This window comes from Rhyacophila brunnea, unplaced genomic scaffold (genome assembly GCF_057557595.1).
Source record: "Rhyacophila brunnea isolate RB1 unplaced genomic scaffold, BYU_Rbru_1.0 scaffold_13, whole genome shotgun sequence".
Classification (NCBI taxonomy): Eukaryota; Metazoa; Arthropoda; class Insecta; order Trichoptera; family Rhyacophilidae; genus Rhyacophila; species Rhyacophila brunnea.
In genome coordinates, this window is record NW_028232785.1 from 25,847,533 (window position 1) to 25,919,621 (window position 72,089).

At 34.3% G+C, this 72,089-nt stretch overlaps 5 protein-coding genes and 1 pseudogene across 8 annotated transcripts in view; 5 read left to right on the forward strand and 1 right to left on the reverse strand.

Moving 5' to 3' along the window:
* The window catches only part of LOC147077072 (uncharacterized), a 1,389-nt gene extending 1,286 nt beyond the window's left edge, over positions 1 to 103 (forward strand). The window contains exon 3 of the mRNA XM_085940985.1: positions 1 to 103. This exon is cut by the window's left edge and continues 184 nt beyond it. Within this exon, the coding sequence (XP_085797111.1) occupies positions 1 to 103 (103 nt within the window).
* A 17,569-nt stretch (positions 104 to 17,672) lies between these two features.
* Positions 17,673 to 18,698, forward strand: LOC147077073 (uncharacterized). Its single transcript, XM_085940986.1, has 2 exons — positions 17,673 to 17,755; positions 17,894 to 18,698. The coding sequence occupies exons 1-2, from the start codon at positions 17,673 to 17,675 to the stop codon at positions 18,696 to 18,698; spliced, it is 888 nt and encodes a 295-aa protein (XP_085797112.1).
* An 8,707-nt stretch (positions 18,699 to 27,405) lies between these two features.
* LOC147077074 (uncharacterized) lies at positions 27,406 to 34,476 on the forward strand. Its single transcript, XM_085940987.1, has 3 exons — positions 27,406 to 27,516; positions 33,586 to 34,204; positions 34,289 to 34,476. Exons 1-3 carry the CDS (start codon positions 27,406 to 27,408, stop codon positions 34,474 to 34,476), a joined length of 918 nt encoding a protein of 305 aa, XP_085797113.1.
* Positions 34,477 to 43,681: 9,205 nt separating this feature from the next.
* On the forward strand, positions 43,682 to 48,088 carry LOC147077075 (uncharacterized; annotated as a pseudogene). Its single transcript, XR_015069409.1, has 2 exons — positions 43,682 to 43,834; positions 46,463 to 48,088. The product of XR_015069409.1 is annotated as an uncharacterized LOC147077075 (transcript).
* Positions 48,089 to 55,246: 7,158 nt separating this feature from the next.
* On the reverse strand, positions 55,247 to 56,687 carry LOC147077076 (uncharacterized). Of its 3 annotated transcripts, XM_085940696.1 has the most exons (4): positions 56,560 to 56,656; positions 55,985 to 56,096; positions 55,747 to 55,890; positions 55,247 to 55,511 (listed from the first exon to the last, which is right to left on the reverse strand). In XM_085940696.1, the coding sequence occupies exons 1-4, from the start codon at positions 56,568 to 56,570 to the stop codon at positions 55,464 to 55,466; spliced, it is 315 nt and encodes a 104-aa protein (XP_085796822.1). In that variant the 5' UTR covers positions 56,571 to 56,656; the 3' UTR covers positions 55,247 to 55,463. The 3 variants fall into 3 exon arrangements, 1 of the variants encoding a protein (XP_085796822.1); XR_015069411.1 differs by lacking the exon at positions 55,985 to 56,096 and having other exon boundaries at positions 56,560 to 56,687; XR_015069410.1 differs by lacking the exon at positions 55,985 to 56,096 and having other exon boundaries at positions 56,481 to 56,605.
* An 8,351-nt stretch (positions 56,688 to 65,038) lies between these two features.
* LOC147077077 (uncharacterized) lies at positions 65,039 to 70,543 on the forward strand. Its single transcript, XM_085940679.1, has 2 exons — positions 65,039 to 65,182; positions 67,256 to 70,543. Exons 1-2 carry the CDS (start codon positions 65,048 to 65,050, stop codon positions 68,657 to 68,659), a joined length of 1,539 nt encoding a protein of 512 aa, XP_085796805.1. The 5' UTR covers positions 65,039 to 65,047; the 3' UTR covers positions 68,660 to 70,543.
* The last annotated feature ends 1,546 nt before the right edge of the window (positions 70,544 to 72,089 follow it).

Below are 72,089 nucleotides of genomic sequence, written 5' to 3' on the forward strand. Positions count from 1 at the left end.
ATACCAATGCGATGTTTGCTCATCTAAATTCTCGAAGTCTGGAGACCTAAAAAAGCATAAAAGAACACATATTAATGAAAAACCATATCAATACAATATTTGATCACACAAATTCTCGCAGTCCGGTGAACATTAAACGCATAAAAATTTCATACTGGTAAAAAAAACCATGTTAATGCGATGTGTGCTTGCAAAATTTTGCGACGCGACACATGTTGACAAAAAGCCATGTACATGTCATAATTGTTTGTACACCAGCAGACAATCTTATCAATGAAAAAAGAATTTTAAGCTAAGGCACCTGTTAAAATTTAACAAAAGATGCATGGTGACAGAAACATCCTTATACACTATATTTATAAAATAAGTACCAATACTTTAATATTTGTATGTGTTATTGTTCACTCTCTATCGTGGTTATTTTATATCGATAGTTATGAAGAAGTGTTTTAGTCGGTGGTTCCCCATCTTTTTACACCTGTGGATGTGTAAAAATATGAGTAAAATACCGGGGAAAAGAATTTTCTGCTGAATCTAAATTTGAATTGCATCTTGCTAGAATAGTTGATATCCATGGCTTCGGTGTTGTATCGGAGAGACTAAGTACTCTATTGACATGAATTCCGTTTTTTTTTGTTTTTTTATTAATAGCATGGCCGAAAAAGTCATCTCATAAATATACATTGTCGAAAATGTTAAAGATAATTTAATGTTTTTGTAATTAGCAATGTTATATTTTATATCTTGATACCAAACTAGAATCAAAAGGCATCTTGACTTGGTTTCTTTATTCTTGAGTATTATTGAGTATGGATTGATATCTTCCATAGGATTGTTTTTTTTTAATGACGATTTATTTAGAATCTTTGGTATTATACGTATCGATCTTACCAGAGGGGCAAATGTTTGCGGACCGTTTCCAGACAATATTATCATAGTCTCATTTTTACAACTGTTTAACATGTTTACGAAACTGTACATACATCTTGAAACTAATTAGTGATTGCTTAATTCGACTTAAAATAAAATAAAGGGCGTAATCCACACAATTCTAATTGTACGGAAGCCACAAAAACGTTTTTGTTGTAGTTTTCGGTCAAAGTTAAAATACGAAATAGACAACCTTGAAGTGCATGATAATAAAATAATTCGTGTTTTGTATTCTTAATCTGATATTAATTATTAAGTTTATTAAAATAAACAACGAAAAAATGATTGTTGTAGTTTTTCCCACACCACTTCATTCCTTTTTAAATCCCTAGCTAAATTGGCACTTGCGCCTTGCTGTCCGACAAGAAGATCTTGGCACGTTTTGCAACACTGCATTTTGTCGTACCTGTCATGGCAGCAACGCGTGCTAGGGGTCTGTTTAAATATTGTATGTGCTCGCCTTGATAGGACTATTTTTCTTATTCGCAGTCAATCAAAAGTTTACTAATAAAAATTCTAAAATCACATTTATGTTTTAGACATATTTTTATTATTACTTAAATTGATAGATCCGTACACCACGGGAGTGTAAAATGAAATGAATAATTTGGGCGCGTTCCTCATTTAAAAACGGAAGTGTAATTAGCTGTATTGGAGGGTTTGTTAGTTCACTATTTTAACACGTAGACACAAAGGTCTTGCTCGACAGTACATCTTGTATTTTAGTCATGTTCAACGTTATGCAATTATTAGGAAAAAACTGAGAGTTACGCCCTTTTTCCTTTCTATAGTCGTAATGTATTTGTTTTTTTGTAGTACTTTCATAATACAGCTATAAATAAATATCTGTATAAATCTAATTAATGTTCTTACCTACTTTTGTATCAATTATTATTTGTCGTAAATTGGTGATGTTTAACTATATTGCTATTTTCGAGTGTGTTTAAGAAGTCTTGACGTCTACCTTGTCTTAATCACAATAATATCCGTACCTATATGGCAGAAGCATATAAGTCATTTTTTCGCATTTTACAGGAGACGGTTTTTAAGGTTTAAAGAAGTGTCATAAATCAGGATATGAAGGAAATTGGATTGTTTAATGTTATTATTATAAAAAAACTAGTATAGTTTTAAAATATATGTAATAAAATAAGAAAATCAAGTAATTCAATGAGTTATTGAGCATTTAATGACATATGAGGTTTTGGCATAAAAATATTTTCAACATTTTGACATATCATTTAAAATAATAGATGTTTTATTATAGAAAACTTATGAAATTAAAACAAGATCTTGGAAATTAAATGAACACGTGATAAAATGAAACTAACAGTATTAATAATAGTTGGTAAAAACTAATATATTTTTAAAATATATTTATAAAAAAAAAGAAAATTAAGTAATTACATGAGTTATTGAACATTTAATGACATATGGGGTTTTGGCATAAAAATATTTTCAACATTTTGACATATCATTTACAATAATAGATGTTTTATTATAGAAAAACTTATGAAATTAAAAGAATAGCATGGGAATTAAATGAAAACATGATAAAATTAAACCAACAGTGATAATAATAGTTGGTAAACAGTTGTTTATGAGTATTACTTATAGTATTTATATAAAAAAATTAACAGGTATTAAAATTTATATTATAAAATGGATGATAAACCGGATCTATCAATGGCAATAAACTGATGAAGTCATATTTCTTAGATTGATTTATTGGCAGAGGACTGTTATGGCATTGCTTAATTTTTTTTTTTTTTTGTGATTTTACCGAGGCTTTGACTGCGACTCGCTGTCATATCGCCTCTTCTCTTCTAGAAGGGGATCCGTCGATCAGGTCCTCACTCCTATTCTGTTAAATAACTTTACAATTTTGCCTAACTCTTCCGTCTTACCCACCGCCAGGACACCCTTCAATTCGTCGACATTCTCATAGATATCTGCAATTCGCAGCTGTACTCTGTGAACTTCATATTTGGGGCATTGCAGTGCTATATGTACAATGTCCTCTAAAACATGACATTCATCGCAGAGCTGCGATTCGCTTCTTCCCATGAGGACATCAAATCTTTTGCCCATGGTGTGCCCTGTTCTTAGCCTCAGTATTAACTTAAGCTCATTCCTCGTCAAAGAAGACTCTACAAACCAGGGCACCTCTCGTGGTGTTGGTAGAATCGACTTACTCCATTTCCCCTTTTCTAATGATGCCCTATGGTGAAAATCTATCCACATACTATGGCACATTTTCTTTATAGCCTCATTCCAGTCCAGGTTTTCTGGTATCCATTGCTTAATTTATTAACAATGTTCCTTCTTCCTCTTGTCGTACGGCGTAAATCAAGTTGAAGAAATGGGTCATCTTCATGTAATGAATATTTAAATTTTATTAAACCAAACTCCTTCTCATACCTGAAACATCTAATTTTGTTCCAAACGACATTTTCTCCAACTGTATTAATTTTTCGCTTCACCAGTTGATTAGAAAGAAGGCTTGAATACTTGTAAATCTCATCCTGAGACATCTCTTTAACAATAAAAGATTTCTTGCCCCTTATTGTTCTAACAAACTGATACCAATCATGGGCAATATTAATTTCTATGTTGGAAGTTTTCTTGGCTTTTTCAATTCGTGAATGGTCAGTGTCACATTCAAGTCGCGTATGGCTGGGAGCAAATATTTATGATCCATGACCTGGATAGTTGGTGATGTACTTACAAAGTAAGATAGAGCTGCAGTTATTATGTTATTTTTATTTTGTCCCGGACAAGAATCAGAGGATGCAATAACACTTTCAACAGTTGGACTTAATGTATTCAGAAGACTTATCACACAAAACGCTATTTCGTTCAGCTATTCCCTCGTGCCACATATAATAACATGAGGTTTGGTTCGATATGCAATTTCTTACGGTCAAATTATATGTGTACAATTACTTTTTATAGTATATATAGTGATATTTGAGTTAAGAGAAGGCGTTGGCAAACACTGCTGCAGGTCGAATGCTAAAAAAGCAATAATACTTTCAGATTGGAGAGCTTTGGTCTTATTGTTTTTTTTTAATTCATAGCCTTTATCTGCCACTTGCAAACTTGTCGATTTTCAATTTTTGTTTTATTTGTAAATCTGTAGCACATTTTAATTGAATATTGTATGTATCACATGTTTGTCATGTGTTTTTGCTAGGTACTTTAAATTTATATCCGGTGTTTTATTCATCATATTTTATCGGTCATATTTTTTCCGTTTGCATATCACAGTTCATTTCAAACATGTTTAGCTGCCCAGACAGGTATTCTTTGGATGTGCGACGACGTGAATAATGACTTTCATGCTTAGTAAAGCTTTTTATGTGTGCAGTAACTTCTTCCCTTTCGTTTGTTTTCTTGTTTATGGGTTCGTGTTTTCCACGATTATTCTTCTTTCGACCATGTCCGATCCTAATAGGATCATATGGGCCTCCATATAGTAGAGGTTTGTATTAACAGATTTAGTTTTTTACGAGAAATGGATGTCAGCCACTTGCTCAACCTATTAGGTCCATACCCTGACAGACACAAATTGAAACACAATATGTGTACTTGCCAGACCCAGGATTCGAACCTGGGAACCACGGCGTTATAGTCCAACGCTTAAGCCGCGCGGCCAATACCAATAAATCCTGTATCTTTACTTTGTTTGTAGTGATTCCAAAGACATGTTGAAACATTTTTTTGCATACTTTATATTCCAGTCCCTCTGTACTGCTAATTCTATAAATTCAATAACAGCTGCCAAAAATGCAGAATACCATAAATAAGTCTGCGCATGCGTAATTTTATGTTATGCCAAAAGCGTATATGTCAGACATATATGCTTTTGCCTTGTTAGAGTTTGAAATTTTATATTATGCAAAAGCGTATATGTCAGAGATATATGCTTTTGGCTTGTTAGAGCTTGACATTTTATGACTTGTATTGTTTTTCCAAGTCGTTTTACGATAAATCTATAGGTTTTAGAGATATATGCTTTTGCCATAACATAAAGTATGTATTTTTTGACATATTGGCATTCAAATCTCAAAATCGCCAAAACACGACTTATATGCTTCTGCCATATTGGTACGGATATTATGTACAGGTTTTTATTTTGCAATGTTATGATGGAGTTCTATTGAATATTAATAAAAATAGCAATTATGTATTTGGTTTGTTTTAATTTTTAATGACATATTTTTTATCTATTTAGTACTATAATTCGGTGACAATTATAATATTATGATGTAGCATAAAAATAATAAAATAAGCCGAACAGCATCATCAGCTGGCGTCGATAGTGCTGGATGAAGGAATTCCCTTTTTTCGGTCCCTAGTATTCGCTGCCACGTACATCCAGAGAGTTTCAATTCGACCCTATGGGCGTTATGAGGACCTTAGATACCTGACGTCTTTTTTCCTGCGATTCTGCACATACACACGGTCATTTCATCTGCCGGCTTGAGAGTGAGTCGAATGTTTGTGCCCCGCATCTGTTAAATTATGACCTTATGGTAGAGCGAGTTCAAAAGAAATTTTTGAGACTCCTTTATTTGAGGTTATATCATTGGCGGCCCTTTGTTTGACCATTTAGTGGGTCATTTTTAAATAAGTAATTATATTATTTGAACTTGGCTTTTCGTTGTATACTTAAAAAACGTATTGCAAATTAGGTTTTTATACATTATAAAAGAAGTGCTAGAAATTGTTATAGATAGGTGCCTACTAACTTTAAAAAAAATGTCCATTTCACATCACACAATCAAACACATTTAATAAAATACCGTAGCATTTTAGCTTCCTTTTTCATTTAACTGTCACTGTCAGAAAAAGTGTTGTGTACTGATATGGAACGGCGGGATTATTTATATATATAAAACACTTTTTATATTTCCACTGATTTTATTAGAAGGTAAATTGTATGATTAATATAGCAGATGACATTTTATTCGATAACTTGTATACAATGGTTTAACACAATGAATGCAGTCGATGCGTATTACTCTAAGGTTGGATTTAAACTAAACTGCATACAAACATTGAAATTGCATATAAAAATTTCAGGCAACAATAGGAAGCGATAACAAATAAGTATAAAAAGGTTTACCAAAATAAAACACGCTCGCCCATTTTATACCTGTTTCATTTCAACACATTGAAAATTTACATCTCTTTCATTTCTGGCAATGACCTAAATGACGCCTAATACGGCGACAAAATAATATGAAGAAAAAGAAAAAGGATTTGTGCTTCTTTTCGTCTGACATATGAGAAATGAGAGAGAAAGAGAAATATTTATGCCCGAGCCCGACTATACAGCGACCGATCGTGATTCCTTCTGTTTAAAGTTTATACACACGGTTAGCGTGCGTCGCGAGTTGACGCGTTAGCCGATAATTATAAGACATTGTACCTACATCTTTGATTATAACCTACATAGATTGTACGATATTTATTTTTGGAGGGTCATTAACCAATTGACCTAAGAGAGGAGCCGCCAATGGGTTATATGGATATTATCCGTGGCTTTATCCAACTGACTTTCTCTTAGTTATGCTTACATACTATAGTTTAAGTTTTAGAAGATATCAATATTTGGCCACGTTTTTTTTTCGACCGCCATTCTTGGTAGTATTGACTTGTGTGTCCCTGATAACTATCTAAGAAATCGGGAGCATCAGTTGTTTGGTCTCCTGAGGAGCAGAATTAACCTGCCTTTGGTGATGCCAATTGGGAGGGCAAACTCTCTGTTCAACCAATTCGCTTCGGATGTTGATATATTCCATCTACGTGAGGATGAGTATGGGTGGACGTTATTTTATAAATTCTTAAAATAGGGTCTGCTTAACTCATCCAGTGTACTTCCTTGTACCTATATATTTTTTTTGTATTTACACATTTATACTGTAGAAAAACTTAATACTGATATATCTCTTTTGTTATGTACCTAATATTGTTTTAATAATATTTCTTTGTTTCTAAATGTCATGTTGTGAACTCTTAAACTTATAATTTGTAATGTCCACAATATGTAAAATAAATGAATTGAATGAATTGAATCTGCTTGGCGAACTTTATCACATCTGCTTCCTTACCCATTAGTTTTTTCTGATCTTTAAGCGTAATGCCCAATATGATTATTTTATGCTACGTTGCTCTACTAAAACAAAATATTGATCAAGACGGATTTCGATCGCTTCAATGGGCTAATGTCAAATGATACAATACAACAACTTTCACAGTAAAATTATTTATTGAAGATATGAAAAACAATGGATTTCAAATAAATTCTGTTTTTTAAATCTAAATCGTCCAATAGTTGTAATCGTATTTAGGAAAAGACTGCTTAAAATTTATAGGAAATAAAATTAGTAAAAACGAATTACAATGCTCCTAATAATTAATTATGATTTGGACCAATAATTATGGTAGTAGCTCTAACCCCAGACAAATTTCTAACCTACTCCATTGAATGATTGTAGTGCATCCAGGCATGACATAAAAAATTCAGTTAGGTACCTCCAGACTTTAAATGTTAATTAATAAAATGATTTTCTTAAAATAATACAATAATATGTAGAACAGCATCATCAGCTGGCGTCGATACTGCTGGATGAAGGATTTCCCTCTTCGGTCCCTACTATTCAATGCCACGTACATCCAGCGGGTTTTAAGAAGAATGATCATTTTCTTGGGTACCACAATATGATGGCATTTGGCCATTTCATCTGCTTACCAACCTTTATCACATCGCGTACTTATGCCTGCTTCCTTATCCATTAGTTTTTTTTCTGATCTTTACGCGTTATGCCCAACATGCATATTTCTATGTTACGTTGTGCTACTTAAAACAATAATCAGGACAGATTTCGATCGCTACAATAGGATAATGTTAACTGATACAATATTACAACTTTAAGAGTCAAATTATTTATTGAATATTAGAAAAACAATAGAATTCAGAGAAATTCTGTTTTGTAAATCTAAATCAATCAATAGGTGTAATCGTATTTAGATAAGTAGGTACTTAAACTGCTTAAAATTGATCAGGAATTAAAATTATTAGTTATAGCGAATTATAAGGCATTAAATAATTATTGGTTGAGCCAACTATCGTAGCGCTAATCCCAGACAAAATTCCTAACCTACTCCCTTGAATGATTGCAATGTACCCAGGCTGTTCTAAGTACTTCAGTTACCTCCAGATTCCAAATGTAAATTAATATAAGTAATGATTTTCATAATTTCACAAAACATCGCGGTGTCACATGATCGGTGTTCCAGTCCATTTCAAACGCTGGTTGTCTAAACCAGTGCTCCGAAACCTTTTCTCACCCATGGCTCACAAAAGGTCTTCCCAAAATTCCGCGGGATACCACACGTAAAATAATTTATACAACAAAACATGGACCCCAGGCCTGAATCTTCGGCGCCCCCCCGCCCTACTTATCGCTAAGGTTAAAGACAGTATGATACTTTAAAATAGCGTTTATCAAATGATGTTTAAAGTAAAATAAATCGTATTGATTCCATGTTTAACGATGTTTTGTATCTATTAATTCAATCACTTGAACAACGGTTAGTTGTCGGTGAACAATAATCATTTGTCGAGTATTGACACAATAATGACGAATTGTATCCCACAATCGTATGTGTTAAAATATTAATGACAGTGAAGTAAAACAGCGCCGCAGGCTACTTTTTTTTCAATTAGTGCAAAATTGTAATTTGTGTTTATTTCATTTATCTGCTTGACCTGCCACGCCACCCCCCCTAGGCTTGGGCCCCCAGAACACTAACATTACATTACATACCTACTTATTTGATAAATAATTAAATAAAATAACACATGACGAAGAACCAAATGTACATTATTATTCCCATGTATTGGTATTATCAATAAATAGCTTGTTTCAATGATCATACAAGTTTTTCGCCTTACTTAGTTAGTTTGGTAGCCTTGTCAGAAATACAAGGATATTCTTTATTAACCGAAATCCATAAAATACCATAAGTTATATAGAATTTGGCATTGGTTGCAAAAGGGTTAAAATACAGTCGTGTTGATTGTATGAAAGTAATGATGACATTTCTTTTGAAGCAAAGTTAAATGTTTTTGAGACGGATCCAAAATTAATTGCTAGTCTTCATTGGTTTTCTGGTAGGTCCTTTGGTACATATTTTGTAAAGATCCTTGTCTCAAATCTTTCTAATTTATCAGATCACGTCAATATATTTTCATTTTGACCTTGCATTGTTTTATTAAGTTCATGTATGTGCTTAAATGCATTTATTACCAGCCATGTACCCAAATTTGGCTATTTAGTAAGTTATGTAAAATATACAACATTATTTGTGTTTTTTTTTTAAGCAATGCTCCGCGGCACATCTTTTGCGGAGCACTGGTCTTAAAAAATGTTGTCATAGTGTTGCACAAGTCACTTTGGATAGATTCCTACCACAGAATAGATTAATAAATATTATTCATATAGGTTATACACCAATGCACTACATGTTGAAGCAGGGTTTGAATCTGTGAGTGTCCTACGAAAATGAAACACGATAAAGACCTGCAATAGCGAACTTAAAATACACCAATATTGAATGAGCGTCAGTACATAATCCAAGAGTATTTGTCAGAAAGAAGGACAAGATTAGAATGACGTATTCTTGACACGTGTTTAAATTTATCTCATATTATTCAACACGCGAGAACGGTTGCCTGTTTCTCAACACCCGTTAGGTATTTTAGTGCCTATTCCTATTACTATAAGTATTATAATTGTTTCCTACAATAAGTTAGCCGTCTAAACTGTCAAAACTCAAAACTGTCTAAATAGCACTAAAAATTAAGAGATCCTGATGGTAACCTTACCTATTATAACAATTAATCACTTTTACATAAATATGATAAACTACCTACCTACCGCGATAGCCGCCTAGTAGGTATATAAGAAAATAGCTTCGCTAAACATTTTTGCAATTCCATTCTTTTGCGGTCTAAAAACAACCCAAAACCTAACAGTCTACAACCAGTAGGAATTTACATTATTTATTTTATTAATGTTTTCCTGTAGAATTTCTTCCAAGTCCTCATCACTTGTGTTCTTCGCATGAGCGTATTTCTTGATAATAATATGTAAGAGAAAAGAACTAGTGGATTTTAAGAGCAGGAACGTTGAGTAGTTTTGACTCTTTTGAACAAGAAATAGTACAACATTATTATTATGTCCGCGATCGTCCAAAAATACCTTCGCGATCGACACACTGGCCATCCCTGCTATAGAACAATGACAGTTCATACATAGCCAACAACGGGAGGGACGGAAAAGTGGAACAGTCGTTGTGAATGTATTGGCTTTCTACTTGAGTCGGCAATGACTTGGTTCACTATGCTTGTGAACGACTCAATTATGAAATGACATAACAATAATAATATGATAAAAGCCTTTAGGTAACTGATAACTCTGAATCTAATCAAAACTAACGTCCATAGAAAGATCATCATCATTCTCTTGCTTTACATTTTTAGTAATTAAAATATGGTCAACTGGAGTCATTGAAAATTGCAAAGGCACGTCATTCAAAATTGGACTAACATCGATTGGTTCACGTTTTATATCCATTGTTCTGTTTATAAACGTACCTACAATTTGTCAGTGAGTAGAGCCGAGCCACTATTCATTGGCGTTTCAGTGATACACTAATTGAAAATAAAAGAAGATATCTTCCAATATGTACAATGGTCATAATAATATTATTAAATAATAAACACGTAATGTTTTACATGATTTGAATAAAAATATTTTGAATACATATTACCAACAGCAGCTGCTATACATTTCGGTAAGGTAAAGCTTCTGGAAAGGATCAAATAAATTGAATATAGACATGCGTCGTTCTCGAACGAACGAATCTTTTAAAACTAATCTTTAGCCGGCGAACAAATCGGTCCCGTGTCACCTGGCGCTTTTGTCGTTCGAGGCGAACGAGATTCGCGAGAGTGCACGCGCAGTATAGGAAGAAACGTGGGTGCGAAGGATACGCTGCCCGGCGAACGGAATATGTCGTTCGGGGCGAACGAGATTCGCGAGAGTGCGCGCGCAGTATAGGAAGAAACGTGGGTGCGAAGGATACGCTGCCCGGCGAACGGAATATGTAGTTCGGGGCGAACGAGATTCGCGAGAGTGCACGCGCAGTATAGGAAGAAACGTGGGTGCGAAGGATACGCTGCCCGGCGAACGGAATATGTCGTTCGGGGCGAACGAGATTCGCGAGAGTGCGCGCGCAGTATAGGAAGAAACGTGGGTGCGAAGGATACGCTGCCCGGCGAACGGAATATGTCGTTCACGGCGAACGAGATTCGCGAGAGTGCGCGCGCAGTATAGGAAGAAACGTGGGTGCGAAGGATACGTTGCCCGGCGAACGGAATATGTCGTTCGGGGCGAACGAGATTCGCGAGAGTGCGCGCGCAGTATAGGAAGAAACGTGGGTGCGAAGGATACGCTGCCCGGCGAACGGAATATGTCTCGAGATTCGCGAGAGTGCGCGCGCAGTATTGGAAGAAACGTGCTGGGTGGCGACGAGATTCCGTAATTCGTACGCGCTAGTACTATACATTTTATTACAGCTACAAAAGACACAATTGACCTAATCTGTCCGAACAAATCACTATCCATAATTAACCTATTCGGTCGGAGTCCTCATTAAGTGACTCATTTCCCATAGCTAATTGAATAAATGAATCAAACACAATGTCGCCATTTGTAAAAATATGCTACTTTGGGTGACAAAATAAGCCAGATGACAAAATAAAATGCAAATAAAATAATTCAAATTTTTTTAAATTATACCAGGTAAGTAATTTAATCATTTATGTTTATATCTTACATTAATTATTAGTGAATTATTAATAATGACATTTATAATAGGTAGGTATCATAGTTTGTCGTGGCAGATAGACATTTTGCACGCTTGATACCAGTTTAAAAATGGTAGATATGTAAAGAAATAGTTGTCAACGCAGGACTAACAAGGGATACTCAATATTATTTTGTATTGTATAGCGGCAACACTTTTCTTTCACTAAACATTTCAATTCGTACACGCATTTCACAATAACTGCGAGGTAGTGCCAAATATATTAATAATTTACAATTTACGTACGCAAAATGGATATAAAACTAGAGCCGAATGGAAGCGAATACGACGCTAATGAAGAATCGTGTCGCAATATAACAATCAAACAAGAGGATGCCGATGAAGCCATTTGCTTTTTTGAGGATAGTTTTTCACAACGTGTTTATTGTATGACGTAATAATATTTTCTTGCAGATGACCCACAGAAGGGGCTTCAGTTAAATGCGGTATGATAATACACGTTTTCGCATGTTGATAATAAAACTGAAAGAGAATTTAATTTCCATATACCGTATAAAGATATCAAATGACTACCTATTGAGATGTCATAGTAAGTGTTTTTTATATGTATGGTGGCAAGCTGTGAAGTGAACATAAACAGTGAATACTAAATTACGGTCATATTTATTTGTTTTTATTGAACTAAAAATACAATTTGTAGATTGTGACAATTAGCTTTTAAAATTTAATTGAACTCTGCCTCTGCCAATTAAGCTAAAAATGAACCAACAATATGTGGAATAACATGTATTCGTAATCCAACGAAAACAAATAAGTATGACTGAAAAACTGTGCACTATTTTTTGTTTAATCGCCCATAGCACACCAAAACTATTTATTACCTATGGCTTGATTTCGGCAATGTTTAATTGATTTTTAAAAAACTAACCAAATTATCAGCAATTTGTATTCTTATAGTACGTTGACATTTGACACTAATATCGTCATATTTATGTATGACACCATTACATTATATTATATTAAATTACATTACATTATATTTGTATCAGCTACTATCAGACACTCACCTGTCACTTATTCCAACTACTTATATACGCAAATGTAAACACCGTGTATACGACAAGGCCGAACTTGCAGCGATATATCACCGAGGGTGCGCTGCCGTCTACTTTTATGTCAAGCATCTGATATTCGTAGATTGACAGCTAGTGAAGTTGATTATATTTCGGAAACAGTATGCAATCAAATATTATCCATGATGAGTGATAAAAAGAAGTGGTTAAAGGCAGATATTGACGAATTAATTAATCGATATTATTTAATATTATTAGACTTCACGGTAAAAGTGCACTATTCGGAACGGCACTCAAAAATCAACTTTTTCAAAACTAACTTCTATAAACACTAGATATATGGATAGCATGACATTTTGGCGCTTTATAAATATACTCAATTCATAAGGAATAAACATCAATTTCACGTAGAAATATAGTTTCTCCAATTAGTGAAATCATCAAAATGATTGATTTTTGAGTGCCGTTCCAAATAGTGCACTTTTATCGACTTCACATTTAAAAATATCGACTTCACATTTAAAAATAATTTAAGTGGGTAGGTAGGTTTGTAAAACTAAAGATTTCAAAAACTATACCTAATTTATAATTTTTTTTTATTATTATATGTAGTAAGTATCTACCTATAATATTTTATATTGCCAAGATAACTCTCCTTGAGAACTGACAAAATACTCCCAAATTTCTTCTCGTACATCTTTTTCATCCAAAGAATAATTATCTATTAATCTCTTGCTGTTCTAGAGGTAATAGGTTATGTGTTGATTCCTCATTTCGCCATCTTCTATTTTCTATTTCACCTGTTTCGATATTCTCTTAATCCAAAAATATTGATAAGAGAATACAACTGACACAACGTTTTTGAGAAGTATACAAAATAAGTGTCCGAATACGTTACAATACCATATGTAAACACCGCATACATATTATATTTATTCAAAATGTTGCTATTGAATAAAGTGTAGAGACTTTATTTCAACGAGAATTTTATGTCAGATACATGCAGGTGTTAGCAGTACCTAAGTGAAATTTTATGTCAGACACATAAAATAAGTATAACGGTATAAGTGTCAGATGGAAACGTACCATTAATGAGCACTATTGATGTCGTTTCTTAACACCTTATTTCCACCCTTTGCTACTGCCATCTATAGAAACTGTTGTCCGAGATAGTCTCTTTGGTTCGGTTAATTTTTCTTTGGATTCTTATGTGCCTTGTTCATACAAAATATATGACAAACTAAAGATTATCAAAATCACTGACTACCTCATAGTTCTATCCAAACCAACCCGCTCCGCACAACACTCGGTTTTAATCGAGCGGTCACGAGGCTATACGTTTAGATGTGAAACATCACCAGTTATTTAAGCCTGCTAATATCTCAGGAGCAGATGCGAAAGACTGAGGTCGCCACGCACTCAAGTGTTATTACATAGATTTTCTTATATGCGCCCATGACAGAAATGAACACGGAGAATTAACAAAAACAAATGATTTCAAATAACTTATATAAAATATATGTTATAAACATAGCTAAAACAATACGGACATACCAAACTATGTTAAGGCTATACCTCAGCTGAAGCATAGTCTAAAAAGATCGTGACTAGGCGATGCGCAGATTGTGCAAATGAGGCGAGCCGATCGAAATATACTTTTTCATACAATTTCAACATGCGTCCTTTTTATGTTATATTTGTTATTATATTCGTAATAATAACGTTTTTAGTCATCTTTACACGATTTAAAAAAATATTCCTCCGACGCCATCATAAAACAAAATGACGTGCAAACAGGTCGAATATCGATCTCCAAATGGCAATGCGGCCGAAATTCCGTTCCACATACAGTTGAAAATTATTTGCCGTTTCACTTATGTAGGCTCTTGAGAGAGTTTCACGTCCGTTATAAGAGGAACAAATTTTTTAAAGCGTTAAAGTTGGCCGTGTGGTGACTTTTTTCGAATATTCGGATTGTATCCTGTAGTTCTCCGCTACATGGACATGTTGAACGGGTTAAACTATTGCCGACTCTAAAGATGGCGTTGGTTAAACTCAAAAGAGCTTGGCAGCGAATCCACTTACTCAGTCAAGAATTGACTGGTTATCTCCAATTGCCATTGGACATCAGGAAGGAACAAATATGTGTGTCTACACTTGGTGGAGGCATCCCTCTTTCGTTTCCAGGTCTTTGACGCAGCATCCAGCATCATTTGACGTATTGTCCGAATCCAAATCACTCACGTATTACCCTAACCTTTCCTAAAATATGTATTCAATTTTATGTATTTTTCTTCCAGGATCGCAATATAAACATGAACAATATAACGGCTAAAACTATGTCCCAGTCTGACAGTAACTATGCAAATATCTCTGAAGGTACAAAGCATTCATTGAAATATGATGATGCAGTTGGATCTTCTTATTCTCAACTCAGCTCAGAAAATCAGGTATCATTTATATTAATTCCTTATTTTCCAATGTTAAATTATATCTCTGTGTTCAACCTCAATCGGCATAGGCCAGTGTTAATCCGTAGGTGAGCACCTATCTAGTAGTGGCGAGGGGTGGAGGTAGGCTGTCAAAATTTGAAAAAAATAGTGCACACTATACTTTGTCAGTCACACTTATTTATTTTCAATGAACAAAGAAGACAGTTTGCAGATGGTGCCGGCTAGTTTCTAATTTTAATTAAACCCTGCCCAATCCAAACCTTAAAAGTATTCGTATGCTATGGGCAATACAACAAAAATTGTGCACACCGTTTCAGGCATTTTTTCCGTTTAATTAAGAATATGATCGTATCGGCTAGTTTTTTTAAATTCATTAAGCCAAACCCTAACATACGTATTTGTTTTTATCAAAGTCTACAATTTACAGGTGGAATTGGTTAGTTGCCTCGTGCTTCGTTAGTTACCTCGTAATTAACCGTGCCTCAACCAAACCATAATAGTTTTAATATATTGTGGGCGATACGACAAAATTGTGTACATCTTTTCATTTATACTTATTTGTTTTCATTGGAATAAGAAAACATTGTTGATTCATTTTTTTTTAATTTATTAAGTCCTACTTCGTAGATAAACTATAATCAATAAAAAAAAATATCTATAAAATACCTTAAATTGCGTATGGTTTAATAGAACTATTTTAGAGACGATTGTTAAGTATTATCTACCACGGCTAAGATTAGGCAGGTCGTAATTGAATTTAAAAACTAGCCAGCACCATCTGTAAATTGTCATTGTTTTGGGTGCACTATTTACGTCGAATCTCAACAGCCTACCTCCACCCTTCACCCTTTGCTACTGCTATTTAATTTTTGACACGTCTCGTATAACGTTTTAATCCAAAAACGATGTTATGTGCGCTTGTGCAGTCTCTTGCCGCCAGTTTTGATATTCATTCTAGATTTATTTTAGATTTTTATGTAATAATATGTTTTAATGGTTACTAGTTGAGGAAGAAGATATTCTAGCATTGCAGTCTAGATGAAATCACTTTGGAAGGGTGTTAGTCATTACTCCTGTCGCTCATTGAAAATCGTCTCGACTGGGATAATAGTTATTAATCAAAACTGTGCGCACCATCACACTGTGCTTCATTTGGCAACGTGTGTTTTGTGAATAACGACAATTCCACCTGGACGTATTCGACATGTTGCAGGCGAGACGAGTTTAGATGTTCGTGCCGGCTTAGTGTCATTTGAAAGTAACGATATCAACTGGTTAATGAGTTGTCTGCACTGCCAAAAAAATCTCACACCATTCTACCTTCTCACTTACATACAATGACATTTATATGGACGAAGCATCTGGAAAAAATGACACTCGCTTTTTTGTCGGGTCTGCCAAATTGCATAATCTGTTCTCACGCATAACAATAAAGGTGATATTGCTACAAATTCCCGATTCTTTTTGTCGGGTCTGCCGAATTGTTCGGTTCGAACGGGTTCGCTCAAATGAACATTGACACTAGAAAAACTGTTCTAACGCCATTACAATAAAGGTGATATTGCTATAAATTACCTATGCCTGATATCGCGTAGTGGAAATTGCGTAACGTCTACCTATATATGTGCAAATGTGGCTATGCGCGCATTTACTTCCTGGCTACTGTATTGAGTGCGTTGTCCATGAATAATGTCATAGCTTATATACAATGTATTTAAGACTAGCGCTAGAGCAAAATTCATGTATTCTTTGGAAATTTTAGCGCTTTTTTTATACTAGTACAAATTTAGCTGTAGGCTTACGCGTCGGCATATAATGTCGTGGGTCCTAGGCTCAAATTCTGGGTCCACAAATACACACATTGTTTTTTAAATTTGTATTTGAGTCAAGTGTAGGGTCCTTATAGGTTGTAACATCCATTTCTTGTAAAAACAATCTGTTTATACGAACCTCTAGCCTGTGAAAGCCCATATGACTTTATTAGGATCGGACATGCTAAAAGAATCTATCTTAATAAAAATGTAGAGCGAACGACCTAATTCTGGAATCTGGTTCATATACTACTTCTTCTTCACCGACGATATAGAATGCTAGGGTTTATTTAAGACACAAAACTCTCGGTATAACTACTTACACTAAAGTATTGAGAACATTTTATATTTATTTTTTCACCGAATCGGGCTCATCAAACGAATTTTTTTTTCAGATTTCTACTCAGCGATGTGAAGCATCTTACATTCAAAGTCAAAATAATGAAATTCCACTGGCCATCGTGGTAAAAATCGATAATGTTGATAAACGAGAATATGCAATGAAAGGATTGGAAGACATGGTGGCTCAGTATTCAGAAATAACTATAGATGAACAAGACATAAAGACAGAATTGCAGACAATGTACGTTTTGCCGAAAGTTATTCGAATAAAGCTAAAAAAAACAACATATTTTCCACGTAATTTTGTTTGCAGTCATTGTTATGCAACATTTAAATCTTCAAATTTATTAAAAAAACATATCTTGTGTGTTCATTCGAGGGATAACCATCTCAAATCGAGCAAGAGAAAATATACTGGTGTAAAACCATTTCAATGCGATGTTTGTTTGAAAATATTCTCGTACCAAAGCTATCTAAAAATGCATAAAAGAACACATACTGGTGAAAAACCATACGAATGCGATGTGTGCTCATCCAAATTCTCGTTGTCTGGACACCTCAAACTGCATAAAAGATCACATACTGGTGAAAAACCATATACCTGTGATGTATGCTCATCTAAATTCTCAACGTCCACAAACCTCAAAAGGCATAAAAGAACTCATACTGGTGAAAAACCATATAAATGCGATGTTTGCTCATCTAAATTCTCGCAGTCTGGTGACCTCAAAACGCATAAAAGAATACATACTGGTGAAAATCAATGCGATATTTGTCTAAAAATGTTCTCGCGAAAGAGTTATCTAAACGTGCATAAAAGAACACATACTGGAGAAAAACCATATACCTGTGATGTATGCTCATATAAATTCTCGCAGTCTGATGCCCTCAAAATTCATAAAAGAACACATACTGGTGAAAAACCATATCAATGTGATGTTTGCTCTTCAAAATTCTCGCAGTCCAGACACCTTAGAATGCATAAAAGAACACATACAGATGAAAAACCATATCAATGTGATGTTTGCTCATCCAAATTCTTGCAGTCCAGACACCTTAGAATGCATAAAAAAACACATACAGATGAAAAACCATATCAATGTTATGTTTGCTCATCCAAATTCTTGCAGTCCGGACACCTCAAATTGCATAAAAGAACACATACTGGTGAAAAACCATCTTAATGCGATGTATGCTACAATTTTTGTCACGCGACACATGCTGATAAGCCATATAAATGTCAAAATTAATTGTTTGTATAAATACAGACAGTCTTATCAATTAAAAAAAACATAATGTGCTGAAGAAACACCATTGAAAATTTACTAAATGATTGCATGATGATAGAAACATACTAATACACTATGATTACAACACGGTGTGTGTTCAGGTTCACTCTATATCGTGGTTATTTTATATCGAGAGTTATTAAAGTGTTATAGATCAGTCTTTCCCATCCTTTTACACCTTTAGACCTTTAACCTGATCCGTGCCACGGACGAATTAACTCGCCAAAGCATGTATGTCACGTAGGCCACAAACGAATATATTCGCTGGCTCTTGTAAACGTCATAACTTCTGAATAAACACTCTGTGTATTTTTTCTATACACTATCATTTTAGTGTGAAAATATTCACGATAAACTTGATAAACATGTTGTGTCGCTAAGTTTTCACATATACTCGTATTTATCATTCCGTTCCTATTTTATATTTTTTAAAGGATTTATTTTATTCCGACAATAGCTGGCCTACAAGTGTCCACCTAGTAAAAATTGGCTGGCAGTGATAAAGTTAAAAATACGAGTAATATATTATAATATTTATTATTTCGAAGAGAAACTTCTGCCGAATCTGAAATGCATCTTCCTAGAATAGTTGTTAACCAGGCTTCGGTGTTGTTTTGGAGGGAGGAAGTGCTGAATTGACATCTATTCGGTTTGCCATTTCGTTTTTTTAATTGCATGGCTAAAAAATCGTCTCATATAAATGTATTGTCGAAAACACGAAAGATAATTTAGTGTATTTGTAATTTTCAATGCTGTATTTTATATCTTGATACCAAAGTGGCATCAAAATATTACTCGATTAGGTTTCTTTATTTTTTAGTATAAATTGTGTATGGGTTGACATCTTCCATAGACGGATTCATTGGAATTTTTGGTATTATACCTATGCAGCTTAACCCATTCGCTGTTGACCGTTAAATTAAAATTTATTTACCACATTTAAATACCATGCTATTCATATCTAATGGCCACCTGATGTACAACGCACCACTTGCGTTGGTCGCAGCGAATGAAGGGCAACTGTTTGCGGACCTAGAATATTTCTACGGACCGGCGGTTTAAGAAACACTATTCCAGATAATAATATTATAGTTTTAACTGTACAACTTTTTAATATATTTACGACGCTGTGCATACATTTTGAAACTAATTAGTGATTGCTTAATTCTACTTAAGATAAGATAAAGTGCGTAATCCTCACAAATCAAATTTTACAAGAGGGACAAAAACGTTTTTGTCATGGTTAAAATACAAAATACACATAACCATGAAGTACATGATAATTAATAATTTCGGTTTTTATTATTGAGTAAAAAAGTTGTTATCGTTTTTCCCTCGTCACTTCGTTCATTTTTAAAATGCTAGCTCAATTTAGTATATTGATCGGAAATTGCAGCCTACTGTCCAAAAGGTCTTGTCGCGCTGCAGTCGCGTTTTGCAACACTGCATTTTGTCTTACCTGTCATGGCAGCAACGCGCGTTAGGGGCTTGTTTAAATAATGTATGTGCACGCCAAGATGGGAGTCTTTTTCTTCTTCGCAGTCAACCAAAGGTTTACCTATAATAATTCTAAAATCACTCACATGTTTTAGACATATTTTTATTATTACTTAAATTGATAGATCCGTACACCACGGGAGTGTAAAATGACATGAATAATTTGGTCGCATTCCTCATTTGAAAACAGAAGCTAATTAGCTGAACTGGAGGGGATTGTTAGTTCACAGTTTTGACACGTAGACACGTAGGTCTTGCTCGACATTACATCTTGTATTTTAGTCATGTACAACGTTGTTATGCAATTATTATGAAAAAACTGAGGGTTACGCCCTTTTTCCTTTCTAGAGTCGTTATGTATTTGTTTTTTTTTGTAGTACTTTCATAATACAGCTATAAATAAATATCTGTATAAATCTAATTAATGTTCGTACCTACCTGTATCAATTAATATTTGTCGTAAATTGGTGATGTTTAACTATATTATTACTTTCGAGTGTCTTTAAGTGAATACGTGTATTAAATAAGGCTCAAAGTACCAAAAAGTAGTATTGCCTGTAGTAACAAAATACTGAATCATTGCAGTAAAATTTCATGAAGCAGACCTTTTGAAAAATATAGTTTTACAGTGTGAAGCAATCACGGCAGCTTCTATAATTTTAGGTATTAAGAACAAACAAATGTCAACACACCATCGTCAGCTATTTTATATTGAATGCCGTTGACCACTGCTGTGCTACTTACACCATTATAAATAAAACACGCCAACGGACTTACAACGTCGACAGGTTTAATTATTTTGCTGTATTTTTTTGACTTGCTTGAGGCACTTAGACTATAGTTGAAGTTATAGGCGTTGGTATGTAGAACATTTTTCTATAAAAATGTCAGTTTTTATTTTTTTGGTACTTAGCGCCTTAATTGATACACGTATTCAAGTAGTCTAGACTTCTACCTTATCTTAATCACAATAATATAATGTACAGGTTTATATTTTGCAATGTTATGATGGAGTTCTATTAAATATTAATAAAAATAGCAATTATGTATTTGGTTTGTATTCATTTTTAATCACATATTTTTTTATCTTTTTAGTACTATAATTCGGTGACAATTATAATATAAGGTTGTAGCCAAGCCCTCCGCATGAGCCAATTTTAGTGAGTAATGTTATACCTAGTGCATAGCCAACACGCCAGTGTTGCCATAATATAATTTATAAAAATATCGCTTGTAAAATTATAACATTGGTATAAATATTCGATATCTCGCAACACTACGACACGCATACTGTCACACATATTTTTGAATAACCCAAGAAAGGGTAACGGAGGAAGCGTGAAGGGGGCGAGGCAAGTGCGTGAAAAAGTTCGTGTTTTGAAGGACAAATACATGCAATAGCTCTATCTATATTTTTCTATAATCTAAGGATGTAAAATAATAAAATATGTCGAACAGCATCATCAGCTGCCATCGATACTGCTGGATGAAGGATTTCCCTCTTTACGGACCCTAGTATTCGCTGCCACGTACACCCAGCGAGCTTTAGTTCATCCCTATGGGCGTTAAGTGGCCCTCAGATACCACTGCATGACGGATTTTTTCCTGCGATTCTGTACATACACACGGTCATTTCATCTGCCGGCTGGAGAGTGGGTCGATTGTTTGGGCCCCGCATCAGTTGAAATATGACCTTATGGTGGAGCGAGTTCAAAATAAATTTTTGAGACTCCTTTATTTAAGGTTATATGGATACTATCCGTGGCTTTATCCATTAGCCATTCTTAGTAATATTGACTTGTGTGCCCCTGATAACTATCTTAGAAATTGGGAGCATCAGTTGTTTGGTCTCCCGAGGAGCAGAACTAACCTGCCATTGGTGATGCCAATTGGGAGGGCAAACCCTCTGTTCAACCAATTCGCTTCGGATGTTGATATATTCCTTCTACGTGAGGATGAGATGGGTGGACGTTATTTTATAAATTCTTAAAATAAGGTCTGCTAAACTCATCCGGGGTACTTCCTTGTACCTATATATTTTTTTTGTATTTACACATTTATACTGTAGAAAAACTTAATACTGATCTATCTCTTTTGTTATGTACCTAATATCGTTTTAATAATATTTCTTTGTTTCTAAATAACATGTTGTGAACTCTTAAACTTATAATTTGTAATGTCCACAATATGTAAAATAAATGAATTGAATGAATTGAATCTGCTTGGCGAACTTTATCACATCTGCTTCCTTACCCATTAGTTTTTTCTGATCTTTAAGCGTAATGCCCAATATGATTATTTTATGCTACGTTGCTCTACTAAAAAAATATTGATCAAGACGGATTTCGATCGCTTCAATGGGCTAATGTCAACTGATACAATACAACAACTTTCACAGTAAAATTATTTATTGAAGATATGAAAAACAATGGATTTCAAATAAATTCTGTTTTTTAAATCTAAATCGTCCAATAGTTGTAATCGTATTTAGGAAAAGACTGCTTAAAATTTATAGGAAATAAAATTAGTAAAAACGAATTACAATGCATTTAATAATTATGATTTGGACCAATAATTATGGTAGTAGCTCTAACCCCAGACAAATTTCTAACCTACTCCATTGAATGATTGTAGTGCATCCAGGCATGACATAAAAAATTCAGTTAGGTACCTCCAGACTTTAAATGTTAATTAATAAAATGATTTTCTTAAAATAATACAATAATATGTAGAACAGCATCATCAGCTGGCGTCGATACTGCTGGATGAAGGATTTCCCTCTTCGGTCCCTACTATTCAATGCCACGTACATCCAGCGGGTTTTAAGAAGAATGATCATTTTCTTGGGTACCACAATATGATGGCATTTGGCCATTTCATCTGCTTACCAACCTTTATCACATCGCGTACTTATGCCTGCTTCCTTATCCATTAGTTTTTTTTCTGATCTTTACGCGTTATGCCCAACATGCATATTTCTATGTTACGTTGTGCTACTTAAAACAATAATCAGGACAGATTTCGATCGCTACAATAGGATAATGTTAACTGATACAATATTACAACTTTAAGAGTCAAATTATTTATTGAATATTAGAAAAACAATAGAATTCAGAGAAATTCTGTTTTGTAAATCTAAATCAATCAATAGGTGTAATCGTATTTAGATAAGTAGGTACTTAAACTGCTTAAAATTGATCAGGAATTAAAATTATTAGTTATAGCGAATTATAAGGCATTAAATAATTATTGGAAAATTCCTAACCTACTCCCTTGAATGATTGCAATGTACCCAGGCTGTTCTAAGTACTTCAGTTACCTCCAGATTCCAAATGTAAATTAATATAAGTAATGATTTTCATAATTTCACAAAACATCGCGGTGTCACATGATCGGTGTTCCAGTCCATTTCAAACGCTGGTTGTCTAAACCAGTGCTCCGAAACCTTTTCTCACCCATGGCTCACAAAAGGTCTTCCCAAAATTCCGCGGGATACCACACGTAAAACAATTTATACAACAAAACATGGACCCCAGGCCAGAATCTTCGGCGCCCCCCCGCCCTACTTATCGCTAAGGTTAAAGACAGTGTGATACTTTAAAATAGCGTTTTTCAAATGATGTTCGAAGTAAAATAAATCGTATTGATTCCATGTTTAGCGATGTTTTGTATTTATTAATTCATTCACTTGAACTACGGTTAGTTGTCGGTGAACAATAATCATTTGTCGAGTATTGACACAATAATGACGAATTGTATCCCACAATCGTATGTGTTAAAATATTAATGACAGTGAAGTAAAACAGCGCCGCAGGCTACTTTTTTTTCAATTAGTGCAAAATTGTAATTTGTGTTTATTTCATTTATCTGCTTGACCTGCCACGCCACCCCCCCTAAGCTTGGGCCCCCAGGGCACTAACATTACATTACATACCTACTTATTTGATAAATAATTAAATAAAAGAACACATGACGAAGAACCAAATGTACATTATTATTCCCATGTATTGGTATTATCAATAAATAGCTTGTTTCAATGATCATACAAGTTTTTCGCCTTACTTAGTTAGTTTGGTAGCCTTGTCAGAAATACAAGGATATTCTTTATTAACCGAAATCCATAAAATACCATAAGTTATATAGAATTTGGCATTGGTTGCAAAAGGGTTAGAATACAGTCGTATTGATTGTATGAAACTAATGATGACATTTCTTTTGAAGCAAAGTTAAATGTTTTTGAGACGGATCCAAAATTAATTGCTAGTTTTCATTGGTTTTCTGGTAGGTCCTTTGGTACATATTTTGTAGAGATCCTTGTCTCAAATCTTTCTAATTTATCAGATCACGTCAATATATTTTCATTTTGACCTTGCATTGTTTTATTAAGTTCATGCATGTGCTCAAATGTATTTATTACCAGCCATGTACCCAAATTTGGCTATTTAGTAAGTTATGTAAATAATATACAAAATTATTTGTGTTTTTTTTAAGCAATGTTCCGCGGCACATCTGTTGCGGAGCACTGGTCTTAACAAATGTTGTCATAGTGTTGCACAAGTCACTTTGGATAGATTCCTACCACAGAATAGATTAATAAATATTATTCATATAGGTTATACACCAATGCACTACATGTTGAAGCAGGGTTTTGAATCTGTGAGTGTCCTACGAAAATGAAACACGATAAAGACCTGCAATAGCGAACTTAAAGTACACCAATATTGAATGAGCGTCAGTACATAATCCAAGAGTATTTGTCAGAAAGAAGGACAAGATTAGAATGACGTATTCTTGACACGTGTTTAAATTTATCTCATATTATTCAACACGCGAGAACGGTTGCCTGTTCTCAACACCCGTTAGGTATTTTAGTGCCTATTAATTTTGTGCCTATTCCTATTACTATAAGTATTATAATTGTTTCCTACAATAAGTTAGCCGTCTAAACTGTCAAAACTCAAAACTGTCGAAATAGAACTAAAAATTAAGAGATCCTGATGGTAACCTTACCTATTATAACAATTAATCACTTTTACATAAATATGATAAACTACCTACCGCGATAGCCGCCTAGTATATAAGAGAATAGCTTCGCTAAACATTTTTGCAATTCCATTCTTTTGCGGTCTAAAAACAACCCAAAACCTAACAGTCTACAACCAGTAGGAATTTACATTATTTCTTTTATTAATCTTTTCCTGTAGAATTTCTTCCAAGTCCTCATCACTTGTGTTCTTTGCATGATTGTATTTCTTGATAATAATATGTAAGAGAAGAGATAAGAACTAGTGGATTTTAAGAGCAGGAACATTGAGTAGTTTTGACTCGTTTGAACAAGAAATAGTACAATATTATTATTATGTCCGCGATCGTCCAAAAATACCTTCGCGATCGACACACTGGCCATCCCTGCTATAGAACAATGACAGTTCATACATAGCCAACAACGGGAGGGACGGAAAAGTGGAACAGTCGTTGTGAATGTATTGGCTTTCTACTTGAGTCGGCAATTACTTGGTTCACTATGCTTGTGAACGACTCAATTATGAAATGAAATAACAATAATAATAATATGATAAAAGCCTTTAGGTAACAACTCTCAATCTAATCAAAACTAACGTCCATAGAAAGATCATCATCATTCTCTTGCTTTACATTTTTAGTAATTAAAAAATGGTCAACTGGAGTCATTGAATATTGCAAAGGCACGTCATTCAAAATTGGACTAACATCGATTTGTTTACGTTTTATATCCATTGTTCTGTTTATAAACGTACCTACAATTTGTCAGTGAGTAGAGCCGAGCCACTATTCATTGGCGTTTCAGTGATACACTAATTGAAAATAAAAGAAGATTTCTTCCAATATGTACAATGGTCATAATAATATTATTAAATAATAAACACGTAATGTTTTACATGATTTGAATAAAAATATTTTGAATACATATTACCAACAGCAGCTGCTATACATTTCGGTTAGGTAAAGCTTCTGGAAAGGATCAAATCAATGACATATTAAATGGACGACTCACTTCATAAATTAAATATAATAATAATTACATACATAAAGTCATTCACAGATGTATAGGTAGATGTCACGTGACCATTGACGTATCCGTTTCCATTATGCGATACAAGCTTCGAGAATTTATAGTAATATAACCTTTATTGTAATGGCGTATTAGTGTCATGACTCATTGCGTTAGAAACAGATTCTCGGTTACTTACGACTTCTCGGAGATTAGACGCAAGTGAGCGCAGCGAATCACAGGCGACTGACTGTCCAATGGTTCCTGTCATTCAATTGCATTGAATAAACATTCATCAATATCTTAAAATGGCATTTTATAAATAATACTAACACATGCAAAGTGATATCCCATCTTTCTTGGAGTGTTTAGTAGATTTTTTTACAATTTTTAACTAGGCACATTGGCATTTTGTAACACAATAATAACGGTGGAGTCGAAACCTGACAGTCAGATATTTTGTATGGGCAGACCCAGCGGTGTCGCCAGACCGCTTGCAAGCAGAATGTTCATTTGAGCGTAGGATACCGATATTAAAATATAAATTTCGCCATCCGGCAGACCCGACACAAAGTGAGTGTCATTTTATTTTCTAGATGCTTCGTCCATATTAATGTCATTGGATCAAATAAATTGAATAAATAATGAATCAAACACAATGTCGCCATTTGTAAAAATATGCTACTTTGGGTGACAAAATAAGCCAGATGACAAAATAAAATGCAAATAAAATAATTCAAATTTTTTTAAATTATACCAGGTAAGTAATTTAATCATAAGTTTATATCTTACATTAATTATTAGTGAATTATTAATAATGACATTTGTAATAGGTAGGTATCATAGTTTTTCGTGGCAGATAGACATTTTGCACGCTTGATACCAGTTTAAAAATGGTAGATATGTCAAGAAATAGTTGGCAACGCAGGACTAACAAGGTATACTCAATATTATTTTGTATTGTATAGCGGCAACACTTTTCTTTCACTAAACATTTCAATTCGTACGCGCATTTCACAATAACTGCGAGGTAGTGCCAAATATATTAATAAAATTACAATTTACGTACGCAAAATGGATATAAAACTAGAACCGAATAGAAGCAAATACGACGCTAATGAAGAATCGTGTCGCAATATAACAATCAAACAAGAGGATGCCGATGAAGCCATTTGCTTTTTTGAGGTTAGTTTTTCACAACGTGTTTATTGTATGACGTAATAATATTTTCTTGCAGATGACCCACAGAAGGGGCTTCAGTCAAATGCGGTATGATAATACACGTTTTCGCATGTTGATAATAAAACTGAAAGAGAATTTCATTTCCATAGTCCGTATAAGGATATCAAATGACTAGGTACCTATTGAGATGTCATGGTGAGTGTTTTTTATGTGTGCAAGCTGTGAAGTGAACATAAACAGTGAATACTAAATTATGTCGGTCATATTTATTTGTTTTTATTGAACTAAAAATACAATTTTTGATTGTGACAATTAGCTTTAAAAATTTAATTAAACTCTGCCTCTGCCAATTAAGCTAAAAATGAACCAACAATATGTGGAATAACATGTATTCGTAATCCAACGAAAACAAATAAGTATGACTGAAAATCTGTGCACTATTTTTTGTTTAATCGCCCATAGCACACTAAAACTATTTATTACCTATGGCTTGATTTCGGCAATGTTTAATTGATTTTTAAAAAACTAACCAAATTATCAGCAATTTGTATTCTTATAGTAGGTACGTTTACATTTGACACTAATATCGTCATATTTATGTATGACACCATTACATTATATTAAATTACATTATATTATATTTGTATCAGCTACTATCAGACACTCACCTGTCACTTATTCCAACTACTTATATACGCAAATGTAAACACCGCGTATACGACAAGGCCGAACTTGCAGCGATATATCACCGAGGGTGCGCTGCCGTCTACTTTTATGTCAAGCATCTGATATTCGTAGATTGACAGCTGGTGAAGTTGATAATATTTCGGAAACAGTATGCAATCAATTATTATCCATGATGAGTGATAAAAAGAAGTGGTTAAAGGCAGATATTGACGAATTAATTAAAAGTGCACTATTCGGAACGGCCCTCAAAAATCAACTTTTTTAAAACTAACTTCTATAAACACTAGATATATGGATAGCATGACATTTTAGCGTTTTATAAATATACTCAATACATAAGGAATAAACATCAATTTCACGTAGAAATATAGTTTCTCCAATTAGTGGAATCATCAAAGTGATTGATTTTTGAGTGCCGTTCCAAATAGTGCACTTTTATCGACTTCACATTAAAAAATAATTTAAGTGGGTAGGTAGGTATGTAAAACTAAAGATTTCAAAAACTATACCTAATTTATATATTTTTTTATTATTATATGTAGTAAGTATCTACCTATAATATTTTATATTGCCAAGATAACTCTCCTTGAGAACTGACAAAATACTTCCAAATTTCTTCTCGTACATCTTTTTCATCCAAGGAATAATTATTTATTAATCTCTTGCTGTTCTAGAGGTAATAGGTTATGTGTTGATTCCTCATTTCGCCATCTTCCATTTTCTATTTCACCTGTTTCGATATTCTCTTAATCCAAAAATATTGATAAGAGAATACAACTGACACAACGTTTTTGAGAAGTTTATGAAATAAGTGTCCGAATACGTTACAATACCATATGTAAACACCGCATACATATATTTATTCCAAATGTTGCTATTGAATAAAGTGTAGAGACTTTATTTTAACGAGAATTTTATGTCAGATACATGCAGGTGTTAGCAGTACCTAAGTGAAAATTTATGTCAGACACATAAAATAAGTATAACGGTATAAGTGTCAGATGGAAACGTACCATTAGTGAGCACTATTGATGTCGTTTCTTAACACCTTATTTCCACCCTTCGCTACTGCTATCTATAGAAACTGTTGTCTGAGATAGTTTCTTTGGTTCGGTTAATTTTTCTTTGGATTCTTATGTGCCTGGTTCATACAAAATATATGACAAACTAAAGATTATCCAAATCACTGACTACCTCATAGTTCTATCCAAACCAACCCGCTCCGCACAACACTCGGTCTTAATCGAGCGGTCACGAGGCTCTACGCTTAGATGTGAAACATCACCAGTTATTTACGCCTGCTAATATCTCAGGAGCAGATGCGAAAGACTGAGGTCGCCACGCGCTCAAGTGTTATTACATAGATTTTCTTATATGCGCCCATGACAGAAATGAATACGGAGAATTAACAAAAACAAATGATTTCAAATAACTTATATAAAATATATGTTATAAACATAGCTAAAACAATACGGACATACCAAACTATGTTAAGGCTATACCTCAGCTGAAGCATAGTCTAAAAAGATCGTGACTAGGCGATGCGCAGATTGTGCAAATGAGGCGAGCCGATCGAAATATACTTTTTCATACAATTTCAACATGCGTCCTTTTTATGTTATATGTGTTATTATATTTGTAATAATAATAGTATATTCATTGACATGTTTTCTTTTTCAAGTACTTGTAGATTTAAAAAATTATTCCTCCGACGCCATCATAAAACAAAATGTCGTGCAAACAGGTCGAATATCGATCTCCGAATGGAAACGCGGCCGAAATTTCGTTCCACATACAGTTGAAAATTATTTGTCGTTTCACTTATGTAGGCTCTTGAGAGAGTTTTACGTCCGTTATAAGAGGAGCAAATTTTTAAAATGCGTTATTGTTGGCCGTGTCGCGACCTTTTTTCGAATATTCGGATTGTATCCTGTAGTTCTCCTCTACATGGACATGTTGAACGGGTTAAACTATTGCCGGCTCTAAAGATGGCGTTGGTTAAACTCAAAAGAGCTTGGCAGCGAATCCACTTACCCAGTCAAGAATTGACTGGTTATCTCCAATTGCCATTGGACATCAGGAAGGAACAAATATGTGTGTCTACACTTGGTGGAGGCATCCCTCTTTCGTTTCCAGGTCTTTGACGCAGCATCCAGCGTCATTTGACGTATTGTCCGAATCCAAATCACTCACGTATTACCCTAACCTTTCCTAAAATATATATTCAATTTTATGTATTTTTCTTCCAGGATCGCAATATAAACATGACCTATATATCGGCTGAAACTATGTCCCAGTCTGACAGTAACTATGCAAATATCTCTGAAGGTACAAAGCATTCATTGAAATATGATGATGCAGTTAGATCTTCTTATTCTCAACTCAGCTCAGAAAATCAGGTATCATTTATATTAATTCCTTATTTTTCAATGTTAAATTATATCTCTGTATTCAACCTCAATCGGCATAAGCCAATGTTAATGCGTAGGTAGGCACCTATCTAGCAGTGGCAAGAGATGGACGTAGGCTGTCAAGATTTGAAATTAATAGAGCACACTATACTTTGTCAGCCATACTTATTTATTTTCAATGAACCAAGAAGACAATTTACAGATGGTGCCGGCTAGTTGTTAAATTTCAATTAAACCCTGCCTAAACCAAACCTTAATAGTATATGTATGCTATGGGCTATACAACAAAAATTGTGCACACCCTTTCAGTCATTTTTCCCCGTTTAATTAAGAATATGATCGTATTGGCCAGTTTTTTTTAATTCATGAAGCACAACCCTACCATACCCCCTCTACATAGGGCAAACCATAATCGACAATAAAACAACGACCCATTTGATATCATATGTCGCTGTAAAGATCCGCCATAATACTAATCAATAAACTTTGTGGTCATACGTATTTGTTTTTATCAAAGTCTACAATTTACAGGTGGAATTGGTTAGTTGCCTCGTGCCTCGTTAGTTGCCTCGTAGTTAACCGTGCCTCAACCAAACGATAATAGTTTTAATATATTTTGGGCGATACGATAAAACTGTATACATCTTTTCATTTATACTTATTTGTTTTCATTGGATTAAGAACACATAGTTGATTCATTTTTTTAGACAAACCATAATCGATAAAAAAAAAATTATCTATAAAATACCTTAAATTACATATGGTTTAATAGCACTATGTTAGAGACGATAAATGACTATTGTTGACTATTATCTACCACGGCTAAGATTGGGCAGGGCTTAATTGAATTTAAAAACTAGCCAGCACCATCTGTAAATTGTCATTGTTTTGGGTGCACTATCTACGTCGAATCTTAACAGCCTACCTCCACCCTCCACCCTTCGCCACTACTATCTAATTTTTGACACTCGTATAACGTTTTAATCCAAAAACCGACGTTATGTACGCTTGTGCAGTCTCTTGCCGCCAGCTTTGATATTTATTCTAGATTCATTTTAGATTCTTATGTAATAATTTGTTTTAATGGTTGTTAGTAAAGGAAGAATATTATATTATATTCTCTAAACGCCCACGGTGGCCGCGCGGCATAAGCGTTGGACTACAAAGCCGTGGGTCCCAGGTTCGAATCCTGGGTCTGGCAAGTACAAAAATTGTTTTTCAATTTGTGTGTGTCAGGGTATGGACCTAATAGGTTGAGCAAGTGGCTGACATCCATTTCTCGTAAAAAACAAAAATCTGTCAATACAAACCTCCACTCTGTGGAGGCCCATATGATCCTATCAAGATCGGACATGGTCGAAAAAAAAAAAAAAAAAAATTATATTCTAGCATTGCAGTCACGATGAAATCACTTCGGAAGGGTGTTAGTCATTACTCCTGTCGCACATTGAAAATCGTCTCGACTGGGATAATAGTCATTAATCAAAACTGAGCGCAATATCAATCTTTCTTATGTGCCTATAGATAAGGTCTTGCGCTGTATGTCCTCGTGACTCCAGCTGTTTTTTTTTTTTCAAACTAAAATGACGCATTCCACCAATGTGCGGAGCTTCATTTGCCAACGTGTGTTCTGTGAATAATGACAGTTCCACATCGACGTTTTCGACATGTTGCAGACGGACGAGTTTAGACATTCGAGCCGGCTTAGTGTTATTTGAAAGTAACGATACCAACTCGTAAATGAGTTGCCAGTGCTATCTAATCTAACTCCATTCTACCTTCTAACTTACATACAATTACATTAATATTGGACGAACCATCTGGAAAAAAATGACTCTCACTTTTTTGTCGGGTCTGCCAAATGGCATAATCGGTTCTAACGCCATTACAATAAAGGTGATATTGCTACAAATTTCCGATGATTTTTATTGGGTCTGCCGAATGCTCAAATGAACATTGACACTAGAAAAACTGTTGTAAAGCCATTACAATAAAGGTGATTTTGCTATAAATTCCCGATGCCTGATATCGCATAATGGAAATTGCGTGACGTCTACCTATACATGTGCAAATGTCGCTATGCGCGCATTTACTTCCTTGCTACTGTATAGAGTGTGTTGTCCATTAATATTGTTATTGCTTATATACAATGTATTTAGAATAGAGCTAGAGCAATATTCATGTAGTCTTGGAAATTTTAGCGCTTTTTATTAAACTAGTACATATTTAGCTGTAGGCTTAAGCGACGGCATATAGTGTCGTGGGTCCCAAGTTCAAATTCTGGGTCCGCCAAATACACACATTTTTTTTCAATTTGTATTTGAGTCAAGTGTATGGTCTTAATAGGTCGTAACATCTATTTCTTGTAAAAACAATTCGTTTATACAAACCTCTAGCCTGTGAACGCCTATATGACTTTATCAGGATCGGACATTATAAAAAATCTATCTATATAAAAATGTAAACAGCGAACGACCTAATTCTGGAATCTGGTTCATGTACTACTTCTTTTTCACCGGCGATATAGAATGCTAGGAATTATTTAAGACATAAAACTCTCGGTATAACTACTTACTTTAAAGTTTTGAGAACATTTTTATTTATTTATTTACCGAATCGTGCTCATCAAACGTATTTTTTTTTTTAGATTTCTACTCAGCGATATGAAGCAACTTACATTGGAAGTCAAAATAATGAAATTCCACTGGCCATCGTGGTAAAAATCGATAATGTTGATAAAGGAGAATATCCAATGAAAGGAGTGAAAGACATGGTGGCTCAGTATTCAGAAATAACTATAGATGAACAAGACATAAAGACAGAATTGCAGACAATGTACGTTTTGCCAAAAGTTATTCGAATCAAGCTAAAGAAAACAACATATTTTCCACGTAATTTTGTTTGTAGTCATTGTTATGCAACATTTGGATCTTCAAATTCGTTAAAAAAACATATTTCGTGTGTTCATTTGAAGGTCAATCAAATTAAATCGCAGAAAAGAACACATAGTGGTGAAAAACCATATGAATGCGATGCTTGTTTCAAAATGTTCTCGAAAAAGGGTAATCTAATCGTGCACAAAAGAACACATACTGGAGAAAAACCATATGCCTGTGATATATGCTCATCTAAATTCTCGCAGTCTGATGACCTAAAAAATCATAAAAGAAAACATACAGGTGAAAAACCATATCAATGTGATGTTTGTTTCAAAATGTTCTCGCAAAAGGGTAATCTAATCGTGCATAAAATAACACATACTGGAGAAAAACCATATGCCTGTTATTTATGCTCATCTAAATTTTCGCGGTCCAGAGACCTCAAAATTCATAAAAGAACACATACTGGTGAAAAACCATATGAATGCGACGCTTGTTTCAAAATGTTCTCGCAAAAGGGTCATCTAATCGTGCATAAAAGAACACATACTGGAGAAAAACCGTATGCCTGTGATATATGCTCATCTAAATTCTCGCAGTCTGATGACCTCAAAAATCATAAAAGGAAACATACCGGTGAAAAACCATATCAATGTGATGTTTGCTCATCCAAATTCTCGCAGTCCACACACCTCAAAAGGCATAAAAGAACACATACTGGTGAAAAACTATATCTATGCGATGTTTGCCCATCTAAATTTTCGCAAGCCGGACATCTTAAAAGGCATAAAATAAAACATACTGGTGAAAAGCCATATCAATGCGATGTATGCTCATCTAAATTCTCGCACTCCGATACCCTCAAACTTCATAAAAGAACACATACTGGTGAAAAACCATATCAATGCAATATTTGCTCATCTAAATTTTCGCAGTCCAGTACCCTCAATCGTCATAAAAGAACACATACTGGTGAAAAACCATAATCATGCAATATTTCCTTATCAATATTCTTGCAGCCCGGAAACCTCCCAAAGCATAAAATAACGCATACTAGTGAAAAACGATATTAATGCTAACTATGTTTGCAAAATTTCGCGACCCGCTCTACTCTGAAGACCATTGCCGACTGAAGAGATGAAGGTTAAAATATAATTAAGAGATTAATAATCTGGAGATGGCGGTGCTGAAGACACATAAAATGACATATGCTAACGAAAAGCCACTTAAATGTCAAAATTGTTTGTATACATGCCAGACAGTCTTATCAATTAAAAAAGCATATTATGCTGAAGAAACTCCTGTGAAAATTTACTAAATGATGGCATGATGATAAAAACATACTAATGCACTATAATAATTATAATATGAGAATCAATCCTGTTATATTTTTATGTGTGTTCTTGTTCACTCTCTATCGTGGTTATTCTGTATCGATAGTCATTAGTGTTCAAAAATAGTTCTCTGTGCACGTGTGGATCTGTAAAAATATGAAAAATATATCGGGGACGCTAACACAGAGAATCCTCTGCTGAATCAGAAATGCATCTTGCTAGAATAATTTATCACCATGTCTTCGAAGTTGTTTTGGAGAGGCGAAGTGCTGCATTGACATCCATTCAGTTTTCTTAAAGGCATGGTCGAAAAAGTCGTTCCATAAAAATATATTGTCGAAATTGTGAAAGATAATTTCATACTTTTGTAATTAACGATGTTGTATTTTATATCTTGATACCAAAGTGGCATCAAAAGGCAACTCGATTAGGTTTCTTTATTTTTTACTATAAATTGCGTATGGACTGACATCTTCCATAGACGGATTATTTTTTTTTTGATGACGATTTGTTTGGAATTTTTGGTATTATACATATGGAGCTTACCCTGGAAGCAACTGTTGGCGGGCCGCTCTAAAATTTCTACGGATCGGGGGTTATAAACACTGTTCCAGACAATATTATTATAGTCCCATCTTTACAAATGTTTAATATTTTTATGAAACTGTACATACATCTTGAAACAAATTAGTGATTGCTTAAGGGGGGACATGCTCGTCGAAGGTCAAAATTGAGTTTTTATTGTATTTTCAAACCATGATCCTGGACACTCCTTAAACGTTATAGATAATCTATTTATATAATTTTGAAGCCTTATTATCCTTTATAGTTATTTTAAACATTAGCTGACTGCATAAAGTATTTTTGTTACATAAAATAGTATTCTTTTAAACCTCTCGCTCTAATGTTTTAGAATATAGTCATATTTCGGTACATAACTGTGCAGTGGTGTTAAGATTTTTTACATTTATTAATTTTTAAACGCATTTATAAAACCATTCGTATAATTTATTACGAGATAATTTTTGTAAAATATTCACGATGAAAAATTATATTGATAATCTCTGTGATCCCAAATTTGACAAGAATTAGGCATTTTATTATTCAAAAAATCGGCAAGATTAACACATTTGAAGATGATTCTAAAGATACTTATTATAAGCTATGTTTTTGACCATTCAAGTGTGATAAACATCTTATGAATAATGATTGCTTTATAATAATTATTGACCTAAGAATAAGGTAGTGTTTTTTTGAAATACGCCATTTCTTTTGTCATTCCCCAGTGGTTAAGCTACAACATACGGCCGTAGCCATAAATTGACAAACTATAATTAAAGTAGGGAGTAAAATTATGTTAACGCGCGTGTTTGAACATGTACTTAACCGAATTTTTTTTTATTTTTTTTTAAACGGTACATGTTCAAACACGCGCGTCAAAATCATTTTACTCCCTACTTCAATTATAGTTTGTCAATTTATGGCTACGGCCGTATGTTTTAGCTTAACCACTGGGGAATGACAAAAGAAATGGCGTATTTCAAAAAAACACTACCTTATTCTTAGGTCAATAATTATTATAAAGCAATCATTATTAATAAGATGTTTATCACACTTGAATGGTCAAAGACATATCTTATAATAAATATCTTTAAAATCATCTTCAAATGTGTTAATCTTGCCAATTTTTTGAATAGTAAAATGCCTAATTCTTGTCAAATTTGGGATCACAGAGATTTTCATTATAATTTTTTATCGTGGATATTTTACAAAAATTATCTCGTAATAAATTATACTAATGGTTTTATAAATGCGTTTAAAAATTAATAAACGTAAAAAACTTTAACACCACTGCACAGGTTTGTACCGAAATATGACTATATTCTAAAACATTAGAGCGAGAAGTTTAAAAGAATACTATTTTATGTAACAAAAATACTTTATGCAGTCATCAAATGTTTAAAATAACTATAAAGGATAATAAGGCTTCAAAATTATATAAATAGATTATCTACAACGTTTAAGGAGTGTCCAGGATCATGGTTTGAAAATACGATAAAAACTCAATTTTTACCAACGACGAGCACGTGGGCCGTTAATTAGACTTTAGATAGGATAAACAGCGTAATTCACACAAATCAAATTTTACAGGAACCACAAAAACGATTTTGCTATAGTTTTCGGTCAAAGTTAAAATACGAAATAGACAACCTTGCAGTTCATGATAATTGATAATTTGGTTTTATATTCTTAATCTGATATTAATTATTGAGTAAAAAAAAATGCTATTGTTTTTCCCACGTCAATTCGTTTCCTTTTAAAATGCTAGCTAAATTTAGTTTTATAGATCGGAAATTGCAGCTTACTGTCTGACAAGCTCTTGGCGCGCTGCAGTCGCGTTTTGCAACACTGCATTTTTATGTACCTGTCATGATAGCAACGCGTGCTAGGGGCTTGTTTAAATATTGTATGTGCTCGTATGTTACCTTGTACATTTGAGTGTTTTAAGTAGTCTTGACCAGTGGCGTCCGGTGGTTACCAAAATTGCTTTCATAGGGGGTGCACTAAAACTTTCTTACCTAATTTAAAAAGAAGATCAATTCGGCGTTGTTTCTACTTAGCGAACTCCTCAATCACTTTCTCATTAAAGTCTGGAACTGATTGTAAAAGTTTTTTCTCGATGCTTTACACATATATACGATTAAGTCTGTCCTGGTTCATGGTATTTCTTAAAAACGATTTAATTCTTTTAAGGGTTTAAAAACATCTTTCACTTTCCACAGATGTCATCAGAATTGTACAAATGATTTTTTATTTTGATTCTTTCTTTGAAGGAACTCTTGTTATGTTTAATATAGTCTACATTTATCGACATCATTTTAAAACACACACACTTCACTGATTAAACAATCATAATCAATTATTCATAATTTCCTTTTTGCGAAGAAAATTATCGAAACAAAGTGATAAACAGACCGTGACTTTAGATCGCGGCAGCAGAAACTAAACTGAACAGTGAACTGCAATAATTTTTCAAGACAATATAAAATAATTATATATATAACTATCGTTTGTTTTGAATACGTATTTTTCGACACAGGACTTTGAATTATTGACGACAAGGCGTCAGACCCTTCGTCTACAAAATAAAATAAAGTCTAAAAAATTGCGTCGGCAATAAAACTTAGCGCGAGTCAGTTAGTGTTAAACATATGACACCATGTTATAATAATTCACTCACTTGCTAAGAGAACATGATACCTCAGATACTATTTTTTATAAATTATATTAAAATATTTGCAAATATAGAACGATTTAAGGATCGTAACCATAATATTTATGTTAATAGTCAATTTGTATTCAATATCAGCCTAATTCCAATGAATTTATATGAGATTTAAATAAAAAAAAACTATTTTTATCAATCCTGCTAAATCTCAGTTACTACATTTTACCACGTATTCCTACAGTTTTTTTCTGTGTAGAATTTTGTGAACTGGTCGGCGTCCCAGATAGCAATCAAATCTTGTATTTTTATGACATGCTAATGAGTTTCACGTATCGGGTTGAACGTTTATTACGCAATGTATTATGAATGTAAAACTAAGATCGATATTAGTGCGTTCACCACGAGCACTCGATTTCGGTGACTGTTCAGTAAGTACATGCTTTAAGTATAAATTTACATGGATTAAATTGCGATTAACGAGTGATGACTTAATAGCATTGTTGCACATTGAGAAATGTTTAGGAAAAAGCAGTGCAGCGCACATGCATGGTATTAGAGAAGCCGCCGCTGTTCCTGACTACCCTGTCTGAATCACTGTAATATCGTGTACATATTTTAATTTGACAATGTTAAAATGGAGTTCTATTAATCATTAATAAAAATAGCAATTTTGTATTTGGTTTGTATTAATTTTTAATGACATTTTTTATCTATTTAATACTACACGTCGATGACAATTATATGATTGTAGGATTAAAATAATACAAGAATATGTAGAACCGAATCATCAGCTGGTGTCGATACTGCTGGATGATGGATTTTCCTGTTCATTCCCAAGTATTCAATGTCACATACATCCAGCGGGTTTTAGGAAAAATGATCATTTTCTTGGGTACCACAATATAATGATGGCATTTGGCCATTTCATTTGCTTACCGATTTTAACCACAGCGCGTACTCATGCCTGCTTCCTTATCCATTAGTTTTTTTCTGATCTTTACGAGTTATCCCCAACATGCATATTTCCATGTTACGTTATGCTACTGAGAATAATAATCAAGACAGATTTCGTTCGCTACAATGGGATAATGTCAACTGATACAATATTACAACTTAAAATTATTTATTGAAGATAAGAATTCAAAAAATTTCTGTTTTGTAAATCTAAATCACTCAATATGTGTAATCGTATTTAGACAAGTACTCAAACTGCCTGAAATTTATCAGGAATTAAAATTAGTTATAACGAATTACAAGGTATTAAATAATTATTGGTTGGGCCAATTATCATAGCGCTAATCTTAGACAAAATTTCAAACGTACTCCCTTGAATGATTCCAGCGTAACCGGACATGTTCTAAGTAGTTCAGTTACCTCCAGACTCCAAATGTAAATTAAAATAATAATTTTCATAATTTCACAAAACAACGCGGTGGTCTCGTGGATTTCACAAACCAGAGGACATGTCCGGTGTTCCAGTTCATTTCAAGCACTGATCGTCTAAACAAATGTTATTATAGTGTTGCACAAGTCACTTTGGATAGATTTCTACCACAGAACAGATTAATAGATATTATTCATATAGGTTATACCCCAATGCACTTCATGTTGAAGCAGGGCTTTGAATCTGTGCGTGTCCTACGAAAATAAAACACGATAAAGACCTGCCATAGTGTAGCAAACTTCAAATACACCAATATATAATGAGCGTCAGTACATCATCCGAGAGTAGTTGTGACAAAGAATAACAATATTAGAATGACGTATTCTTGACACGTGTTTAAAGTTTTCCCATAATATTCAACACGCGAGCACGGTTGCCTGTTTCTCCTCACCCGTTAGCTTATTTGTCCCCTAATTCCTATATACTTAACTAATTAAATATTTGTCCTTTTTTGAGATGGGATATTCCATACATTACAATTTGATTTTGTAAAGATACCACCCCATTGTGTCTATTCTATACACAAGGCAGTTTCCGATGTTAGGCGGTAGGTATATTTATGAATCGAGGTAAGTATTATAATTGTGACCTACAATAAGTTAGCCGTCTAAATTGTCTAAATCGCTCTAAAAGTTAGCACAGCCTAGAGAGATGCTGTTAAAAACTACCATAACCTTACCTATTATAAGAAGTATTAATACCTCTACATAAATATGATAAACTACCGCGATAGCCGCCTTGTATATTATAGAATAGCTTCGCTTAACGTTTTTGCAATCGCATTTTTTTGCGGTCTAAAAACAAAACAAAAACTAACACAGTCTACAACTAGTAGGTGTTAGATTTTCATTTAGCTTTTGGTCTCTAAAAAACTACGACAACTAATAATTATCGAGTTTTTCACAAGCATAGTGAACAAAGTGCATTCTGGTTATTTGTGAGTAAGCTAGGTTCAAACGTAACATTAGAGTACCTATTTCTTATTATGTAAGGGTAGGTACATATGCTTTCCTTTAAATAATAACTTAGATGTAGGTACTCAAAATAACACTTCATAATGGCAATCATACCCTTACAGAATTAGAAATACTCAAATAACAATTATTATTATGTTTGAACCTAGCTTGCTTAAAATAACCAGAATAGACTTGGTTCACTATGCTTGTGAAAACTCAATTATGAAAAATACCTAAATGATTACACTGAATCGAATCAAAACTAACCTACCTACATAGAAAGATCATCTTTCTCTTGCTCTACATTTTTAGTAATAATTATTAAAGAATGGTCGTCTGGAGTCATTGAAAATTGCAAAGGCACGTCATTCCAAATTGGACTAAGATCGATTGGTTCGCGTTTTCTATCCATTTTTCTGTTTATAAACGTACAATTTGTCAGTGAATAAAGCCGAGACACGAGTCATTGGCGTTTCAGTGACACCATAATCGAAAAATTAATGAGGGTACCTTCCAATACAATGGCCATTGTAATATTAAATAATAAACACGTAATGTTTTACATGATTTGAATAAAAATATTTTGAACACATATTATCAACTGCTATAAATTTCGGTAAGGTAAATCTTCTGGAAAGGATCAAATAAATTGAATAAATGAATCACACACAATGTCGCCACTTGTAAAAATATGCTACATTGGGTGAAAAAATAAACAAGATGACAAAATAAAATGCAAATAAAATAATTCAAAAAATTTTAAATTATACCAGAAAAGAAATTTAATCATATGTTTATATCTTACAATAATTATTAGTGAATTAATAATAATGACATTTATAATAGGTGGCTATTATTTTTTGTCGTGCCAGATAGACATTTTGCACGCTTGATACCTGTTTAAAAATGAAAGACTCCCACAAGAAATAATTGGGAACGCAGGACTAACACAGGATACTCAAATTTTATATTGTATAGCGGCAACACTTTCCTTCGACTAAACTAGTATATAGTATATTAGTCTATGGACTAAACATTTCAATTCGTACACGCATTTCACAATAACTGCGAGGTAGTGCCAAATATATTAATAAAATTACAATTTACGTACGCAAAATGGATATAAAACTAGAACCGAATGGAAGCGAATACGACGCTAATGAAGAATCGTGTCGCAATATAACAATCAAACAAGAGGATGCCGATGAAGCCATTTGCTTTTTTGAGGTTAGTTTTTCACAACGTGTTTATTGTATGAAGTAATAATATTTTCTTGTAGATGACCCACAGAATGGGCTTCAGTAAAATGCGGTATGATAATACTCTTTTTCGCATGTTGATAATAAAAGTGAAAGACAATTTCATTTCCATAGATCGTAAAAAGATATCAAATGACTACCTACAGAGACGTCATATTAATATAAGTAATTTTTTTTGTGTGTATCAATGTCAATACTAGTACATACTATCTATCAGTGGCGAAGGTTGGAGGTAGGCTATTAAATGGTGCACACACTAAAATGTGTCAATCATGTTTATTTGTTTTTATTGAACTAAAAATACAATTTGGAAAATATTGTGAAGTTAAGTTTTAAAAATTCAATTAAACACTGCCAACCGAATTCATAAGAGTTTATGTATGCTATGGGCGATCCGACAAAAATAGTGCACACCTTTTCAGTCATACTTATTTGTTTTATTGAATTAAGAATACTTATCACAGATGGTGTTGTTTAGTATTTTTAAAATCATTTATTCTCTGCCTATTTCAAACTATAATTGATAAAATAATATTGTTTTAACTGTAAAACATTTAAAATGATGTAAGTACCTATTTTTAATGTCATAATTTTAGATATTTTATAGATGAACGAATATTTTTTTACTGTTATCTACTATTAATTCTGCTATTTCTGTATTTACATTTATTTTCGACCATACCCAATTCTAATAAGATCATATAATGGTCCTCCACAGAGTGAAGGGTTGTATTAACAAATTTTGTTTTTACAAGAAATGGATGTCAGCCACTTGCTCAACCTATTAGATCCATACTCAAACACCAAATGAAAAACAATGTGTGTTTGTCAGACCCAGGATTCGAACCTGGTACCCACGACACTATAGGCCACCATCGGCTAAACACTATCTACACATTATTATGTCTTCTAAATTCGACGAAAACAAATAAGTATGACTGAAAAGTATGCAATATTTTTGTTCGATTGTCTATGGAAAACCAAAACTTGTATGGCTTGGTTAGGCAGAGATTAATTGATTTTTAAAAACTAACCGAACCATCAGCTATTTGTATTATTAGTTCAATGAAAACAAATACGTATGACTGACAAAGATAAGTGAACACTATTTATGTCAGATCTTCACAGCCTACTGCTGCCCTTCGCTACTGCTATCTATAGAAATGTTTGTCCGAGATAGTCTCTTTGGTTCGGTTCATCTTGTTTTTCGATTTGTTTGGATTCTTATGTGCATGGTTCATAACGAAATGACAATTTAAAGATTATCCAAAACACTGACTAGGTACTTCATAGTTCTATCCAAACCAACTCGCTCCGGACAACACTCGGTCTTAATCGAGCGATCGCGAGGCTCTTCGTTTAGATGTGAAACATCACCAGTTGTTTACGCCTGGGAATGTCTCAGGAGCAGATACCCATGACTGAGGTTACCACGCACTCAAGTAATATTACATAGTTTTTTTTTTCTAATAATAGTGCCCATTGGAGAGATGAGCACGGAAAATTAACAAAAATTAATGATTTCATATATATGTAAAAACATAGCTAAAACAATACAGACATACTAGAGTTGCACGTCAGCAAGAAGACTCCGCAAAATTTGTAAAAGCATTATAGTAGGCCGGCGACCTATTCTCAGATATATCCAGAGGATATGGTTTTTTTTCTCTCCAGTTCTACACCACATAAACATGTTGGTTGGGTGACAAGTCTTAACTAAAAACAGCTTTACAGCGAATCCACTTACCCAGACAAGAATTGACTGGTTATCTCAAATTGCTATTGGACATCAGGAAGGAACAAATATGTGTGTATGCCCTTGGTGGAGGCATCCCTCTTTCATTTCTAGGTCTCTGACGCCGCATCCAGCGCCATTTGACGTATTCTCCGAATCCAAAACACTGGCGTGTTAACCTAACCTAACCTAACCTTATCTGACATATGTATTCAATTATATGTATTATTCTTCCAGGATCGCAATACAAACATGACCGATATAACGGCTGAAACTATCTCCCAGTCTGACAGTAACTATGCAAATATCTCTGAAGGTACAAAGCATTCATTGAAATATGATGATGCAGTTTGATCTTCTTATTGTCAACTCAACTCAGTAAATCAGGTATCATTTATATTAATTCCTTATTTTTCAATGTTAAATTATATCTCTGTATTCAACCTCAATCGGCATAAGCCAATAATAATGCGTAGATAGGCACCTATCTAGCAGTGGCGAGAGGTGGAGGTAGGTTGTCAAGATTCGAAATTAATAGTACACACTATACTTTGTCAGTCATACTTATTTATTTTCAATGAACCAAACATAACAAAATAACGACCCATTTGATATATATGTCGGTGGATGTCGACTGTAAAGATCCGCATAATACTAATCATTATGAGCGTACTTCAGTGAAACGGCAAATTATTTTCAACAATAGGTGCGACGAAATTTCTCACTAGTCGCCAATCAGATACCGACAGTCGAGGTGTCTGCACGTCGATTTGTTTTGTCGTGGCGTCGGATGAAATTATTCTTAAATCGTGTAAAGATGATTAAAAAACTTTAGGGATTAATTGCAAACAGAATATTTTTTTCCAAAAAGCCACGGCTGTAAGGTGACGGGACGCTATGCGGCCAAGTTAAAACCTAACGGTGATTTTTTTGTCATTTCGGCCGCGCGACGATTTCGCCGGCGGGTACAATTTTTTTTCGCCCATCAAGGGTTCTATTATTTACTTAGCTTTGTCAGGGGCTCTAAACATTCTTCAGGGGTGTTGGATATTTTTGTTGTTATATTATTGATCTGGAATTTGGAACTGTCATGCACCAAGGTTTTTTTTCGTTTGATAACAGTACTTACAAAAGAAAACATGTGAATGAATATACTATTATTATTATTAATAAATATAACAATAAACATAAGATTAAATGGACGCATGTTGTATTTTTATGACAAATTATATTTCGTTCAACGCGCGTCATTTCCACAATCCGCGCATCGCCTAGCCACCATCTTTTTAGACCATGCCTCAACATGCCTTAATCTTTGTAGTCACACGTATTTGTTTTTATCAAAGTCTACAATTCCACAGATGGTATTAGTTAGTTGCCTCGTGCCCCGTTAGTTGCCTCGTAGTTAACCGCGTCTCAACCAAACCATAATAGTTTTAATATATTTTGGGCGATACGACAAAATTGTGTACATCTTTTCATTCGTACTTATTTGTTTTCATTGGATTAAGAACACATTGTTGTTTGTTGAAGTCCTACTTCCTAGACAAACCATAATAAAAAAAATTTAAAATTTTATCTATAAAATACCTAAAATTATATATCGTTTAATGGCACTATTTTACAAACGATAAATTACTATTGTTGACTATTATATACCTCGGCTAAGATTAGGCAGGGTTTAATTGAATTTAAAAACTAGCAAGCACCATCTGTAAATTGTCATTGTTTTGGGTGCACTATCTACGTCGAATCTTAACAGCCTATCTCCACCCTTCACCCTTCACCACTGCTATCTAATTTTTGACACCCGTGTAATTTAATCCAAAATACAACGTTATGTACGCTTGTGCAGTCTCTTGCCGCCAGTTTTGATATTCATTTTAGATTCTTATGTAATAATATGTTTTAATGGTTATTAGCAGAGGAAAAGATATTCTAGCATTGCAGTCAAGATGAAATCACTTTGGAAGGGTATTAGTCATTACTCCTGTCGCACATTGAAACCCGTCTCGACTGGGATAATAGTCATAAATCAAAACTGAGCGCAATATCAAACTTCCTTAAGTGCGTATAGATAATGCCGTGCGCTGTATGTCCTCGTGACTCCAGCTGTTTTTTTTTTCAAACTAATATGACGCATTCCACTAATGTGCGGAGCTTCATTTTCCAACGTGTGTTCTGTGAATAATGACAGTTTCACATCGACGTATGCGACATGTTGCAGACGAGACGAGCTTAGATGTTCGAGCCGGCCTAGTGTCATTTGAAAGTAACGATACCAACTCGTAAATGAGTTGCCAGTGCTGCCAAAAAAATCAAACGCCATTCTACCTTCTAACTTACATTCAATGACATTAATATCGGACGAACCATCTGGAAAAAAATGACACTCACTTTTTTGTCGGGTCTACCGAATGGTATAATCTGTTCTACCGATTAGGGTGCCGCCATATAAAGTTGATATTGCTACAAATTCGCGATGCTTTTTGTCGGATCTGCGGAACGTTTTGGTTCGAACAGGTTCGCTCAAATGAATATTGACACTAGAAACACTGTTCTAACACCGTTACAATAAAGGTGATATTGCTATAAATTCCCGATGCGTGATATCGCATAATGGAAATTGCGTGACGTCTACCTATACATGTGCGAATGTCGCTATGCGCGAATTTACTTGCTAGCTACTATATTGAGTGCGTTGTCCATTAATATAGTCATTGCTTATATACAATGTATTTGAGACTAGAGCTATCGCAACATTCATGTATTCTTGGAAATTTTAGCGCTTTTTATTAAACTAGTACAAGTTTAGCTGTAAGCGTACGCGTAAAGAGCGAACGACCTAAGTCTGGAATCTGTTTCATGTCCTACATCTTCTTTACGGACGATATAGAATGCTTGGGTTTATTTAATACATAAAACTCTCGCTATAACTACTTACTCTAAAGTTTTGAGAACATTTTTTATTTATTTATACACCGAATCGGGCTCATCAAACGTATTTTTTTTTAGATTTCTACTCAGCAATGTGAAGCATCTTACATTCGAAGTCAAAATAATGAAATTCCACCAGCCATCGTCGTAAAAATCGATAATATTGATAAAGGAGAATATCCAATGAAAGTAGTCGAAGACATGGTGGCTCAGTATTCAGAAATAACTATAGATAAACAAGACATAAAAAAAGAATTGCAAACAATGTACGCTTTGCCGAAAGTGATTCGAATCAAGCTAAAAAAAACATCATGTTTTCCACGTAATTATGTTTGCAGCCATTGTTATGCAACATTCGGATCTTCAAATTCGTTAAAAAAACATATTTCGTGTGTTCATTCGAGGGAAAACCATCTCAAATCGAGCAAGAGAAAATATACTGGTGTAAAACCATATCAATGCGATGTTTGCTCATCTAAATTCTCGCACTCTGGTGACCTCAAAATCCATAAAAGAACACATACTGGTGAAAAGCCATATAATAACACATACTGATCAAAAACCATATCAATGTGATGTTTGCTCTTCCAAATTCTCGCAGTCCAGACACCTTAAAATGCATAAAAGAACACATACTGGTGAAAAACCATATGAATGCGATGTTTGCTCATCGAAATTCTCTCGGTCCGGAAACCTCAAAAGCCATAAAAGAACACATACTGGTGAAAATCCATATCAATGTGATGTTTGCTCTTCCAAATTCTCGCACTCCAGATACCTCAAAATACATAAAAGAACACATACTGGTAAAAATCCATATAAATGCGATTTTTGCTTAAAAATGTTCTCGCAAAAGAGTAACCTAAACGCGCATAAAAGAACACATACAGATGAAAAACCATATTAATGTGATGTTTGCTCATCCAAATTCTCGCAGTCCAGACACCTCAAAATGCATAAAAGAACACATACTGGCGAAAAGCCATATCAATGCGATATTTGTTTAAAAATGTTCTCTCAAAAGAGTAATCTAAATAGTCATAAAAGAACACATACCGGTGAAAAACCATCTTAATGCGATGTATGCTACAATTTTTGTCACACGACACATGCTGATAAGCCATATAAATGTCAAAATTATTTGTTTGTATAAATACAGACAGTCTTATCAGTTAAAAAAACATAATGTGCTGAAGAAACACCAGTGAAAGTTTACTAAATGATTGCATGATGATAGACAACACTGAGTGTGTTCTGGTTCACTCTATATCGTGGTTATTTTTAATCGATAGTTATTAAAATGTTCTCACAAATTACGAGTAATATATTATAATATTTATTATTTCGCAGAGAAACTTCTGCCGAATCTTAAATTCATCTTGCTAGAATAGTTGTTAACCAGGCTTCGGTGTTGTTTCGGAGGGACGAAGTGCTGAATTGACATCTATTTGGTTTGCTATTTCGTTTTTTTTAATGAAATGGCTAAAAAAGTCGTCTCATATAAATGGATTGTCAAAAATGTGAAAGATACTTTAGTGTATTTGTAATTTGCAATGTTGTATTTTATATCTTGATACTAAAGTGCCAACAAAATATTACTCCATTAAGTTTCTTTATTTTTGAGTATATATCGTGTATGGGTTGACATCTTCCTTAGACGGATTCATTGGAATTTTTGGTATTATACCCATGCTGCTTAACCCTTTCGCTGTGGACCATTTAATTTAAATTTAAATACCATGCTAATCATATCTAATGGCCACCTGATGGACAACGCACTACTCGCGTTGGGCGCAGCGAAATAGGGGCAACTGTTTGTGGACCGCTCGAAAATTTCTACGGACCGGCGGTTTGGGAAACACTGTTCCAGATAATATTTTTATAGTTTTAACTGTACAACTTTTCAATATATTTACGACACTATACCTACATACATTTTGAAACTAATTAGTGATTGCCTAATTCTACTTAAGATAAGATAAAGTGAGTAATCCTCACAAATCAAATTTTACAAAAGGGACAAAAACGCAAAGTTCATGATAATTAATAATTTAGGTTTTATATTTTTAATGTGATATTAATTATTGAGTTGTTAAAAAAATTTTGTCGTTTTTCCCAAGCCATCCTTTTTTAAAATGCATACTAAATTTAGTTATTAGATCGGAAATTGCAGCTTATTAACTAATTACTCCAGAATGTTTTTGACATGTTTTTATTATTACGTAAATTGATGGATACTTATACCAGTGGGTCTATTCTATGCTTATCGACCGCTAAAGTTATAAAGTGAAAAATATTATCAAACTTAGGGTAGGTTTGTATCAAAATATTAGCACTTATTGTAACAATTACACCAAGCCGGTTTTTATTGTTGCAATTAGTGCTATATTTTAACAGCACCTATCTTGCTGCTGTTAAAATATCGCACTTATTGCAACAATAAAAACCGGCTTCGTGTAATTGTTACAATAAGTGCTAATATTTTGATACAAACCTACCCTAAGTTTGATACTATTTATCAATTTAGTGTTCGATAAGTATAGAATAGACCCACTGGGAGCATAAAATGAATTGTACAATAATTAAATGTAACTAGCTGTACCGGAGAGGATTGTTAGCTCACAGATTTGACACGTTGACAAGTAGTTCTCGTTTGACAGCACATCCTTTAGACACAACGTGTATTTAATCGTGTACAACGTTGTTATGCAATAAAATCTATTTTGAAAAAACTGAAGGTTACGCTCATTTTTCTTTCTAGAATGCTTATGTTGTATTTCTTTGTTTCGGTGCACATTCATAATACAGCTATAAATAATATTATATCTGAATAAATGTAATTATTTTTCGTATCTACCTATATCAATTATTATTTGTCGTACAATCGTGGTGTTTAACTATACACTGCCTGTATTTATGGCAGTTTACGTAAAACACAATATTATTTACATTTGAGTGTTTTTAAGTAGTCTTGATTACTACCTTTTCTTACTCACTATAATATTATGTACTTACATGTAATTTTGTAATGTTAAAATGGAGTTCTATTAAATATTAATAAAAAATAACAATTTTGTATTTGGTTTGTTTTAATTTTTAATGACATATTTTTTTAATCTGTTTAATACTATACATCGATGACAATTATATGAATGTAGCGTTTGTATGACGGCATTTGTCCTGCGATTCTGCATTGTTATTTCATCTACTTGGTGACCTTTATCACATTTGCTCCTTTATAAATTAGTTTTTCTGGTCTTTACGCGTTATTCCCAATATGCGTAATTTTATGCAACGTTACTATACTTAAAAAATAATAATCAAGACGGATTTCGATCGCTTCAATAGGACAATGTCATCTGATACAATATTATAACTTGAAGGGTAAAGCCTCCCCCAAACCAAAGCGAATATTCGCAGCGAATTATTCGCCAATCAAGCTCGTATTGGCTTACGGGACAGAGCACGCTTGCGCGACCGCCTTGCGTCTTGAGTGCGAATTTGAAGCGAATATTCGCTGCGATTTTCGGGAACTCTGTCGACAGCGAATTTATTCGCGGCGGACAGATTTCGCCAAGGGAATTAGTAAAATCAAAATGGCGAAGACATTGAGCAGCTGATCGAGTTGGTCCGGAAATATCCAATCCTTTATGATTTCTCTGACAGTGACTACAAAACATAAGAAAGAAAGATAAGATATGGGATGAAATTGGCAGGGAAATTGTTGAAAATGGTATGAAGGTCGTCATAATAATATTATGTAGGTATCTTTGTCTAACCAAAGTAGGTATGTAAAGTTTTTTGACAGGATGAATACGCTATTATAAATAAATAACTTTAATCTAAGGTCCCGATATTTAAAAAATACATATTATTAATTTGCGTCATGCACAGCCTTTAATAACAGAAACTTTATAACTTTGATTGTTAGTGCACTGACAGTTCTAACTTATTGCGATCGTTTGACGTTTTGGTTTCGACTTTCGAGCAGTCATATCAATAATGTTATAATTAGGTATCATTTACAATACCTACTTCAATCATATTCGGTATCGGTCACGTAAATACCCATTTTATATTCGTTGATAATATTTTTTTAGGTTAGATAGGTAGGCTTTAAGATAATTTTTTTGCATCTAACATTATGCAGCATAGCATTTCTATTGTAGCTAAAGATATACCAATATACATATAGGTAGATAAGTAGGTACTCCATGTCGTCATTGTGGTATTTTGTAAGGTTTTAGACCAAAAACCTTACATACTACTTACTATCGGGTTATTTACAGGACATACCTAGGTTGTGTTTGTTTTTTGATCTCAAGAGACCTCAATCACAAAAACGATATTATGTACCTATATACTAATACCGGGAAGAATGGGTGGGAGGAACTCACTTGTGTGTCGGTGGTTGAATCTTCTTCAGTATTATTTTGATTGGGAGATGCGTGACATCGCGGGGTTTAATTATATAAAACACATATTTTTGATTTGACAATTTCCCTGCGCAGGGACATTTAATTACATTAAGTTCCAGACAGGTTAGGAATACATCATTAATTGCACTTAAAGGAGTCTTAGATTTAGCTGTCGCACATTCACTTTGTATTATTTGTTCACACAATGGCGCGATCGGCGCCGGGGCACTTTATCGGGGACGCGGTGCGCGTTCTGGGATAATTATGGGAATCAATATTAATACGTTATCGGCAAAAGGGGCGCACTGATATCAATTTAGGGTAACATGTCGTCCGGCTTGTCCTGGCGACCACGCCGCTTCCCGCAGGAGCGACGCGTCCGTCGAGGAACGATTTTGCCGCGTCCGGTTTATTTAGGGGTTAATTGCGAACTAAAAACTTTTTTTTCAAAAAGCCTGTTGGTAGGTAAGGAGACGCGGGGGTGGACCGCCACGGCTGTGGGGTGAAGGGAAGCTGCTTGGCCGAACAACGGGACTTTACGTTCGTCCGCCGTATTTAAGGTTGGATGCAGGTACCTGCAGTCTACACTTGAAAGGGACTTCGTGTAAAAAATGTGTTCGTAACAAAAATGTTTGAAACGTTTCGTTTGTACTGCAGGGCTGTGCAACCTTTTAGTTGGGGAGGTGTTTTGATATTAAAGTTAAATCGTTGATTTGGAATTTGGAACTGTCGGGCATCAGGGCCTTTTTATATCTGGTGACAAACCTCCATATCGCAATTTGTTTCGAATTTCATATCAGCGATCACGTAAAGTAAATGGGGCGTGTATTGATAAAACAAAGAAAATTTCACTAATAAATCGCGGGGGTTTCGAATGGTTCGCGTTGGTAACACATTGATAGGGTTTTCATGGGGCACGTTTTTTCGACCCGCGAGCGGGATGCTCAACGGGTTATGAGTCTCGTGCCGTCGGAGACGCCATTTCGTCTTGCGAGATTTTTCTCGGCAAGTGCCAACGATTCTGGAGGGGTAGCCGGTTTCGGTAGGGTGTCGTCACATGATCGGCTTCTTCGGACTGCTGCAGTGGTCGGGGCCGGGTCGCCTTTTCAGGGGTAGGCGGGGGGTTGCGGAGATCAGGTGTCGTTCGGCGGGAGGTGCAATTTGGACGTGTGCTGGGGTGCGGCGACTCCGTCGCAAGATTGACGCGGGGATGCGAAGACAGGGCTGAGTTCTCGTGCTAGGGGTCGTCGGGCAGAGGGGGGCGACCTTGACAGGCAGGTCATACCCTGGACTTTTCCAGGACCTCCGGTGTCGGTGGTCCCCGGCAGCTGCCAGTAGACGGGGGGGGTGGCTGCAGCATCGTAGGAACGGTCGTTCTGTGAGAACCCACGTTCGTGGCATTTTCGGGTTTCATTGCACTGATTTCTTATCATGGACATTAACGTCGTTTTAATTTTTGGCGGCTCGCAATATTTTTTTTTAAAACACTGTGTATTAGGTTGAACGCCCCTGGTTTTGATTTTTATCTTGTTTGGTTTACGCGCGAATTTGTTGTTACTGGGTTTGTCTCGTAATTTCCATTTTGTTTTAACGGTAGCGTGGGCGAAATATATTTTTGTTTAGGGTTTTTTTTAATAGGGCGCCAGATAATTTATTTTTATTTATAAAATTCACAAAACTATAGGTTTGATGTCACACACTTGAGTTTCTCAGGGCCGTGGTTCCCGAAGTCGCATTGACTTCGTTCGCCCCACGTTGGGCGCCAGTATAATACCGGGAAGAATGGGTGGGAGGAACTCACTTGTGTGTCGGTGGTTGAATCTTCTTCAGTATTATTTTGATTGGGAGATGCGTGACATCGCGGGGTTTAATTATATAAAACACATATTTTTGATTTGACAATTTCCCTGCGCAGGGACATTTAATTACATTAAGTTCCAGACAGGTTAGGAATACATCATTAATTGCACTTAAAGGAGTCTTAGATTTAGCTGTCGCACATTCACTTTGTATTATTTGTTCACACAATGGCGCGATCGGCGCCGGGGCACTTTATCGGGGACGCGGTGCGCGTTCTGGGATAATTATGGGAATCAATATTAATACGTTATCGGCAAAAGGGGCGCACTGATATCAATTTAGGGTAACATGTCGTCCGGCTTGTCCTGGCGACCACGCCGCTTCCCGCAGGAGCGACGCGTCCGTCGAGGAACGATTTTGCCGCGTCCGGTTTATTTAGGGGTTAATTGCGAACTAAAAACTTTTTTTTCAAAAAGCCTGTTGGTAGGTAAGGAGACGCGGGGGTGGACCGCCACGGCTGTGGGGTGAAGGGAAGCTGCTTGGCCGAACAACGGGACTTTACGTCCGTCCGCCGTATTTAAGGTTGGATGCAGGTACCTGCAGTCTACACTTGAAAGGGACTTCGTGTAAAAAATGTGTTCGTAACAAAAATGTTTGAAACGTTTCGTTTGTACTGCAGGGCTGTGCAACCTTTTAGTTGGGGAGGTGTTTTGATATTAAAGTTAAATCGTTGATTTGGAATTTGGAACTGTCGGGCATCAGGGCCTTTTTTATGTCTGGTGACAATACCTACTAGGTATATATTTCCTTCATTTTGTATAGGTATATTGAGCTAATAAACTGGTTTTGCCCAGTGCCGACCGCGAACCAAGATAATATCTACATGTTCCATGTACCTACCTAACATAACCAATGTTTTCTGTTTCACATTAATTTGTATACCTACAAACATTTTAAACTTAATTGAGATGTTCTTAAACTTCTGTTCATGTAATATTATGTAGGTAGGTATATCTTGGTCTGCATTAGGCAATAAGATTAATAATGTTATGTGCATGTAAATATAAAGGTCAGGTACCTCCTCTAAGTACATAATATTATATTATCATCATGGATACCTACCTGAATGATATTGGAGATATACTAATGCTTTGTGATGATTTTAATTTTACCAAAGATCTTCAACCTTTCAACGTAGGTACAAAGCACCAGAAGAAAGTAAAAATGAAACCCCCGGCATTAACAGGAATAAAATAATATTTCATCATAAACATCAGTCGGGGTCATTCCACTGCTAGATGAAAGCCTCTTCTAGCTCCTTCTACTATTTTCGGTCTCTAGTTCTTCGCTGCTACATACTTTTATTGTACTTCACGTGAACAAAGAGATCAACTAAGTGAAGTGTCAATCAACAAAAGTGGCATTTGTGCACAATGTTAATGAATTTTCCAAAACATTAAATGTGATAATATAATATACAAGGATGAATAAGGCGTGGGCGAGGGCCAAGGTCCATTTTATGATTCCTCTATTGATGTACCTATTTTTATTAAGAAAAATGTTTGCCGTAGAATGGGGTGAATACTGAATAGACCCTTTTTAAAATTTCTATTTTTATGCTACACATTATTCGGACAAATATGAATGACTTAAAACCTGTTTCTATGGACATAATCATACTCTAAAATATTTTTCAACTACCATTTATTATCAAACAGCCAATTTTGTGTGATGTCTCTTTCTATACAGCGTTGGGGTGATTATATACATGGCAGGTAGATAGAATCGAATAATGGTAATTTCCTAATGTTAAAAATGTAATTAAGTACCTACTGTACATTACAAATTTATGTAGGTACATTTAAGTATGTAAATCAAAATCAAAAATACAAATTTAAATGTTATACAACACAGTATCATGTAAGTATTTAAAAAAACATATACCTACTTACATAAACATCTATTTATCCAAGAATTATTTGATACTTGAATCTGTATTTTATATACCATATTCGATGGATGTATGTGGTGTATTTTGTAAAATATTTGGTAATTATTTAACTAAGCGTATTTAATTTGCTACGTGACCTGTAGCTCTTTTATAATCACAAATTATTGTTGAATGTTCCGAAAATGAGTTTATGTGCCGAAACAGCTGTCAAGGTAAATGACTCAGTTAAAGTAGAATTAACAAAAATAACTATATTTCAAAACCATTATAATCCATCTACCATATAAACACCATTTCAAGTAATAAAGAAATAAAAAGTCACCTAATTAAATAATATTATACTAGAAAAAATATACTATCTATATTCCCACTTAATTTTCATTTAAAGTTGTAAAACGCCCGGTTACTAAATAGAGGAAGGACAGAGTCTTCTGGCACGACCGAATCACATTGGAACGGTGTTATTGTCATTTGAAAGTAACAATACTGACACCTAAATGAGACGCCTGCACTGCCAGAATCATCTGAACCCTGTCTACCTATCTATATACAATTTATTGTTATTTTTTTTCATATTTGTCCATTTTATTACAATATCGTGTTTCTTTTAAAGCTCATTGTAATTCTAATAATTATATAAATATTTTTCTTGTATTCTGTGCAAAAATGATTATTAAAACTTTCTTAACCTAAACCAAGTATTTTTTATTGAATGATCCTGCAAAAATATTCAAGTACAGTTAAGTGACATATTTTGTTTCGGTGTATAAGCCATAAATAAATATACATAAATTATATTTAATATATACATGTATACTGTATGTATAGCCACGGTTGGTCTTGCACTTGTTGCTGTAGCTATGCGATCTGGTGTGGTCCATTATCCAAAAACACTCAATCACATCCCTGGTCAAACAGCGGGCAGCCGTGTAGTGAGTCTGGCTGGCCTATGGTGGCACTAAAATGATTTCAATATACACAGTCTGTTAATTTGAATATGTTTTCGACTGAAAGTTGTAAAAATATTAGAACTCAGGATTTAAATAATTAAAAAACTGTTTCATTAAATATCATATTCATACCTATGCAAAATTTTGATTCCTTTGAAGTACCTATACAAAATACGGATGAATATAAACCAAACAAAAATATTTGTTACTGGTACTGCCATAGTAAAGTAAAGTTTAACATACTTCCCTAATAGAACAAAATTCCCAATTCTTGTCGTTCTGTAGATGTTTCATTTCAGTTTTTACCAACGATCCACTAAATATGAATTGGTCATAAACACTCAAAGGAAATCTGGCACTCACTGCCAGAATGTCCATGTCAGATACCTGCATAAAAATAAATGTCATGTTATGATATTATACGTAATGAATATGAATGTATCAGAAACAACATAGATTTTATTACGAATTTCACATTTACAGAAAATTTTCTGCGCTCATTTTTGAAAGTCTCCAAGTATGACGGGTATATTCGCACATGGGTGCAGTTAATGCACCCAATGATTTTCGGGAAACCTGCCCTTTCTTGAAGTCTGAAATTAAAAAATATTTTTACCGACACAAAATAATATTCCCGTTAAATTCTTATTGAGTAGGTAATTTACTTGTTGTGTCTATGCGCAGTTACTCTAGTTACATGACATGTACATTGTAATATTGTATAAATTGATCAGAGGGTATCAACACAACACTAAAGACTGTCAGCGCTGTATGGCGACTGTATGTAAGTACCTATTACTAAGCACTGCTATTATAGCATCGGACACGTTTCCTATGCATCTGCTTACTGATGCCTGGCTCATTGCGCAGAAGACTTGGCCTACCCGTTTTTGGTACGCTCCCTCTGCGTAGAAACGCAAAATAGTCAAAACCTACAATTCAAATAACGGAGACATGTTATTTGAATAGCATATTACCTTCAAATCCTGTTAACCCTTCATGGTAAATGCTTATTTATAATATGTGCAGTTATGAAACTGAGTAAATCTATCTTACCTATGAGCCATGGCAATCTTGCCCTGTCATAAAGTAAGGTTATATTAATTGTCGATGTAATTTGTCGCACGCCATCTCATTATATCTTCAGCGTGTAATAAGCATTCAGAAGACGTGTACATTTTATCAACACACAACTGTCACTTTGACATTCGTATATGTATTTAGTCTATGGCTGCATCCAATGCTGCCACCTTGTTTCAGATAATTAAAATACACTTTACGCGAAGTGGGTAAAAGTTGTAGCAATTCTGAAATCGCTATAGTGTACGTGTATTTTTTATATTTAATTCATAAAAATTATAGAATAATTGGCGTAAAATATTAATAATATTTACAATTTTAAATCTGGCGCGTAAATAAAATTATTTAGTCTATGGCTGCGTCGCTGACGCTTTGGTGTGGGGCCAAACGTGAAATTCGCATCAAATCCAAGCGGTAGCGACAGCGATAGCGAGGGCGTTGCGAATTCGCTGCGAATATTCGCTTTGGTTTGGGGGAGGCTTAAAATTGTTTATTGAACATAAGAAAAACAATACTATTTAAAGTAATACTCTTTTGAAAATCTAAATCAATCAATAGGTGTAATCAAAATTCTGCAAAGGCTGCCTAAAATTTATCGGTCATGAAAATTAGTCATAACGAATTACAAAGCATTCAATAAATATTGTTTGGGCCAATTTTATTATGGTAGCGCTTATCCCAGACAAAATTCCTAACCTACTCCCTTAATGATTGTAGCTCATCCAGGCATGATATAAACAAATCAGTTATGTAACTTCAGATTTCAAATGTAAATTATTGGTATAATAAATTTGATTCATATAGGCTGTTTTGCAGGTTTTTGAATTTGTGAGTGTCCTACGACAATTAAACACACGATAAAGACGTGCAATAGTGTTGCAAACTTCAAATACACCAATATTAAATGAGCGTCAGTGCATAAACCGAGAGTAGTTGTCAGAACGAAGAACAAGATTCAAATTACGTATTCTTGATACTTGACACTTGATACACAAGGCAGTTGCCGATGTTAGACGGTAGGTATATTTGTAATTGAGATAAGTATTATAAATGTTACCCACAATAAGTTAGCCGTCTAAACTGTCTAAATCGCTCTAAAAGTTAACACAGCCAAGAGAGATGCTGTTAAAACCTACCATTACCTTACCTATTACAACAATTAACACCTCTACATAAATATGATAAACTACCGCGATAGCCGCCTTGTATATTATAGAATATTTGCTATCGTGTTCTTTTGCGGTCTAAAAAAAACCAAAACCTAACAGTCTACAACCAGTAATAATTTACATTATTTATTTTATTAATGTTATTCTGTAGAATTTCTTCCAAGTTCTCATCACTTGTGTTCCTCGCATGAGTTTATTTCTTGATAATAATATGCAAGAGAAGAGATAAGAACTAGCGGATTTTAAGAGCTGGAACATCGAGTAGTTTTGACTCGTTTGAGCAAGAAATAGTACAATAATATCTGTACCTCAGAGGCAGACGGATGCAACTCCGTTTTTTGGGAAAATGAGTTTTTTTAAGAATCGTCATGCTAAAGGCTTTATCTATTAGTGGCAGAGAGATGAAAGTCCTAGTCCAAGATATGCATAGCATAAAGATGCAAATGCCATACCTACCTTAGAAGCAGAAGGATGCAAATCCAATAATCTACTAAGATAAAATTCTCTCAAACCGTGTGCAATATGAACTATACGAGAACCAGCCAGGAGAACGAGCTTTAGAGGAGGATACAGCACTATGGACCATATTATCCAAGTCATCAGAGAAATCAGACCGGTAACAGGAATACAAGCTGCCGCTATCCATGGGTTTTATAGACTATGAGAAAGCGTTCGATTCCATAAAGAAATTTTCAATACTCGATGCACTCAGAAATCAAGGAATCCCCGGGCGCTATATAAATATTTTCAATAATATATACAGTAGCGAAACAACATCTCCATAAACCATCGCGCATTTCCTATCAGCAAAGGAGTCCAAAAAGGTGATACAATCTCACCTAAACTATTTACAGCTACATTTGAAGACTTATTTAGACAACTTGACTGGAATGACACGGGTCCTCATAAATGAATAAGATGTGAGTCACCTATGCTTTGCCGATAACAATAAATAGTAGTTTGCAAGACTCAGAAAGCCTCCAAAGCAGAATGCAGTAACTCGCTGGAGTAAGCAACAAAGTAGGCTTGAAAATAAATGTATCAAAGAATAAAGTCATGTTCAACTGCTTTGTGGGCCAAAAAGAGATCCTCATCAATGGCATTCAGCTCTAACAGGTGAAAAACTACATCTATCTGGCAAAATAAGTGTCTATAGATGGATGTTTATTTGATGAAATTGTTCGCAGAGTAAAGCTAGGCTGGAGTGCTTTTGGATGCCTGAATAATTTATTCGAAAATGCCTAAAGTGCAAAGTGTTCAACCAGTGTGTACTTCCCGTAACCACATGCGTGTGAAACATTGAGCCTAAGTAAAAGAGAGATTCAGAAACTAAGAGTAGCTCAACGTGGTATAGAAAGGTGCATGCTGGGCATAATGCAAAAGGACAAAAAAATGAATGAGTGGATAAGGGAACAGACAAGAATTAATGATGTGATAGAGTTTGCTAAAAACCTCAAATGGAAATGAGCTGGAACATGGCTCGAAGAAAGGACAATCGTTGGACAAATTTAGTCATCCAGTGATATCCAAGAGGTAAAAAACATCTGCAAGGTAGACCTAGAGGCCGCTGGATCGATGAAATGATAAAGTTCTGCAGCAAAAACTTGGCAACGCAACGCACAGGAACGAGAGAAGTGGAATCGGCTTAGAGATTAGCGAGGCCTTCATCCAGTAGTGAATAGATTCAGGCTGGTGTTGATGATGATGACATAATATTTTTTTTTAAAAAAATGTGGTTTGCTTTGTTATATTTATACCTATAAATTTTTTAAACTTACAAATTGTTTTATTTTGGCTAGGTAAATAAGATACAAATCCACATTAACAAAATATCTTTAGAGGCTGCAAATCCACACTACGTTTTTTATTTTATTTTTTTTAGATATAAATTTGTATTATATTTATTCCTTTCTTACATATTCCAGAAGTACTTTAATTCAATTAGAATAAAAAAAATAATGATCATTCTACGTATATTTTCTTAGAAGTTATGAGTATTCGTTAAAAATTGTTTTTTGGCTCTCCTGAATAATTGGGTATTTGGATTTGCATCCGTCTGCCTCTTAGGTACAGATATTATTATATACGCGATCGTCCAAAAATACCTTCGCGATCGACACACTGGCCATCCCTGCTATAGAACAAAGACAGTTCATACATAGCCAACAACGGGAGGGACGGAAAAGTAGAACCAGTCGTTGTGAATGTATTGGCTTTCTACTTTAGTCGGCAATGAAATGACATAACAATAATAATAATATGATAAAAGCCTTTAGGTAACTGATAACTCTGAATCTAATCAAAACTAACCTCCATAGAAAGATCATCATCATTCTCTTGCTTTACATTTTTAGTAATTAAAGTATGGTCATCTGGAGTCATTGAAAATTGCAAAGGCACGTCATTCCAAATTGGACTAACATCGATTGGTTCGCGCTTTCTATCCATATTTCTGTTTATAAACGTTCAATTTCAGTGAATAGAGCCGAGCAACGATTTATTGGCGTTTCAGTGATACCATAATCGAAAAATAAATGATGATTCCTTCTAATACAATGGAAATAATAATATTAAATAATAAACACGTATGTAATGTTTTACATGATTTAACATTTCACATATTATCAACAGCAACTGCTATAAATTTCTGTTAGGTAAATCTTTTGTAATATTAAATAAATTAAATATTTAAATAAGTCACACACAGTGTCGCCATTAGTAAAAATATGCCACATGGGTGAAAAATAAAGTCAAATGGGATAATAAAATGCAAATAAAATAATTCGTAAAATTTTAAAATATACCAGGTAAGAAATTTAATCAAATGTTTATACCTTACATAAATTATTAGTGAATTAATAATTATGACATTTATAATAGATAGGTATTATATTTTGTCGTGTCAGATAGACATTTTGCACGCTTGATACCAGTTTAAAAATGGTAGATCTGGCAAAAAATATTTGGGAACGCAGGACTAACACAGGATACTTAATTTTTATATTGTATAGCGGCAACACTTTCCTTTTTCTAAACATTTCAATTCGTACACGCATTTCACAAAAACTGCGAGGTAGTGCCAAATATATTAATAAAATTACAATTTACGTACGCAAAATGGATATAAAACTAGAACCGAATGGAAGCGAATACGACGCTAATGAAGAATCTTGTCGCAATATCACAATCAAACAAGAGGATGGCGATGAAGCCATTTGGTTTTTTGAGGTTAGTTTTTCACAACGTGTTTATTGTATGACGTAATAATATTTTCTTGCAGATGACCCACAGAAGGGGCTTCAGTTAAATGCGGTATGTTAATACACGTTCTCGCATGTTGAAAATAAAACTGAAAGAGAATTTCATTTCCATAGACCGTATAAGGATATCAAATGACTAGGTACCTATTGAGATGTCATGGTGAGTGTTTTTTATGTGTGCAAGCTGTGAAGTGAACATAAACAGTGCATACTAAATTATGTCGGTCATGTTTATTTGTTTTTATTGAACTAAAAATACAATTTGTAGATTGTGACAATTAGCTTTTAAAATTTAATTAAACTCTGCCTCTGCCAATTAAGCTAAAAATGAACCAACAACATGTGGAATAACATGTATTCGTAATCCAACGAAAACAAATAAGTATGACTGAAAAACTGTGCACTATTTTTTGTTTAATCGCCCATAGCACACTAAAACTATTTATTACCTATGGCTTGATTTCGGCAATGTTTAATTGATTTTTAAAAAACTAACCAAATTATCAGCAATTTGTATTCTTATAGTAGGTACGTTTACATTTGACACTAATATCGTCATATTTATGTATGACACCATTACATTATAATTATATTAAATTACATTATATTTGTATCACCTACTATCAGACACTCACCTGTCACTTATTCCAACTACTTATATACGCAAATGTAAACACCGCGTATACGACAAGGCCGAACTTGCAGCGATATATCACCGAAGTTGAGCTGCCGTCTACTTTTATGTCAAGCATCTGATATTCGTAGATTGACAGCTGGTGAAGTTGATAATATTTCGGAAACAGTATGCAATCAATTATTATCCATGATGAGTAATACAAAGAAGTGGTTAAATGCAGATATTGACGAATTAATTAATTGATATTATTTAATATTATTAGACTTCACGGTAAAAGTGCACTATTCGGAACGGCCCTCAAAAATCAACTTTTTTGAAACTAACTTCTATAAACACTAGATATGTGGATAGAATGACATTTTGGCGCTTTATAAATATACTCAATTCATAAGGAATAAACATCAATTTCACGTAGAAATATAGTTTCTCCAATTAGTGATTGATTGATTTTTGAAGGTCGTTCAAAATAGTGCACTTTTATCGTCTTCACATTAAAAAATAATTTAAGTGGTTAGGTAGGTATTTAAAACTATCGATTTCAAAAACTATACCTAATTTATAATTATTTTTTTAAATTTCATATGTAGTAAGTATCTACCTATAATATTTTATATTGCCAAGATAACTCTCCTTGAGAACTGACAAAATACTCCCAAATTTCTTCTCGTACATATTTTCATCCAAGGAATAATTATTTATTAATCCCTTGCAGTTCTAGAGGTAATAGGTTATGTGTTGATTCCTCATTTCGCCAACTTCCATTTTCTATTTCACCTGTTTCGATATTCTCTTAATCCAAAAATATTGATCAGAGAATACAACTGATACAACGTTTTTGAGAAGTAGGTATACGAAATAAATGTCCGAATAAGTTTCAATGCCATATAGGTTCGCTTCATTCAACCTGAATAAAATAAATCAAATGGAACCGTTTGATACGTTGGATTTGGGACCGTTTGGCAGAATGTCCACGGGAACGCTTTTCTGACGACTAATTAGTGTTGCCAGTACTTGAAATTAATTCAATAGCATATTAGTCTCTAAAACAGAAACACATTTATTGAAACGTCAAGTTGTTATGAAATTCTAACCTATCGTTTACAATAACACAAATTTAACAAAATATAAATAGTGCTTCATGAATAGGTAGCCATTTAGTTCATTTATAAGATTTATAGGTATGACAAAAGTTTTTAAAAATTACTTTTGCCTAAAGCTTTTCATAATTATTGCCCACTTGTTGATTGTATTCATGTCGACAGTATGATATTGTGACTTATGGTACGTTTACATTTGACACTAATATCGTCATATTTATGTATGACACCATATTCACTTAAGTGTAAACAGTAAGTATATTTGTATCTGCCACTTATTTTTCGTGTGTCGACTCTCACCTACCACTTATTCAATCTACTTATATACGCAAATGTAAACACCGCGTATTCGACAAGTTCGAACTTGGAGCGATATATCACCGAAGTTGGACCACCGTCTACTTTTATGTCAAGTACCTGACACATTATTCGTAGTTTGACAGATACCTATTGAATTGCATATGTATATTTCTAAAACAACGGACAATCAATAATCATAGGTACACCATGAATGTATGCCCAACGTTTACGTTAATAAATGTACTGTAGCGATCTGTCAAAAATCATAGACAATGAGAAATAAATCGGATGTGCCGTGTTCTATGGATTTTGTTCGAAAATAAAATATCGCTTGTTCTCGGCACATACGATTAATTCTGATGCACTCTGTGAAGAAAAAATGCGCTTCAAATGGTATTACCTAATTCATTTTGGCCCACACCTGCACTCGTATTAGGTACGATAATATTATATTGAATATGCAATGACGATCAAGTGCTAGATATCGCAATGTTACTGTTAATCGTTCTTCTACGCATTTCTGAATTGTGTGTCTTGTTTTTTGGCAAAAGGTCCAATCTTGCAAACTAAAGTTCACAAATTGAGTTGGATCTTCGATTTTAAGATACATGCAGGTGTAAGCAGCAGGTGAAATTTTATATCAGACCCATAAAATAAGTATAACGGTATAAGTGTCAGATGCAAACGTACCATTAGTTCAATGAAAACAAAATACGTATGACTGACAAAGTTTAGTGAGCGCTATTTATGTCGGATCTTAACAGCCTATTTCCACCCTTCGCTACTGCTATCTATAGAAACTTTTGTCCGAGATAGTCTCTTTGGTTCGATTAATCTTGTTTTTTGATTTGTTTGGATGCTGATGTGCCTGGTTCATAATGAAATATATGACAAACTAAAGATTATCCAAATCACTGAATACCTCATAGTTCTATCCAAACCAACCCGCTCCGCACAACATTCGGTCTTTATCGAGCGATCACGAGGCTCTACATTTAGATGTGAAACATCACTAGTTATTTACGCCTGCTAATATCTCAGGAGCAGATGCGAAAGACTGACGTCGCCACGCACTCAAGGGTTATTACATAGATTTTCTTATAATAATGCCCATGGGAGAAATAAACACGGAGAATTAACAAAACAAATGATTTGAATTAACTTATCTATATGTTTTAAACATAGCTAAACCAATACGAACATACCAAACTATGTAAAGGCTATACCTCAGCTGAGGCATGGTATAAAAAGATCTAATTGTGAAAATGACGCGAGCCGAACGAAATATAATTTTTCATAAAAATCCAACATGCGTCTTTTTATGTTATGTTTATTATTATATTCGTATCTAATAATAATAGTATATTCAATGACATGTTTTCTTTTTTAAGTACATGCGGAACGTTTTTTAGTCATCTTTACACGATTTAAGAATATATTTCTCCCACGCCATCACAAAACAAAATGACGTGCAAACAGGTCGACTATCGCTCTCCGAATGGCAACGCGGCCGAAGTTTCGTTCCACATACAGTTGTAAATTATTTGCCGTTTCACATATGTAGGCTCTTGAGAGAATTTCACGACCGTTATAAGACGCAGCAAATTTTTAAAATGCGTTATAGTTGACCTTGTGTTTACCTTTTTTCGAATATTCGGTTTGTATCCTGTATTTCTCCTCCACATAGACATGTTGAACGGGTTAAACTATTGCCGACTCTAAAGATGGCGTTGATTAAACTCAAAAGAGCTTGGCAGCGAATCCACTTACCCAGTCAAGAATTGACTGGTTATCTCCAATTGCTATTGGACATCAGGGAGGAAGAAATATGTGTGTCTACACTTGGGTGGAGGCATCCCTCTTTCGTTTCCAGGTCGTTGACGCAGCATCCAGCGTCATTTGACGTATTGTCCGAATCCAAATCACTCACGTATTACCCTAACCTTTCCTAAAATATGTATTCAATTTTATGTATTATTCTTCCAGGATCGCAATATAAACATGAACATTATAACGGCTGAAACTATGTCCCAGCCTGACAGTAGCTATGCAAATATCTCTGAAGGTACAAAGCATTCATTGAAATATGATGATGCAGGTGGATCTTCTTATTCTCAACTCAGCTCAGAAAATCAGGTATCATTTATATTAATTCCTTATTTTCCAATGTTAAATTATATCTCTGTATTCAACCTCAATCGGCATAGGCCAGTGTTAATGCGTAGGTGAGCACCTATCTAGCAGTGGCGAAGGGTGGAGGTAAACTGTCAAGATTTGAAATTAATAGTGCACACCATACTTTGACAGTCATACTTATTTATTTTCAATGAACGAAGAAGACAGTTTGCAGATGGTGCCGGCTAGTTTTTAATTTTAATTATACCCTGCCCAAACCAAACCTTAATAGTATATGTATGCTATGGGCGATACAACAAAAATTGTGCACACCGTTTCAGGCATTTTTTTCCGTTTAATTTTGAATATGTTCGTATCGGCCAGTTTTTTTAAATTCATTAAGCCAAACCCTAACATACGTATTTGTTTTTATCAAAGTCTACAATTTACAGGTGGAATTGGTTAGTTGCCTCGTGCCTCGTGAGTTGCCTCGTAGTTAACCGTGCCTCAACCAAACCATAATAGTTTTAATTTATTGTGGGCGATACGACAAAATTGTGTACATCTTTTCATTTATAAGAAAACATTGTTGATTCATTTTTTTTTTAATTTATTAAGTCCTACTCCGTAGATAAACCATAATAGATAAAGAAAATTATCTATAAAATACCTTTAATTGCATATGGTTTAATAGAACTATTTTAGAGACGGTTGTTAAGTATTATCTACCACGGCTTAAATTAGGCAGGTCGTAATTGAATTTAAAAACTAGCCAGCACCATCTGTAAATTGTCATTGTTTTGGGTGCACTATCTACGTCGAATCTCAACAGCTTACCTCCACCCTTCGCCACTGCTATTTAATTTTTGACACTCGTATAACGTTTTAATCCAAAAACCGACGTTATGTACGCTTGTGCAGTCTCTTGCCGCCAGTTTTGATATTCATTCTAGATTCATTTTAGATTCTTATGTAATAATATGTTTTAATGGTTATTAGTTGAGGAAGAAGATATTCTAGCATTGCAGTCAAGATGAAATCACTTTGGAAGGGTGTTAGTCATTACTCCTGTCGCTCATTGAAAATCGTCTCGACTGGGATAATAGTCATTAATCAAAACTGAGCGCACCATCATACTTCCTTAAGTGCGTATGGATAAAACCGTGTGCTGTATGTCCTCGTGACCAATGTGCTTCATTTGGCAACGTGTGTTTTGTGAATAACGACAATTCCACCTGGACGTATTCGACATGTTGCAGGCGAGACGAGTTTAGATGTTCGTGCCGGCTTAGTGTCATTTGAAAGTAACGATATCAACTGGTTAATGAGTTGTCTGCACTGCCAAAAAAATCTCACACCATTCTCCCTTCTAAGTGACATACAATGACATTAATATGGACGAAGCATCTGGAAAAAATGACACTCGCTTTTTTGTCGGGTCTGCCGAATTGCATAATCTGTTCTCACGCATTACAATAAAGGTGATATTGCTACAAATTCCCGATTCTTTTTGTCGGGTCTGCCGAATTGTTCGGTTCGAACGGGTTCGCTCAAATGAACATTGACACTAGAAAAACTGTTCTAACGCCATTACAATAAAGGTGATATTGCTATAAATTACCTATGCCTGATATCGCATAGTGGAAATTGCGTAACGTCTACCTATATATGTGCAAATGTCGCTATGCGCGCATTTACTTCCTGGCTACTGTATTGAGTGCGCTGTCCATGAATATTGTCATTGCTTATATACAATGTATTTTAGACAAGCGCTAGAGCAATATTCATGTATTCTTTGGAAATTTTATCGCTTTTTTTTTAACTAGTACAAATTTACCTGTAGGCTTACGCGTCGGCATATAATGTCGTGTATCCTAGGCTCAAATTCTGGGTCCACAAAAACACATTTTTTTTTCAATTTGTATTTGGTCAAGTGTATGGTCCTAATAGGTTGTCACATCCATTTCTTGTAAAAACAATCTGTTAATACAAACCTCTATTCTGTGAAGGCTATAACTACTTACTTTAAGGTTTTGAGAACATTTTTTATTTATTTATTTACCGAATCGTGCTCATCAAACATATTTTTTTTAGATTTCTACTCAACAATGTGATGCAGCTTATATAGGAAGTCAAAATAATGAAATTCAACTGGCCATCGTGGTAAAAACCGATAATGTTGATAAAGGAGAATATCCAATGAAAGGAGAGGAAGACATGGTGGCGCAGTATTCAGAAATAACTATAGATGAACAAGACATAAAGACAGAATTGCAGACAATGTACGCTTTGCCGAAAGTTATTCGAATCAAGCTAAAAAGAGTAACATGCTTTCCACGTAATTTTGTTTGCAGTCATTGTAATGCAATATTTGGATTTTCAATTTCATTGAAAAACCATATTTCGTGTGATCATTTGAAGGTCAATAAAAATAAATCGCAGAAAAGAACACAATATACTTGTGGAAAATCTTATCAATGCGATGTATGCCCATCGAAATTCTTGCACGCCGGACACTTCAAAATACATAAAAGAACACATACTGGTGAAAAGCCATATCAATGCGATATTTGTTTAAAAATGTTCTCGGAAAAGAGTTATCTTAACGTCCATAAAAGAACACATACTGGTGAAAAGCCATATCAATGCGATGTTTGCTCATCTAAATTCTCGCAGTCTGCTTACCTAAAAAATCATAAAAGATCCCATACTGGTGAAAAACTATATCAATGCAATGTATGCCCATCTAAATTCTTGCGGTCTGCTGAACTCAAAACTCATAAAAGAACACATACTGGTGAAAAACCATATGAATGCGATGTTTGCTCATCTAAATTCTCGCAGTTTGGTAGCCTCAAAATTCATAAAAGAACACATACTGGTGAAAAGCCATATCAATGTGATACTTGCTCTTTTAAATTCTCGCAATCCCTGTCCCTCAAAATGCATAAAAGATCACATACTGGTGAAAAGCCATATCAATGCGATATTTGTTTAAAAATGTTCTCGGAAAAGAGTAATCTTAACGTCCATAAAAGAACACATACTGGTGAAAAACCATATGAATGCGATGTTTGCTCATCTAAATTCTCGCAGTTTGGTAGCCTCAAAATTCATAAAAGAACACATGCTGGTGAAAAGCCATATCAATGTGTTACTTGCTTTTTTAAATCCTCGCATTCTGTATCCCTCAAAATGCATAAAAGAACACATACTGGTGAAAAGCCATATCAATGCGATATTTGTTTAAAAATGTTCTCGCAAAATAGTAATCTTAACGTTCATAAAAGAACACATACTGGTGAAAAGCTATACCAATGCGATGTTTGCTCATCTAAATTCTCGTTGTCTGGTCAGCTCAAATTTCATAAAAGAACACATACTGGTGAAAAACCATACCAATGCGATGTTTGCTCATCTAAATTCTCGAAGTCTGGAGACCTAAAAAAGCATAAAAGAACACATATTAATGAAAAACCATATCAATACAATATTTGATCACACAAATTCTCGCAGTCCGGTGAACATTAAACGCATAAAAATTTCATACTGGTAAAAAAAACCATGTTAATGCGATGTGTGCTTGCAAAATTTTGCGACGCGGCACATGTTGACAAAAAGCCATGTACATGTCATAATTGTTTGTACACCAGCAGACAATCTTATCAATGAAAAAAGAATTTTAAGCTAAGGCACCTGTTAAAATTTAACAAAAGATGCATGGTGACAGAAACATCCTTATACACTATATTTATAAAATAAGTACCAATACTTTAATATTTGTATGTGTTATTGTTCACTCTCTATCGTGGTTATTTTATATCGATAGTTATGAAGAAGTGTTTTAGTCGGTGGTTCCCCATCTTTTTACACCTGTGGATGTGTAAAAATATGAGTAAAATACCGGGGAAAAGAATTTTCTGCTGAATCTAAATTTGAATTGCATCTTGCTAGAATAGTTGATATCCATGGCTTCGGTGTTGTATCGGAGAGACTAAGTACTCTATTGACATGAATTCCGTTTTTTTTTGTTTTTTTATTAATAGCATGGCCGAAAAAGTCATCTCATAAATATACATTGTCGAAAATGTTAAAGATAATTTAATGTTTTTGTAATTAGCAATGTTATATTTTATATCTTGATACCAAACTAGAATCAAAAGGCATCTTGACTTGGTTTCTTTATTCTTGAGTATTATTGAGTATGGATTGATATCTTCCATAGGATTGTTTTTTTTTAATGACGATTTATTTAGAATCTTTGGTATTATACGTATCGATCTTACCAGAGGGGCAAATGTTTGCGGACCGTTTCCAGACAATATTATCATAGTCTCATTTTTACAACTGTTTAACATGTTTACGAAACTGTACATACATCTTGAAACTAATTAGTGATTGCTTAATTCGACTTAAAATAAGATAAAGGGCGTAATCCACACAATTCTAATTGTACGGAAGCCACAAAAACGTTTTTGTTGTAGTTTTCGGTCAAAGTTAAAATACGAAATAGACAACCTTGAAGTGCATGATAATAAAATAATTCGTGTTTTGTATTCTTAATCTGATATTAATTATTAAGTTTATTAAAATAAACAACGAAAAAATGATTGTTGTAGTTTTTCCCACACCACTTCATTCCTTTTTAAATCCCTAGCTAAATTGGCACTTGCGCCTTGCTGTCCGACAAGAAGATCTTGGCACGTTTTGCAACACTGCATTTTGTCGTACCTGTCATGGCAGCAACGCGTGCTAGGGGTCTGTTTAAATATTGTATGTGCTCGCCTTGATAGGACTATTTTTCTTATTCGCAGTCAATCAAAAGTTTACTAATAAAAATTCTAAAATCACATTTATGTTTTAGACATATTTTTATTATTACTTAAATTGATAGATCCGTACACCACGGGAGTGTAAAATGAAATGAATAATTTGGGCGCGTTCCTCATTTAAAAACGGAAGTGTAATTAGCTGTATTGGAGGGTTTGTTAGTTCACTATTTTAACACGTAGACACAAAGGTCTTGCTCGACAGTACATCTTGTATTTTAGTCATGTTCAACGTTATGCAATTATTAGGAAAAAACTGAGAGTTACGCCCTTTTTCCTTTCTATAGTCGTAATGTATTTGTTTTTTTGTAGTACTTTCATAATACAGCTATAAATAAATATCTGTATAAATCTAATTAATGTTCTTACCTACTTTTGTATCAATTATTATTTGTCGTAAATTGGTGATGTTTAACTATATTGCTATTTTCGAGTGTGTTTAAGAAGTCTTGACGTCTACCTTGTCTTAATCACAATAATATTATGTACAGGTTTTTATTTTGCAATGTTATGATGGAGTTCTATTGAATATTAATAAAAATAGCAATTATGTATTTGGTTTGTTTTAATTTTTAATGACATATTTTTTATCTATTTAGTACTATAATTCGGTGACAATTATAATATTATGATGTAGCATAAAAATAATAAAATAAGCCGAACAGCATCATCAGCTGGCGTCGATAGTGCTGGATGAAGGAATTCCCTTTTTTCGGTCCCTAGTATTCGCTGCCACGTACATCCAGAGAGTTTCAATTCGACCCTATGGGCGTTATGAGGACCTTAGATACCTGACGTCTTTTTTCCTGCGATTCTGCACATACACACGGTCATTTCATCTGCCGGCTTGAGAGTGAGTCGAATGTTTGTGCCCCGCATCTGTTAAATTATGACCTTATGGTAGAGCGAGTTCAAAAGAAATTTTTGAGACTCCTTTATTTGAGGTTATATCATTGGCGGCCCTTTGTTTGACCATTTAGTGGGTCATTTTTAAATAAGTAATTATATTATTTGAACTTGGCTTTTCGTTGTATACTTAAAAAACGTATTGCAAATTAGGTTTTTATACATTATAAAAGAAGTGCTAGAAATTGTTATAGATAGGTGCCTACTAACTTTAAAAAAAATGTCCATTTCACATCACACAATCAAACACATTTAATAAAATACCGTAGCATTTTAGCTTCCTTTTTCATTTAACTGTCACTGTCAGAAAAAGTGTTGTGTACTGATATGGAACGGCGGGATTATTTATATATATAAAACACTTTTTATATTTCCACTGATTTTATTAGAAGGTAAATTGTATGATTAATATAGCAGATGACATTTTATTCGATAACTTGTATACAATGGTTTAACACAATGAATGCAGTCGATGCGTATTACTCTAAGGTTGGATTTAAACTAAACTGCATACAAACATTGAAATTGCATATAAAAATTTCAGGCAACAATAGGAAGCGATAACAAATAAGTATAAAAAGGTTTACCAAAATAAAACACGCTCGCCCATTTTATACCTGTTTCATTTCAACACATTGAAAATTTACATCTCTTTCATTTCTGGCAATGACCTAAATGACGCCTAATACGGCGACAAAATAATATGAAGAAAAAGAAAAAGGATTTGTGCTTCTTTTCGTCTGACATATGAGAAATGAGAGAGAAAGAGAAATATTTATGCCCGAGCCCGACTATACAGCGACCGATCGTGATTCCTTCTGTTTAAAGTTTATACACACGGTTAGCGTGCGTCGCGAGTTGACGCGTTAGCCGATAATTATAAGACATTGTACCTACATCTTTGATTATAACCTACATAGATTGTACGATATTTATTTTTGGAGGGTCATTAACCAATTGACCTAAGAGAGGAGCCGCCAATGGGTTATATGGATATTATCCGTGGCTTTATCCAACTGACTTTCTCTTAGTTATGCTTACATACTATAGTTTAAGTTTTAGAAGATATCAATATTTGGCCACGTTTTTTTTTCGACCGCCATTCTTGGTAGTATTGACTTGTGTGTCCCTGATAACTATCTAAGAAATCGGGAGCATCAGTTGTTTGGTCTCCTGAGGAGCAGAATTAACCT

Bases quoted from the DNA above. Each gene is read 5' to 3' on its own strand.
- LOC147077076 (XM_085940696.1), bottom strand. The intron at 55,891-55,984 runs GTAAATGTGAAA...ATTTTTATGCAG, and splicing joins ATGAGCGCAGAAAATTTTCT to GTATCTGACATGGACATTCT. The intron at 55,512-55,746 runs GTATGTTAAACT...AAATCATTTTAG, and splicing joins AATTTTGTTCTATTAGGGAA to TGCCACCATAGGCCAGCCAG.
- LOC147077077 (XM_085940679.1), top strand. From the start codon at position 65,048: ATGAACATTATAACGGCTGAAACTATGTCCCAGCCTGACAGTAGCTAT. The intron at 65,183-67,255 runs GTATCATTTATA...TATTTTTTTTAG, and splicing joins AACTCAGCTCAGAAAATCAG to ATTTCTACTCAACAATGTGA.
- LOC147077074 (XM_085940987.1), top strand. From the start codon at position 27,406: ATGGATATAAAACTAGAACCGAATAGAAGCAAATACGACGCTAATGAA. The intron at 27,517-33,585 runs GTTAGTTTTTCA...GTTCATTTGAAG, and splicing joins AAGCCATTTGCTTTTTTGAG to GTCAATCAAATTAAATCGCA. The intron at 34,205-34,288 runs ATACTGGTGAAA...ATAAAATAAAAC, and splicing joins CAAAAGGCATAAAAGAACAC to ATACTGGTGAAAAGCCATAT.
- LOC147077073 (XM_085940986.1), top strand. From the start codon at position 17,673: ATGAAAGGATTGGAAGACATGGTGGCTCAGTATTCAGAAATAACTATA. The intron at 17,756-17,893 runs GTACGTTTTGCC...TGTTCATTCGAG, and splicing joins AAGACAGAATTGCAGACAAT to GGATAACCATCTCAAATCGA.